At 43.9% G+C, this 72,089-nt stretch overlaps 1 long non-coding RNA gene across 1 annotated transcript; it reads left to right on the forward strand.

The window, feature by feature from the left end:
* The first annotated feature begins 1,031 nt into the window (after window positions 1–1,031).
* Window positions 1,032–10,512, forward strand: LOC140689531 (uncharacterized). The gene is made up of 3 exons (XR_012064572.1): window positions 1,032–1,848; window positions 8,840–8,969; window positions 9,898–10,512. It is a non-coding gene; the product is annotated as an uncharacterized lncRNA (long non-coding RNA).
* Window positions 10,513–72,089: the final 61,577 nt, after the last annotated feature.

The following is a 72,089-nucleotide window of genomic DNA, read 5'->3' on the forward strand; positions in this document are numbered from 1 at the left end:
GGCCCTTCTTGTCCTAATGAACTGTGCTGGTTCTGTGAGTGCAGAACAATGCCAAGAGTGTTTGGCCTCTTCTTAGGGTGCATACTCACAGGGTTGGTTTTATGATCCTATAGTAATACTTTTTTCTTTCTGTTATAGTTAAACAATTGTCAGGTTCTTATTATACTCAGATTCTAATTTCTGGACTGAGTCTGCTTCATCTTGGCAAATCATCAAGTACAAATTATATCACAAATAAATGTTGGTTAAAATATTCTGCCCCACAGAACATGGCATGGGGTTCTTGGCATCTGTACCCTTCACTCAATGTAATGCCCGTTCTATGTAGTTTGGGTTGTCAAGGGCTGTGTGTGTTGTTGTTGGTGGTGGTGGTGGTGTGTGTGTGTGTGTGTGTGTGTGTGTGTGTGAGTGAAGCAGCGTGGGAAAGAGGCTTGTAGAAGATTAGAAGCGATGTTGCTTTCCAAGTCAGCGATTGCCAGTTCATGGGGTGCAATGGAAATCAATTTAAACAGGAGCACACAGAGTGTAATTAATAAAGTGTTTGGAGAGAGAGCAAAACTGGGCTCCCTCTGTTAAAAATCCAAATTACTCTTTTTCTTACGAATTCTCATTTTGAAGGCTGAAGTAGCGTACATAAATTTTAATATTATTACATGCACAGTATTACATTTCAGCATTATTAGATTATAGGAGTGCTGTTTTCCTCCTGAATTCTCAAAATGCTGCTTCAATATAACGAAGCCAAATCGTCTTCCTCTGGCGTCTCGTGTCGCACCTTGAAAACACCGCGCGCCCGGACGCGTTTCCCCTCCTGAGGAGGGAGTCGTTACGGTCAGGATGCTAGTTTGACTCGTGTTGCCAAGGGACCGCCGTTGGCTCATAATCGAAATTACTGGGTGTTCGGAGCGAGCGTAAGGAATGAACAAGCGGGAAGAAGCTGCAGCGGGCACGTGCAGCGCGGCCGGAGCGCCCCCCGGGCACGGGGCGCGGCGCGGACACGGCCGCCAGGCGGGTCCCCGTGCGGGCAGCGCGGCGGCGGGGACGCCACCGAGCGGACGTCGCCCTGACCTGCCTCGAGCAGAGCGGGGAGCGGGTGCGCCCGAGCGCCAGGGCCCGAAGAGAGCTGGGCCTGGCGCAGGCGGTGAAGGCCGGTACAGGGACGGCTGTATTGCAAGCAGATACCTTCACAGGAGGAAGTGTCTTTGGCAGTTTCTAAACGAAACAAAAAGACCGCATCTGTGGGGTATCTTGATTATCTCCCTTCTCATGGGAGAGGATTGTGAACGCTAATAAGTCAGATTGTCAAGAAAGTCTGCGAAGCTGGAGGAAAGGATCTGTAGGACAACTTTACTGTAAAATACTTGGAGAGAGTGCAATTTCTGTGCCGTTGTCACACATGAATCCTCATGTATTCATGAGGAGCTCTGGCCAAAGGAGTATTAGACCTTTTCAAGACAGAGATGTGAAAATATGTAAGAAGGAAGAACAGGCAAGTCGGTCTGTGTCAGGGACTGTCTAGCCGCTCACCAGACTTCTTTCCTTTCTAGTCGTACGGTTAGTCCACACGTCTCAGACTCCCTTCCCAGGTGCGGTCATCATACAGCTGATTTCTAGCCGGTGGGGTGGAGTGGACGTGGTGAGCATGATGTTTCCAACCATTGACCAAATACAAGGATGCTCAGCCCCAGAAGAGGGCGCATCCTTGGTACAGAAGGAGCCTGGGTCCTCTCATGCCCAGATGGAAGGCTGCCTGACAACCAAGAACACCCTTTTTGAATTTCCTGTGGGCAAGAGATAAACCTATTGTCTTAAGCCTCTGAGATTTTGGAGGACATCCAGCTTGTCGTGGTGAGCATGCTTCTGATAGTGATTCTTAAGTCAGAACTTTTCATGGGAAATATAATCAATTGTTGACCATCATCTATTCAAGGACATAAAATTATTTTTATGGACAGTTTTATCTCTGTTTAGTTGGCTTTGGGCTTGTCAACATTTATTAAGGGCTTTTTACTCTGAAGGCACCCTCCTTGGGGTTGGGTAGATCGCATTCGATGGGCTATAACATAGGAAGTTAGAAGTCCTGAGAGCTCACGGAGAGGAAACAGGTCAACAAGCTGTCTCCTGTGCGTGTCCTCTCCTCCAGGACCTCCGGTGAGAACAGAAGGAAGCAGTTCCGTAATGTACCATTATGCTGCATGATTCCCCTCCTTGGACATATTTTTCTATACAATGTTTGTTTTACACACAACACCTTTAAATATGAGCGTTGTGATGCCATTTCTTTCTTGTCTTTTGCATAAAAAGTTATATTTTTCTATGAAACATCTATAAACCGTAGATCTTACGAATCTGTTGTCTTGAGCCGGAATCTCATTGAACAAGTGCTATTTGCAGCTTTATCAGAAGATCAGGACAACACCAGCACCTGGTATCATGCAAGACACTCCTAATGGAGAGCGTTTATGATGGACTAAAAGTATCTCAGTATCTGAACAAGTCGACCTAAAGGTGCAGCGGGGCCAGTGGCTGGGTTTGGACTCCCAATATTTAAGAAACTGTGAGAGTCTTTTATTAGCTTAGTTAGCAAATAACTCATGAGTGTCTGTTTCATGTAATGCAAGGTGTTAAGCATTATGGGGAATATAGAAAGAATTAGGAAAAAAGATATAAAATTATTATTTAGTTATAAGTCTTGAATATGGTTCAAGGTGATAAATATCATAATATAAACAATTCTCTAGATATTTAAATAGAAGAAAGCTTAACTCCATTGCTGATACAAGAAAGATCTCACACTGAAGAAGCTGTTTCTGCAGCTAAGTAGTGAAACACAGGACGCTTTGACCCAGGTACTGATGGACCTCTTTCTACAGCCTTGTTGTCAGTGGTTTAGATTTATTTTTTAAAATAGAATCCATCCTAATCAGATGTTCCTCCGAAACTCTTCACGAGACTCGATCTGATGTCCTTGAGGAGTCTCTGTCCCCTCTCCAAACAAGACACTCACTGCTTCACAGACCCTCCTCTCTGTCTGGGACGTGCCCTCCTCCTGAAGGTGGCGTTGGCTGGCCGGTCTTCGGGAGAACATGGCAGAATCTCGGTTTCACTTTCTCTGTTCTTCGGAGGCCTCAGCGTGTCTCTGAAACGCCGTGCTGCGTGCCGGCGTGACTTGACGGGAGGCGCTATGGGAAGGAAACACCTGAGGCTCGGGGCGTCTGGAGACACTGAAGTGAGCGGGTTTGTGTTGACACTGGGCAGGCATTTGTAGAAGTCAGTGTGATGACTTCCTGTAGAGATGAAATAATCTTCTGTAGGAGTTTCACCACAAGTTGGTTACTAGCTGATTTGGGCACCTCAGAGCTTGGGAAGCAAATGGGTTACTGTCTCCCTAATTAAATTCCATCAATGACATAAAAAGCAGTAAAAAAAAAAAATAAAAGGCAAGAGAATACTCTTCATAAATTACTCATTTTATTTGGAATATCTTCATGTATTAACCAGGTTCACAAACTAGAAATTTCCCTGTTGCAAGACACAAAATTTTTGCTCAGTTTTCACTGGAATCATATTAGGAAGCGAAGTGTTTATATCGTGCTAAAACGAAGGCATTTATTTGGGAAGCAGTAGATATATGGAGGAAGATATCTTCAAAAATAGGGTCCTGGGTATAATTTGCAATTGAGGAGTTAATATACGAAATTTTTTTTTCTCTTCTTGTTTCCACAAAAATATATCTTTAAGGATGAAAATTTTCTTTGAATACTTTGCTTAGCCTTTTGGCAATCAGTTTATTTGATCTGTTATTTCCACTTAATCTGCTGTGTGTAATCCTTCTTTTGATGAATACAGTTATAAATAGTATTATAATAGAAATTAAAGGTGGATTTCTATGATAACTTATTCAACATCAATTCTCTCTCTTGTGTATTTCAAGTAAATTGGACACAAATTATCTGCATGAAGCAATCACACTTTCCAAAAATATGCCCTTTTGCATCTTTTGTTATCGGTTAATGTGCTTATAAAACTTGTATTTGTTATTTAAATTTACCATATTAGCTGTCAACATGCTGCTTAATGAAGCAGACGCTTTTTGTTCAGAGAAGACGAGTGTCTACCCTTTGATTAGCTGTTATTTAAAAATGTGCTGATGAGAGCAAGTTGGTTATTTTTCAATTGGCTGATCTGCGTGTTACTAACTTTAAAAAAGAACTATGTGTACATACTTACCAATGTGATTGTGACTCAGTATCATCTAATTCAAGCCATCATCGAAAAATTAATGGGTGAAGGTTTTTTAGATTATAAACATAACTGAAATTATGTTATTGAAATTCAAATCCCTTAAGAAAATTTAAGGACATAGTCAATGGGAGGTCCTGAAAAAGCTCAATTTCAACTTGAAAATTCCCTGGGATGGGATACCTTTTGGGTTTTGAACGTTCACTCTTAAGCAACATCAATGAAGTTTTCTTCTTTCATTTGAACTTGCCCTTACATTTCAGGGCTTGGATTGAACTGAGCCTCAGCTTGGGGCGTAAGCGTTTTTGTGACTGATGTCTGTTAGCATCAGCACATTTGAAGATGAGTATGTTTAATTTAGATCTGTGATTTAAAAAATTTGTGGTTGGCAAACCAAAAGCTTATATTAATTGAGACATTTTCTTAAAATTCTCGATTCAACTAATATGTTGAAACGCCAACCAACACTAATAAGAATGGTGACCGCTGGCAGGTAAATGCACCTGCCCTTCTACGCTGCCACGGTGCTTAGGGTGAGTGCTCTAGGGCTTGCTCCAGGTACTTAAAGCCATCCAGGTCGTGTGCGGGGTCCTGGAGGTTAACATGTCTGCGGAGTGACGGACACCAGGAGCACCGTGTAGCAGCTGAAACTCAGGGAAGAAAACCAGCACAGAAGAGGACACAAAGAGGGTTCCTGAAGCGGTGGGAGAGACACGGCAGGTAGTCAGTTTTGGTGTTCCGGAGACTGAGGGTGGGATGAATCTGGGCTTGCCATCCAAGTCTGAAATGCTGCGCTGTTCCCACTGCCTCTGATTCTTAAGTGGCCCGAGCCGGCCCAGGCCCCTGTCATGACTGGTGTTGCCTGCCGTGCCCTGAGTTAGACTCCGGCAGCGGGACCGGGCAGAGGGCACGGCTTTCGGAGCCTGCATGGCTGTGGTCTGGCAGGAGGTGTGTGCCAGCACCTGAGGCTGGAGGGGGACGGGAGGGTGCGTTCGGGTTCTCTAGAGAAACAGGACCAGTGGGTTAGGAAAGCGAAGTGGGGATTTACCAGGGGAGGGCGCGCAGGCTCGGTGAGCAGCTGCCCTAGTTTCTTTGGCAGATTGGTTACACAGGGTGTCAAAATGAATGGGCAGAATAGTCTCTGGGAGGGAAGGGTTTGGGGTCATGTTCCCTGATTTTCCTCCCAGCTCTGCTCACCCGAGGGAAGGAGGGGTTTTTGTGCTGATTTAATCTGAGTCAGAAGTGGCCCGGTGTCAGTGCGTGGTGGGTGTTTCTAAGCTGCAAGGCTGACGTTATTGAAACGAGGGCATAATGAGCAGGCAGGAATATTCCAGTGCCAGGGACTCCTGCCTTTTCCCAGCTTTCTTTGTTGGCCTCCAGGACACCTGTTCCCCCCAAATGTGTGACTGCTTACCAGTCCCATGGTTCCTGCTTCTCCCTGCCTGCCCAGGGCCCCTGTTGTTTATATGATGTAGGGTTTCCTGCGTTTGGCCCTGAGCCCGCCTCCATTTCTGCCCAGTCCCTGCCCATTGGCCTGTGTCCCCTTTCTCTGCTCGTATCTGGCTACCTGCCTGCTCTAACACTAGGGTGTGTGTGTAAATGCCAATTTCTTGTAATAAATCATGCATGTATGTGTGATATATATAAGCTATGTATTTTACAAACACAATTATTTTATGATATAAATCATTTATATCTATATATCTCTATCTCATCTGTATCTATATATAAAATATTGTAACAAATTGGCCCATGTGATTATGCAGACTGAGAAGTCCCAAGAGCTGCTATCAAAAAGCTGGAGGTCCAGGAGGGCTGGTGGGGTAAGCTCTCCTCCAAAAGCTGGCATTCTCAAGACCCTGAACGATGTGATGTGTCAGCTCTTGTGCAAAGGCAGGAAAAATGAAACTGATGCCCCAGTTCAAAGGTGGTCAGGCAGGACAAGTTCCCTCTTCCCACAAGAGGGTCACCTTTTCACAATGCTTTAAATCTAGGTCCCTGTGTTCTGTGTGTTTTACTTCCGTATTTGCTGTTATTTTCAGAGTCTCCTATTCCTTTCTTTACTTGTTGGCGTTTAAGTTGTATCCTTGACATCACATGAGATCTTGGTCTGCAACCCTTGGATTTGGTCCTAATTCTAACCATGATGAGTATGAGCACTTTCATGACTGAAACTTTATTCTGTATGTATAAATGGGGGTGATGCTACCCCCCCCACTTTGTAATCGTGAAGATACAATGAGATAAGTATTTTCAGCCATGAAGCACTCTACAAATAGTAAGTACTCATAGTTGCAAATGGTCCTCCAGGACTGCAGTGTCATCGCACAAAGCTTAATGAGTAGGTACGTCAATGCTTTAAACATAATTTAAATTCATCCCACATCTAGAAAAACACTCTGCTTCCAAATTCTTTCCAGAACACTACCCTGTTATTTCTTTGATTAGAAATCTTCCACGTCCACTCATTAATGTCTACAGGGATTATTCTGGGGTTTCATCCCTTCCGGTTCCAGGTCTGACTTACTTCCCTGGTCTTCCCTGACAAGGTCGAGGCTCTAGTCACTTAATCTGACGCGATTAAGCAGACCCTGCCTGGATACTTCGCTCCGCTGTCTCTGCCTGTAATGATTCACCTTTGGTAGGAGGAGCACCTCAGGCATCATCTCTGCAGAGATCCGCTCCTCCCCCTCCTCCATCAAAACTCGTGGGGTTTTGACAGCCTCTCACCTGCGCTTTCACAGAGCACTTTGTGTGTTTATTATATTTTGCCTGGGAGTGAGGTTCTGCGTATATAGGCTTAAATGGAATATAAGTTACCTAAAGACAGGAACCACGGCTCAATCCTCTGTCTCTTCATCAGCACAGCGTCCTCTTCATGTAAAATGCCTACGACATTTCTAATAAATTGACTTCCATGATTGTGAGAAAGCCCCCGAAATCTGGTTAAATCAGTCCTTTTCAGCAGAGATCAGACTTACTTCTTCAACCTGTACAGTGAGCTGTTGCTCTGACAGTGAAAGGAAACATCTGTACATTAAAGACGGATGACGTGGCAAAGGAATATTCAGAGCTTCTGAGACAGCAAGGCTTATGTTTCAGATAAAACGTGAGAAGTGTGAGCCCTCTGGCGGGGCACATTCTTGATAGCCCTGAAGTATCAGAAAGGCAAAACAAAAAAATTTCAAATTAAAATAATTAAAGAAGGTAAGACTTCTGTCGTTTTTCGTTAGATCAGGGAACAGTTGCTTTAGAAATGAAATATTCTGTTTCTGAGGATGCACGTGGACATAGGGCAGTAATAAACTGTCTGCCGATAAATTAGGACTTTTTTTGGCAAACCCAGTGTGTATGCAGATACTGAAACCCAGGAGAGTAAGTAAACATGAAAACACCCACCAGGTTAATAGTTACAGTGAAAAATGGACAAGGGAGGGGAGAGAACCCCCTCCCAGGGTACCATCGTGCTGCTGCTGTGATGCGGGAAGGATGCTGCCATTGGTTTATGTGCTTCCTATTAGCACGACCGCCTAATTGTCTTTTTCCCCTCTCAGCAGCATATACATATGAGGAAGGGATTTCACTTTCCATACCACTTACTCATCATTCTCATGTTTATTTGAATTGGCATTCTTTATTTTTCTAAATTTGATATGTCTTTTCTCCTGTTTTTCTGAGGCTATGGATTCATTTCTGTTGTGACTAACATAATGTTTGACATGGTTCGTAGAAACAGAGCTTGATAGTCTCAGAAGCTCTTCTTGAGGGGTTGAGACGTTGCCAAGCAGAGGGACAAGTCTGAGCTGAGCCGCTCACAAATGTTTTCATGTGGCCCTGCGGCCAGTGTCTTGGGGTGAGGGGAAAGGGCGACACCCGCTCGCTGTCATGGGGGACTTTCTACTCTGAGTGCACCACACAGAGGAAGCAGCAGAGAGCTTTCCAGAGTTCCCAGAGAAGGCAGGAAGGGGAGGGAGACAGAAGGAGAAAGATGGAGTGGAAGACTCCAAACATGCAAGTCGGTGTGAATGAATGCGTGAGTGAATAGAGGAGCGGAGGAATATGTACGTGAATGAATAACAGCCATTTAAGCCAACAGGTCCTGGAATACCCGAGTGACTGAAATAGCTGGAAGGTCGCGGGCTTCTACACAGAAGGTGGTTCACGTTTCAATCGCTTTGAAACTGACGCACGCAAGAAGTTAGGGTCAGATGAACACAGCCGTTACTGGCGTGTCGATGGGAGCTGTGACGGCATTTATCTCCCTTAATTCCAGTGTTTCTTCATATTCTAGTTCGAAGTGTTTTCAGTTTTAAGTCTTTCGTCCTTATTCATTCAGTCATTGATAGACATTAAGCATCGACCTCGGCGCTGGCTGCCCGGGAACCACGGCCAGCGTCACGGGAGCGCGTCAGAACTGGGCGGCTCCAAACGTGCTGTTTAACGATGGTTGTGTGCGTACCGTGAACGCAGCTACTCTGGGCGTTAGACATTTAGGAAGAAGCCAAAACGTACTGATCAGTGAGCTTTATCGCAACTTTGATCAGTCAGTACCTTATCATCAGTTCGTGCTAGTCAGTGCTTTTTTTGCTACCTGTAGAGTTTCCCGAATCATGCACGCTTCAGGTGATGGATGGACACGGGGAACTTGCCTTGGAACTCGTGCTGTTTTCTCTGTTAATACATCTCTTGCCCCCTTTATGATGTCACGCCTCCCTGCTGCCAGCGTTGTAAGTCATTTCTCTTTTGCACAAGCTCTTCATATTTTTTAGGGACAGCCAAATCCATTTTTACTTGCTACCTCCCCAAAAGCCACGATCTGAGCCCCTGAAGGGGATGCGTTAATGAAGAAGTGCAGTCAACACTGCCCTTGTAGGTCGAAGTAAATATCAGCTCTAAAATATGCAGCTTGGGTACCGCGTAATTCCAGCCGTGTCTCAGCGGCTCCTGGTCCCCAATCCATCACTTTCGATGAGAAAGTCTAAAGCAGGTCAGAGACTCCATCATTTATCAGCACTCTCTCTCAGACGTGCGTGTGGGTGAGAGGAGCACGTGTTATGCCCATTTTTCTTGTGGCGTTTCCCCGGGATATTTTCAGATAAGTTTTGTAAGGTACAACTTAATCTAACTTCACCCCAACTTCTTGGATGGCCTGGCAGACTCCAGGGTGGAAAGGATACTGATTTATTTCCTTATTCCTTTATTTTTCTTCTGCAGACTCGTTTCTTCCCACTGAAGAATGGTGATGTGTAATAGAATAAACTTAAACTCTACTTTTTGCTTTCTTTCGTACATTTTAGTTGAATATATTTGCTCTTCATTTTCTTCTCTTGATATCTTGTCACTCAAAAGGTGTTCATTAAGCAGCTGTAAAATGCCAAACATGGTTCTGCGTGATGGGGATGCAGTGGTGAGTGAGATAAACACGGCGCCTGACCTGGGGATTTCTGTTTCTGGGGGAACCACCTCATTTTCTGTTACAGAGCCACACGTGTTATCTTGTGAATTAGAAACAAAAAATACACTTACACTTTTGGACACCGTCAGCTTTACTCTGAATAGTGTCCCATCAAGGTGCGGGGGAGTTTTTAGCCGTGCCTTCTTCTCAGCACTTGGGTATCGCTTGCTGTATTCTGAGACCTATGCTTGTTTCGACAGCTGGAGAATGAGCAGGAGACCACATGTCTTCCTCAGCACTGCGGCTTCTCACCTGTGGCAGGTTTCAGGCTTCTGGGGCTTTTCCTGAGAGATTTCCTCAGGACGGAGTGGAACTTTCAGAATTCCTTCTTGTGAAACAGCAATGTGTCTCTGCTCCCAGTGTCTGCTAATATTTGGTCTTTGCCTCTGGTTCCTGACACGGAGCTCCTAAAACCCTTGTAATTTTCTGAGCAGTGGGGTTGACAGGAACATCTTACAAGAGCTTGTAAATCCTTGGAATTTCCTGGGTGGAAGAAGCACCTTTCGTTCTGATGAGCTGCCTCTTGCTGGGCTTCTGGGCAGCGCTGTCATGGGAAAGATCAAGTGTGATTAGAAAGATAGAACTTTGAGTCTCACCTTGTCCTTTGGAGAGAAGAAAGAGGCTGGAGAGTAAGTTAATAATCATACCTACATGACGAAGCCTCCAAAAAAAAAAAAAAATCCCCGAAGTATGAAGTTCCAAGAGCTTCTGGTTTGGTGAACACATCCTGCCTGGGAAGATGCTGCGTGAAGACTCCTTGGGAACAGAAACTCATGCCACACTGGGGCCTTCCAGACCTTCCCCCACCCCCGTCACCTGGCTGTTCACCCGTATCCTTTGTCTTAACCTTTGTTGTATAATAAACTGGTAAACACAAGTAGTGTTTCCCTGAGTTCTGTGAGCCATCCTGGCGAATTATTGAACACAAGGAAGGGGTCATGACAACCCTGATTTACAGCCAGTGAATCAGCAGTGCATGTGGTAACACGGTGCTTACAGGGGGCTTCTGAACTGGGGGAGTCTTTCGAGACCAAGCTCCAAACTGCTGGGATCTGTTGCGAACCCCAGGTAGACGGGGTCAGAACCGAACTGAGTTGTGGGGCACCCAGCTTGGGTCTGGCGAGCTGGGGGCTGGGCTGGTGTGGAGAAGACCCACACATCCAGTCACAGACGTGCTCTGGGCAGAAGAGGAGACGCGCGTTTATGTATCTGTGTTCTGTGTAATGTGTGTGTGTCGGAACCACAACAAAAATCCCTCTCTGAGAAGAAATCGAGGTTCTGGAAACTGCTGGCACACGACATCACTTTGCGACGGTTGAAAGAGGGCCCAAAGTGACTCGGTGGGGGCCGGGCCGGGCTGGCGGGCAGGCCCTGATGACTGTCACCCCCGCTGTTCTCATCCGCCCTCACATCTCTCCTCGACCCACAGGCCTCGGAAGTGTTCCTTCCGTTCTGTTGGACACTGTGTGAGTCAGAACCAGTTTTGCCAGGTGGCCCCAGAGAATTCTGAGTGGCCACCCCCCACCCCCGGTGATTTGCACACAGAAGTGTGAACGCCGTGGGCAGAGATGGGGTTTGGAGGTAAAGGCTTTTGTGAATAGACCCCCTCCCGCCCTAACAGCACCGCCTTTCCTCACTGCTCACGTTGCAGGGGCAGGGTGACATGCATCCGAAGCAGCAGCTCGCCCATGCTTGGGCAGCCCTTCTGCCGGAGGCAGCCTTCCCGTCGGTCCCCCCCCCCCCCGCCGGGGACGCCAGCCTGGTCTTCCAGAGCAGCCCCCAGACCTTGTCCCCGGTCCTGCCAGCTCACCCCACAGCACCAAGCCTAAGGGCTTTGTGCCCTGTGCCCCTGCTCGCCTGTCTCCCACACCACGTGCTGTCTAACTGGTCCTTTGCCGAATTGTGAGACCCCCCGCACCCCAAAGGCAGAGACCTGTGCTTGCCTCTGTTTCCCCAGAAAAGAACAAAAGTCCTTGGCGTGTGGTAGGCTCTCGAATGAAGGAGTGATGAACACGTAAGTGAATGGATGAATGGACCAAGTTCTCTTTTCATGGTGAGCTGTATTAGGCTGAACACGTCATCTGACTGTCTGATCCTGCTCCCTGTACTTAAAAATGGGCAAAGGACCTGAACAGACATTTCTCCAGAGAAGATTTATGAAAGGCCTGTAGGTAGGTGCGTACAAGGTGCTTCCCATCACTGAGCGTCAGGGAAACACGAAATAAAACCACGGTGAGAGAAGCCTCATGCCTGTTAGAACGACCATCACGAGAAAGGCAAGAGAACAAATGTCGGCGTGGGTGTGGAGAAAAGGGAACCCTCGGGCACTGTTGGTGGGAATGTAAATTGGTGCAGCCTCTGCGGAAAAGAGCATGGAGTTTCCTCAAAAAAACTAAAACCAGAACTACCATATGATCCAGCAAATTCACTTCTGGGAATACAGCCAAAGGAAACGAAGACACTAACTTGAAAAGATATCTGCACCCCCATGTTCATTGCAGCGTTACGTACAATAACCAAGATATGAAAATAACTGACGTGTTTATCAATGGATGAACAGATACAGAAGATGTGTATACACACCATACACACACACACAATGGAATATTATTCAGCTATAAAAAAGTATGAAGTCTTGCCATTTGAGACAACATGGATAGACCCTGAAGGCATTATGTTAAGGAAATTAAGTCAGACAGAGAAAGAGAAATGCTGTATGATTTCACTGCTATGTGGAATCTTAAAAAAATTAACCAGACTCATGGAAAAAGAGATCAAGACTTGTCATTACCAGATGTACTGGGTAGAGGGAATCAGAATTAGAGGAAGGTGGTCAAAAGGTACAAATGTCCAATTATAAGGTAAGTAAGAACTAGGCTGTAATTACAACAGAATGAGTATAGCTAAGACCCCTGTGTGACACGCAGCAAAGCTGTTGAGAGTAAATCCCAACACTTCTCATCACAAAGAGAAATTTTCATTCCCTTTATTCTTCCCTTTTCTGATGATTGTTCCTGTGTGAGAAGATGGGTGTCAGCAGAGCCGACTGTGGTCAGCATTTCATCACATGTGTTAGCCAGACCATCTTGCCCAGTGCCTGAAACCTACACCGTGGTACCTGTTAATTATCTCTCAGTAAGGCTAGAGAAAAATGTTTAAAGTCTGTTACAATGACCAAATGAGGGAAAAGAGACATGTGAAAGTGTTTCACATACTTTTCCCCCTCATTTGGTCATTGTAAGAAAATTAATAAATTTATATATAAATATCTTTAAAATATATTTATGTTACAAATATATTAGTATATAAAATATTATATGTATTTATATATTTTATATTTTCCTTATATGAATTATATATATTTTCAGCTATAAGTACATTTTATATATTTATAAATATATATGTAAATATATTTATGTATTTATATATTTGTTTACAAAGCATTTTCACATAATATTTTCTCATTTTGTCACTGTAATATATTATATATTATACATATGTTATACAATTACATGTACACATATTTCTTCTTAGGGTTCATTTCTGTACAGTAACAAATTCAAAGAAGAAAAATTAGAAAAAAATAGTAAACCACCAACCTGTTAACCCAACATGAAAAAGAAAAGGAAAAAGCCATTCATGCCAGCCATCACTTGAATGTTTTTCTTCCTTCTGTGCAAACAACTGGTTATGCTCATTCCTTTGGTCTCCTCGACTTCTGGATGAATCGCACCCCTTCCTGCAGAAGCTCTGCGCCCTGTCGGAGAGCATCGGCCTGACCCGTCGGTGTCTAAGGTCCGCCTCCGCGCTGGCGGTGCCAGTTTTCCACACCAGGCGGCAGAGGCGGCTCGCTCTCGGCGCGGGGTGACGGCAGGGAGGCCGGGACCCGTCGCCGGCTCCATCCGCGCGCGCTCCCGGGCACAGCCAGGGAATGTGCCCCGAGTCCGCCGTTATTACTTACTTCCTGCTGTTCTCTGAGCCTCGCTAATCTGTGGTCTTACAACTTCAACAGAGTCTTGTATCCATGACTTGGGTTGAAATGTGGAGAACGGGGCACATACAGAGCAAACGCAGAGATCAGGGCGGGGCACCTTTTAACTGGGAACTGTGTGTGCGCGTGTGCGTGCACGCGTGTGATGTGTTGTTTTGAGTAGGCAGCGCGTGCACATGTTTAAAAAACTCAAAATGATATGACAAGGTGTAGCGTCATCTCCCCGTTTCATGGTTTGAGACGACGTACTACAAACACAATTCCGCCCGTTTTGTTTCGTCAGCACGTGAAGACTTCCTTCATTCCTTTTTTAACTGCATAGTGTTCCTTCCTGCTTCCTATTTTAGCTTGAGCTGGTCTCCTGATGCACTGCATCCAGTCTTCTGCTGTTACGCACAGCTCTGCCCTGCGTGACACATTCTGTATATGAAAATGCCTATTTCCTAACAGGCAACTTTGAACAAGAAATGCTTTTCTTTATCATTTCTTCTCTTCTCTCCCTGTTTCAGTTTTCTTTCTTTTTTAACCTTATTCAGCAAATTCTAGTCATCCAGTTAAATCACAGCCCTAAAAAAAGACCCTAATTATGTTTTCTGAGAGCTTTTAATGTAATCTGGACAGTGTGTCCTTCTGACCACAGCTATGTCTGTCTATCTGCCTGTCTCTATCTCTGCCTCTTTTCCGTCTCTCCCTTTCCACTGTACCTGTGTCAAAGGGATCCCTACAGCTCTACATCATAGCCAGGCTGATGGGAATCACCAGGTTCCTGTTTCCTCGGGTGCTTTTTGGGTCATTGTCTTGATTCTCTCCTTGATTCTCCTAAACTCATCAGGAATGTGGACATTAAATCATAAAGCATTGCACTGAATCTTTTTTTTTTTTTGCATTATGTTGACCATTATCCACTCATAAAAAATGAGACCATAAATTTTGAATAGTTTTAGTGAATATTCTTTCAGTTCACTAATTAAATTTGACTCTATATAAAGCATTATGTTGGGTACCCAGTGGGGAGAGGAGTGGAAAGAAGAAAGCAAATAAAAAACCTTTTTTTGCCATCATCAACTCATCATGTAGAAACGGAGACCTTGGATCCCCATGTTACACATTAGAAATAATTTCCTTAGTAATTCAAGCTTCTATTAAGCAATTAGATGCAATTAATGTTTGCATATATCCAGCAATACTGGACAATGAAGTGTTTCACTCAAGTCAAGGTTTTCTGAATCTTTGAATTTATGGGTTACATAAAATTTGGAAAAATGTTGGCATTATTTCTTAAAACACTTGTAATATTTTTTATACTCAATTATATGTATATTGGACTGCATACTGTGGCCGACTAACTTTCTGATGCTCTGTTTACTATTTTTTAATCTTTTTTTTCCTTTTCTGTGCTTTATTTTGATTATCTTCTATTGCTGTGTCTTGAAGTTTACTAGTTTTTAATCCTGGAAGGTATGATTTGCTGTCCATCCCAGCCAGTATATTTTCTATTCCTAATATTATACTTTCAGTATCTAGAAGTTCTGGGTTTTTTTCTTTTTCTTTTTCTTTTATTTGTCTCCTCACCACACTCATATTTTTCCTAACCTTCTTAAGCCTGTGGAGCCGATTTCTGATTGCTGTGTTTTATCGTCTGCTGGACCCATCAGCTCTGCCATTTATGGGCCTGTTTCTATAGACTGACTTTACTACTGTTTATGAGTTATGTTCTTCTTCTTTTCATGCCTCATAAATTTGGACAGGATGCCAGACATCCAAAATTTTATGTTGTTTGTTGCTGGATTTTGTTTCCTTAATATACTGTTATCTTTTGTTCCAGCACATGCTTACGTTGCTGTAATCCTTTCAAGACTTCCTCTTAATCTTTCTCCGGGTGGGTCCAGATCAGGCTTCTGTATAAGCAGATTTGCCCCTCTCGTAAGGCAATGTCCTGAAGAAGAGTCTGCACTGGGCCTCACCAACGTTTTCCCCTGTGGTTGGAGTGCTGTGTGAGCTCTAGGAATTGTTCATCCTAACCCTTTCTTACAGTTCTTTTCAGATTTTCTATGTTATCTGCTCAAACGTACACATTGTAACTCAGCCGGAGAGCCAAGGACCCCTCTACGTGCACCGAGTTGTCTCCAAAGGCAGCCCTCTGTGCTTCTCTACTTTGCTTTACAAATTTTCCACCTGACTCTGTGTGTCCCCCCTATTCACTCTCACCTGGAAACTGCCTCCCGGACAGTAAACTGGCATCAACATAAGACTCAGCTTGTTTATTTTCCTTCCCTCAGTGAGTGTAGCCCTGCACTATCTCTTGCCAATATCTGTGATATTTTGTCCGCTTTTCTAGTTGATTTAGCTGTGCCTTTGCACAGTTTATTTTCTGTTTACCTCTTTTTTGGATATATTATCCCATTCCCTATTACTACCCATTATTCATTATGCTACAGCTGTAATATCTATTACATTTCTAGACAATTAAAGCCTCATAAACAGATTGTACTTTTTGCTTTAAAAAGGTATATGTATTTAAATATTTCAAGAGTATAATCTATATATAATTATGCATTAGTAAACTATATATAAATAATTTACATTAATAAACAACATATGCATATTAATATGTTTATATTTGTATAATATTATCTATTTCCAATTTTTACACCTTATATTTTTATCCATTAACTTTAAAAATGGCATTTCATTCATTCTGAAGACCTGAACTCCCTGGTGGCTTTCAGGGAAGGATTTTTAAAGGCAGCCTTAGGGGTGAAGATTTCTGGGTCGGTGCGTTAGGTAATCGGTGAGTGTCTATAAGTGAAAACTTTCTCAATCAGCAAAGTATATGAATTTTAGTGCATATATTTTTGTGGCCATGATTATAATTATTCAGAAGTTTTTCTTTTTGTCTTTTGTTCTTTGTTGTGATCCATATAGAGATGGGTAGTGGATTTTTAATTAACCTAAGGGATATTATTAAGTATTATTTATCTACACATGAATATTTTATTTCATTGCTATTTAAAAATTCTGCTATAGCAATTACGTTAGTAATATGGGACTTTCATAGATTCTAGACTTCTATTCTAAGGCTCAGAGTGATGATGGTGAGCTATTAAATTTAATAGGTAAATTCAGATTTCAGTATCAAATAGGGAACTATAAATTACTGTCCTATTTTCTAACTCTGTAATGTTCCTTTTTATCAGTTTTCACAGAGATTAGAGGCTCACAAAACATGATTATAGCTTCGCTATGTCCAAGACTTAACTTCAGATTATTTTTCATGGCCATTAGGTGAAAGTAATCGCTTATTTTCAGAGAAGTGTCCATTTGCAGTTAGGCAAAAGAGCTCTCCGTGGAGGAGAAAATTTGACCGCTTGAGTGAGTGGTGATAGTGTGACTTCTACATCACTATAATTTTAAGAGTTGATTGAACTTGTATCCAGGTTAAAGTTTATTGGTTTCCTGAACTTCCCAGGATCTACAAAAAAAATTCATAGCCATGTTGGTTTATGTTTGAATCTAGAGGATTCCAGGCACTAATTCATCCATACAACATGGTTGCTTTAAGACAGCAAAGTATAGCAGGGAGGAGACACTGTGTCTTTGCAAAACACAAAGCCGCAGCTGATCTTTTCTCTTCTTTTATCACCTTGCCAATTTCTCTTCAAATGTACAAGAGAAAGCCAGTCAGTTTCCACAAACAAAAATCCACTCAAAGTCAACTGCATCCATATAGTAAAAAGCGGCAGTAGTGAATATAAAAATCATGAAGGTTAATTAAAATTCAGAAACTTTTGCCGAGGATTTAGACAAAGAATGCGGCAAGCCTGCCTTGGCGATTACCCAGTAGCCGCTGAGGGGACGTCTTGTGAGGAGCTGGTTGACCTATGACCACCCTATTCTCCCAGTTTAGAAGTGGTCATAATGCAAAGAAAAATAATGAAAGAACCCAGAATGCTCTTGACCCTTTCAGGCATTTAGATAACTAAGCCAAGTGTGCTGGGGAGTGATGTGAGGCACTGAGAAACGTCTTTGCAGTAATTAGAAGGTGTAATACAAGCGAAAGCTGTCAGAATCCAGCTAGCGGGGCTGAGCAAAGGGGGACTTCCTGTCTCAAGGCACAGTTACCTTAATGGCAACTCGCCAAGCTTAGGAATTTTTCCCGTTGAAATTATGTGGGCTTTTATCAGAAGTGAGGTCAGCTCATTTATGGCGTTCATTAAAATGTCTCTTCTTAGACAGACCTCCAGTCACTTCAATACAGAGAGTGTCACCAGCAACTGTGTTTCCTTTCGCTTGGGCTGAACTTTGATAAAATTAGTTCTTACAGTACCTGGAGTGGTCGCAGAGAATAAATTAAAATATCATGTCATTAATAGCAATGCAGCTGATAAGGTAATGATCCGCTCTTTGAAAAGAACCAGTTAATTCAAACCCGGATGATACCTGTAGTGCAGTGTGCGGGGGCAGGAAGTGTGCTGCCCGCCACCGGGAGGGGAGTCTCACTAGCTCTGGAGAGGCGTGACTGGGGCCACATAGCAAGTGGACTTTTACAGTATTTTAAAAATCTTTATTTAAATGCAGTTCCCCAGATTCTCATTCAGAAGTGCAGTCACAGACAGAACAGGAAGGTCTGAGTGGCATCCAGATAATTTCTCTCACAACTCGTTTGCGTAACTGACGCCCAAATGAGAATCAGTTTTCTCAGGTCACCTCCAAGTCACAGCAGGGGCCAGGCTAAGTCCTCGTGGGGTGACCCTGTGAAATCCGTGTGCGTGCAGGTGTCATGTGCCCTGTGAGGTTTAGCTGGAGCTGGGCTGAGTCTTCATCCTTCAACCCCGACTGCACCCGAAGCCCCCCCAGGCTCTCTGAGTTTCCGAGGGCGCATATTCCCGTGACGACGTCCCGCCTTGATCTCTTGACCTCCGGACCCCCAGCCCTCCCCCCTGGTGTGTGTTCTTACCTCTCTGACTCGCACGCCCCTAGGTGTGGAGACAGTTTTCTGGCTCGATTGCCCACGTCAGGCCACACTCACGGTGCAGTGATTGCGCCGTCACGGGCCGTGGGGTACTGTTACTTATCATTAGAAACATCGACTTGGTCTTCATCCCTGTAGCTGGTACAGCGCCCCTAGATCCTTTGGAATGTATTTTGTTATGTTCATGGGTGACTTTCAGAAAGTGCCCAGGTCAGCTAAGGGTGGGGCTGGTGGCCAGAGGAGCCAGCCTTGTTAGAGGGTTGACGCTTTCAGTCCCGTTCCTGACCTCCGGGGAGGGAAGACGGGCTGGAGGTGGAATCGGTCACCAATCATGCCTGTGTAACGAAGCCTCCAGAAAACCCTGAAGGACAAGGTTCAGAGGGCTTCCGGGCTGGGGACCTGGAAGGCTTCCACATGCCGCCACGGCAGAGCCCGAACTCCACAAGGACAGAAGTTCCTCAGGCATCTCTGCACCTGACTGTTGACCCCTGCCTTCACCATTCTTTGTCGTAAACTGGTAATCTAGTGAGTAAACAGGTCTCCTGGGGTCTGGGAGCTGTTCTATCAAAGTAATCAAATCCAAGGAAGAGGGCCGTGGGAATCTCTGGTTTATAGCCATTCAGTCTGAAGTGCGGGTGACAACCTGGACATGCAGTTGGTGTCTGAGGTGGAGGGCAGTCTTGTGGGACCGAGCCCGTCATCTCTGGAGTCTGATGCGCTCTCTGGGTAGACAGTGTCAGAACTGAGTTGAACTGTAGGACACTCGGCTGGTATCAGAGAATTGCTAGGTAAGGGGAAAAAACTCCCACATTTGGCAATTGGATGCAGAACCCATAGACCTTTCCTGAAGATCTCTGGTTTTGACGCAGCATTGCATCATACCACATGGCAGCAGACGATGAAATATTTGGTACTAGTTGTTCCTGTGCTTAAAATACCCGTCTTTCTGCAGCTGTCAGGGACTCTGCCTCAGATCTGGGCAGTCTCGTGTCTTTCCTGAGCCTTTGCACACTGGCTCCTCTCCAGACTTCACTAGAGACTGCAGCTGTGGGATAGGAGACCAGGAGCTTCTATCCTTCAGAGTCAGTGCCCTGCCATGATGGTCTGCAGGGATGGAGTGGCTGGCAAGGTGCGCGACCCACCGGGATCTGAGACAATGGCTAAGAGATCATGGTGCTTTTAGGCAGGAAACAGAGGGACTGAGGTGATCTGCTTGTGTATTCGGAAGAAGAGCCAAGCAGAAAACTGTCATCAGCCCCTGCAGTGGAAAATCGTGACTTCAGCCTAGTGAGTGTCAGCTCGCCGAAGGGGACAACTTCAAAGGGGAGGTCAGGCCCCCTTGAGGGAAACCTCCGCAGTGTCCCCTCAAGACCACTCCTCATATCCTGCCACAAGGACCATCTGCCAGGAAATGTGTACTTTAAGGGAGGGAGAAATAGTCAGATCTTGAGGGCTATTAGATATGGTACCTGAGCTGTCACTGAAGTGAGGGGATCCCCTGAACCACGATTCTGCCCCCACATGGAACGGAAGCTTACAGAAGCCTGGTGAAAACCTCTCCCTTCTTACAAGAGATACAGTGACGCTGCGTGCCCCGCCTGTGATGATTTTCCTCCTCCCCCTGCACACAGGGACGTAAATCAGAAGCAACGCCATACTCCCAGAGGAAAAGAACTGCTCCCCAGTAATTCTGTGGTCTAAGCTGACCACCGTGAGCTGGCAGTGGGGAGGGCACGGCCGCTCTGCAGTGTGTGATGTAAGCGGCACATTCAGCATTGAACCTCAGCATGTTCGGGAGGCAGGATGTGGGGCTAAAAATCCCTCTTTATTTTTTTATTTTTATTTTTATTTTTTAACTTTTTTATTGAGTTATAGTCATTTTTACAATGTTGTGTCAAATTCCAGTGTAGAGCACAATTTTTCAGTTATACATGAACATACACATATATTCGTTGTCACTTTTTTTCTCTGTGAGCTACCACAAGATCTTGTATATATTTCCCTGTGCTATACAGCACAATCTTGTTTATCTATTCTGCATATGCCTGTCAGTATCTACAAATTTTGAAATCCCAGTCTGTCCCCACAAATCCCTCTTTAAAATGATCCCTCCCTTTCAGCTCAAACCCACAAGGTCGCCTGTGATCACCTGAGGGCACAGAGGACTTGGGTCTGGAGCGTGAGCTGCTGGCATGATGTGTCTGTGTTTTCATCCTTCTGTGACAAAGGATGGCCTCAAACAATGGAAATTTATTTGCTTAGGGTTCCAGAGGCTGAGGTCCAAAATCAAGGTGTCTGCAGGGCCACCTAGGAGGCAGTCCTTCCTTGCCTCTTCTGGCTTCTGGTGTTTCTTAGGGACCCTTGGCATTCCTTGGCTTGTGCATGCATCGCTGTCACATCTCCCTGAGTGTCTGTGCCTCACCTCCCCTCTGTGTGTCTGTCTCTTTCCAAATTTCTCCCTCTTATAAGGACACCCATCATCTTGCATTGGGATCCACTCTACGACCTCATCTTCACTTGATGTCATCTTCCAAGACCCTATTTCTAAGTAAGGTCACCTTCCTAGGTGCCGGGGGTTAGGATTTGCCCATATGTTTTTCGGAGGGACATAATTCAGCCCATACGTTTACTTAGCTTCTCCTGCTGGCACATTGTGTCCCCAGCTTAGGGATGACAGTGGTCAAGGGACATCTTTTCAGTTATTTGTTTCTATAAAGGGAAGGGTGATCTGATGGACACACATCTATTGACTCCTGGGCAGCAGCAAATGGGCTCGTTATTCAGGAGCCTGGAAGGGACATATTTGGCACACTGAGGACACACATGTCTGGGAAGAGATACGTGGGTGGGCTCTTGGGAGCGGGGATGAGGTGCATGGACTTTAGAGGTCAGCCCTTCTCCTCGGCCTCCCCGAGGCTGTGCATTAGGACCCAGCCCAGAGTGGCCTTAGGAGGGCAGCAGGGAAGGATACCATGTATGGCTTCTCTCACCAAGACCGATGGCACTGCCGCACGTCCTTCTGGAAGTGCTGAGCCTTGGCGATGGCGTCCTCGCTTAGGGGGGCCTTCCAGCCTCTCACTGGCAGGTGGGCTGTCTAGTCAGCGCACTCCACGTTGGTTGGGGGTAGTCATTTGTCTTTAGCAGGATTCTTACCTATTTTAGGTGTTAAATTGCCCTCACTGCTGGGGATGTATCTGGAGGTAGCACTACCCAAAGATTTATAAAGAGCCTCCTCTACCAGCATCCTATCTGACGTGTTATTGCCTCAGACCAGGAGACCAGTTTAAGGCAAGGGAGACATCACGCTGGGCTCCGGGCACGGACTTCACGAGACCTCGTGTGTGTCCCACCACACAGGAGCTGCAGACCAGGTGGGGAGCTCAGCCAGAGGTGAGCTGGGGACATGCTCTGTAGGGAGGAGGCACCGCCCTCTGGGACAGTCCTCAGTCTAGGCACCGAGTCCACGGCCGCACATGGCGCCAGGTCCTGTTAGGTAGAAGGACCTCCTTCCTGACCCTGTGTGTCCTGTTGTCGCTCCCAGTGACTCCCCCCCCCTTGGATTAGTTAGTGCTTCCCGTTTCTCCTCCAGGTTGAACCACGGCTCCTCCAGGTGAGGGGGGTCTTGGTTCTCAAAGGAGAAGCATGTCTCCCGTGGGAAGCAGCTGACCAGCTTGGGCTTCTCGTTTCTTCGGAGGAGCAGGCGAAGGGAGTGGCATTCCTGGCTGGAACATTTGGCTTCTCTGACCCTTTCCTTGAGGGAGCGCCACAGTAAAGGGTGTGGGACCCGCCTTCCCTGGGGCTGGCCAAGTTCTCCGGTGGACAGGCTGCCAGTGGGGGAGGTTTAACTGTAACTGGCGGATGTGTTGTATTTTCTGAGTGTTATTAGATTTTTTTGGTAAACGTTCGTATCCAGAATTTTCATTGTTCTTTCTATGCACATGGATTTCCTTGTTGAGCCAAGTAGTCGACTCTGCTTACAATGATTGGTTGTGTAACTTTTCATTGTTGAAAATTAAGAATCGCCTAATTTCCTCTTTTGCTTAGCTTCTCTTCATCTCCATCGAGTTACTGACTCACGCCCCGAAGTGTGCCTCTTACCACAGCTTCCCACCCAGGCAGATGGCGTCTGCTCAGACCTTTCCAGCTGCCTCTCCCCAGGGCCCAGCCGGGAGCGTGCCTTTGGCAAGCTAACGCGTCCAGAGCCACGCTCCTCCCGCTGGCCCGTGCACCCCAGGGGCCGGCGTCCGGCTTCAGTCATCCCCGGGCCGGGTACCAGCCAACCGGGGCTGTCCGTATAGCCCAGAGCCTGCCAGAATTACTCCCACAAGTCGGTCCCCAGGCTGCTTCCCCTGCCTGGTTTTCCCCATGGAATCCCCACTAAAGGCCATGGGTTAAGCGCTCTCCTGACCACCCCGGGGCCTCCCGTCTCTAGGACCCGTAGGTACCATGTACTCTCTTTGTTTCTGAGCCTCTCCTGTGCCTCCTCTTGGGTCCAGACCTGACTGACCGGCTCATAAAAGAAAACAAAAAAGCTGGGGACACATCTTGCCGTAAGGGGTTGGAGAAAGGAGAGAGTGGCAGACGCATTTCCCCCGGCTCTCCCTTCCGTGAGCCAGTTGGTGGCAGGCCCTCTCCTGAAAGTGCGTCCGGAGCTGCACGGTGGGGCTGAGCACCTGCGGCGTCTAGTTTTCTTTCTCATAAATGAAAGTCATAAATGGATGATTCCGTTACGCACGAAGTATTTGCCTGTCATCCGAAATGTCCTGCCTCGCTGTCATTCTCCCACACTTCTGCTGCGATCCCACCTCCTAGTGAAATGTTATTATCTAGGTTTGGCCTTAAGCTCTATTTTCTGGGCACTCCGCCCTCACCAACTACCCCCCTAAAATCCCCCGGCTCTCCGTGGATGGTGCCCTCACACGCTTTCCCAAGACTTTGTGTACGTCCCTCCTTGAGCTATAGGAAACTCTCGTAATTCCTGTTCAGTTTTTGGTAACTTACCAGGTTAGCCTTCTCTGTCTCAGCAGAATCCTGTCAAGGCTCTGCCCCCAAAGCCCTCGTCTTGTGTGTCACGCCTACCAATTAGTTTGTGTTTGAAAGAAAAGCACAGTTGAACTCTGTGGGGCGGTGTTTCCCCTCTTGACTAAACGTGTAAATATTTGAGGTGCATCCAAAAAAAAAAAAAACGCAAAACAGAAGTCTTGCAAAACAGTCTTTTCTCCTTATCTGCTTTGGTGTGTAAGTTTTTATTGCTCAGTAGCTTCTTGCTCTGGGTTCTCACTTTGGGTTGAACTCGTGTGAAAATGAAGAACACGTTTTTTGTGTCTGAGTTGGAGAGTTGCCCACGATGACCTTCACCGTGTTTCTTTCTTTTTCTCCAAGACCGCAGAGATTGCCAGGGAATTCACTGAATTATTTAGACTCGATCTCGATAAAGAGTCAGCTGTCTCTTTCAGCAGAACGTTTAACACTTCAGTCCTCGGAGTCGAGTCCAGATGGGTTCTAACCCTCATTGCTGTGGCTTAGCAGGGCACGAGGGACGGCCAGCCAGTGCGAATCCTTGTCTTTCTTTTCTGTTAGTGCATCTCCACTGTCTTGGCACTTGTAGCCCCACTGCTGCTCTCAAACTCCAGGGTTGTGAAGTTTCAACACGTACGTGCCAAGAAATGATTTCTGTGCCAGACGCCTGGGACAGTGGGTGACTGCAGCTGTCACAGCTCTTGGCCTTGGAAAGGTGGACAGTGTCCCATTATTAGAGGTGATTAAGTCATTGCCAGGGGAAGGGCACGTGCTGCAGGAACATGGAGAAGCTCTCCGCGCTGGAACGACAGCCATGGTGTGGCTCTGAGAGGGCCCGGCGCGCGTGGGGTGAGGGTGCTCCCGGAATGAGTCTGCCCGAGTTGGTGGCGTTGGAATCTGTGTTTGTAGCTTACGTGTCGGGAAGTGTTCAGAAACCATGAGGGCAGTGCCATACCAAGTCTGCATGTTAGGTGTTGTAACCTCTGTCTCCTCCAGCTGCCCCCCATTTCTGTGTCTCTCTCTAGCGGAGCTTTTCCTGTGTCCCTTTATGGGAACCTGCAAATCCTTCTCTTCTCCATCTCCCTCGAGCTAACCCCTTCACCCCGGCTTCTCCACCCAGACGGCTCCTGAGAAGGTCGCCAGTGGTCTTGCTGTGCTAAAGCAGGACCTGCTGTGCCCTGTGACACCGCCCCCCAGCCGAGGCTGGGTCTGTCCTCCTGCTTAAAACACCCTGCCCTTGTGCACAGGGTGTCCCACAGCAGAAGTGCCTAACTGTCCAAAACTTTCCCAAGTCTTCTCATCTCCCTCAGAGGAGAAGGAGGAGGCCCCCATGAAGGGCATCCAGGCTCCTGAGTGACGTGGCCCCATTACTGCTCCGACTTCATTACCCAAGACTCTCCTTGGCCCCAGTGGCTCCAGCCACACTGGCTTCCCGGCTGTAGTTAGCACGAGCCAGCCCCCATCTCAGAGCCTTTGCACCCCTGTCTCCGCACACCTGATGCCCACGTGGTAGCCCCTCCCCTCCTGGAGGTCTGTGGTCAAACGTTCATTTATCGGTAGGGTCTTCCTTGACCACCGACTTAGAGTCACTCCTGCACCCCACCAGCCTCTTTTTCACCACAGTGCCTCTCCCACTGACATGACACTTTTTTGTTTGCTCTTATTATCTTTCTTGGCTCTGAAGAGTACAAGCACCTTGAGGCAGTGTGTTAGAAATGGTCTGCACACTGCTGTCTCTTTAGTTTACTTCCACAAATTCAGACATGCTGAGATACCTCCATGATGTCTCTTGGATTCTGGTATCTTTAGACAAACGGAGGTGTTAAGTTTCAAGTGGTTTATGATAGTTTAGTGCAGTTCCAGGCGCGGTCTGCGTGAGCACCTGATATCAGCAGCGTCTGCCTCAAGCCTGACCTTTACGTCACTGCTTCCCTCGGCCACAGCCTGGCCCCCTGCGTTTCCCACCCCTTCCCTGACTCTGGTGTTGCTGTCTCTCCCCGGGTGCTTTCAGTGGTCTTAGCCACCAGCCCAGCCCACTCTTCTAAGGCAGCAGCTGTACCCTTTCTCATAGAAAGGAAAAAAAATCAGTATGTCACTGCAGCAAATCCCTGAGGAATTTCCATTAGTAATCAACCTGAAAAAATATCTACCTTTAAACAGACTCACAGACGTAGAAAACAAACTTATGGTTCCTGGGGGTGAGGGGGTGGGGAGGGATAAACAGGGAGTTTGGGATTTGCAGATACTAGCTACTATGCACAAAAGGAACCGCAAGTTCCTACTGTAGAACACAGGGAACTCGATTCAGTACCTTGTAGTAACCTATCATGAAAAAGAAGATGACAACGAATACATGTATGTGTATGTATGGCTGAAACGTGCTGGGCGCCAGAAATGGACGCACTGTAGCTGACTGTGCTTCAGTTAAAAACATAATCTCCCCTTAAAGCTGAAAGGTTGCATAGTGGGACCTTAGTGCTCATTGTTAGCGCGAACTGGGCGTTTCAGAGGTTGTTCAGACGTGCTTGGGGTAAATGTTTGGTCTTCCTTGATAGCATGGCTGTAGGCTTCCTGATGGCAGGGACGGAATATAACTCTCCACTCTGACAGCCTCGGAGCTCGCCGGGAGGGACACATTTGAACACACGGACGAATGAATAAATGAATGAGCAGGGTGTGAAATTGTCAGGTCCAATTTGCTACTGTGGCGCTGAGTTCCCACCCACGCGCCGGGGCTGTGATGTGCGGGATCTAGTTCTGCGTGTGTCTGCACCAATCAGGGGAATTTCTGTTCCACTAAAGGTGAAGAAGGTGCCTTGTTCCTGCTGTTAGAGGAAACCGTAATACAGGCGTCTGGTGGCGAGTAATTGGGAAAGAGAAGCAGACTGCAGAGGGAAAGGGGAACTTCGCAAGGAAGGGTTTGGAGAAAGCAAGCCTGCTGTGGAAGGGAAATCTGTATTTCACACTCTGCTCTTGGCGTGTTAAAGGGAGTATGTTGGTTCAGGGTCGGGAGTGTTCGTCTTAGGAGATGGAACAGCAAGGGTACACTAAAATTTGAATCAGGCGCTGAAACTATTTCTTTTATCTTTAAAATGAAAGGTCAGAGTGCACATTTGTGTGTTTGTGTCTGTGTATATGTGTTTGCACGTGTGTGTTATGTTTGGGTATGTGGGCATGTGCACGTTTGTGTTGTCTGTGTATGTGTGCACATGTATGTGTATGTGTGCACACATTTGCACGTGTGCATGTGCATATATTTGCATGTGTGTTTCTGTATTGCGTGTAAGTATGTGTATGCATGCATGTGCATATATGTGTGTGTATGTGTGGCTGTGAGCCAGGTCACCTGTACCTTCTAGGACATGCTCCATCTGCACCAGTGGAAGGGACTTGACCAGAGCAGTGGCATAACTTAACTCAGTTTTGCAAGGATCCCCGAGGCTGTTCTGTGCAGACTGGGCTCTCGGGGAGGAGACAAGCCAGAGACCCCCTGGAGAAGACTGTACTGGCCCGGATGAGAGAGGACCCTGCCTGAGACCAGCACACCAGAGATAGAGGGGAGGAGGAGAAAGGGGAAATTCTGAGCCAGAGCGCTGGAGTTAAGCCCTAATTCTGCGATACGCGAGGGTCCCTAGTTACGGCACTGAACCTTCAGTTTTCCTATCTACTTGATCCTCTTCAAAGCAGCACTCTGAGAATAAAATGAGGTATCGACATATAAAAGCATCTCCTAAACTCTCAACATCTCTCTAATTAAGTGTATTGCTTAGGGCAGAATTTTTCAAACAGCGAATCAAATTAGCGGGTCATGAAATTAGTTTAGTGGGTCTCATTCAGCATTTAAATAAAAATGAAACAGAATAAAGGAGAAGAGAGGCATTGTAATGTTTGGGAAACGCTGGCATGGAGATTAAAGAGGTTTGGAGTCAGATGGCCCTGCCCTCCAGATTTCAAGATTCAAGTGAGATTCTCTCCCAGATCCAGTGTTCTTATCTGAAAAGTTGATAGGGTTAAAAAAAAAATCCCTCCCTCACAAGATTTTATAATTAAATGAATTAATTCACATAAAGTGCTTAGTAACATTCTTGGCATATAGTAAACCCTTAATGAAGTAATTATGCCTGATTGTCATTAATTATGATAAGGTGTAAAAAGGACTTTGTAAATTATAATGTATCATATTCACGTGTTGTATTTTTATTAAGTGATCTGAATAAATGCTGTGCATCATTTAGAAATGTTTACAGGATTTCAAATCTGTTTTCATTCAAATTCTCCTTAGTTACTCACACTCCAAAGAACAGAAACATTCTCACAGCATTGGGTTGGTTTTGATTGACTTTTTTTTTTTTTATTGAGTTATAGTCAGTTTACAGTGTTGTGTCAATTTCTAATGTACAGCACACTTTTTCAGTTATACATGAACATACATGTATTCATTGTCACATTCTTTTTCACTGTGAGCTACCACAAGGTCTTGTACATATTTCCCTGTGCTGTACAGTATAATCTTGTTTATCTGTTCTATGTATACCTGTCAGTATCTACAAATTTCAAACTCTCAGTCTGTCCCTTCCCACCCCCCTTCCCCCTGGCAATCACAAGTTTGTATTCTCTGTCTATGAGTCTGTTTCTGTTTTGTATTTATGTTCGTTTATCTTTTTCTTTTCTTTTCTTTTTAGATTCCACATATGAGCGATCTCAATTGGTATTTTTCTTTCTCTTTCTGGCTTACTTCACTTAGAATGACATTCTCCAGAGACAGCCATGTTGCTGCAAATGGCGTTATGTTGTCTTTTTTAGGGCTGAATAGTATTCCATTGTATAAATATACCACCCCTTCTTTATCCAGTCATCTGTTGATGGTCACTTAGGCTGTTGGTTTTAATGTTTCCACTTACCTTTCTGATCTGTTTTGCTGATTTTGTAGCACTTGCAATTAAGAATAACAAGGAGAGACCAAAGGGAGGACTTCGGAAGTACATTCTACAACAGGCAGTTACTCAAATAACTGCAATGCATCCTTGCACTGTAGCCTCATAGCCACTTGCCACTTCCTCTCTTGTAGTTACACCTGCGTACAGTAACGGACTTCATGGAATTTCACATCGCCAGATTCCCTCAAGCAGAGCCAAGCTTTCCCACCCCTGCACTCCCCACGCACTTGAATTAAATAGGTTTTCAGGGACGGATTTCTTTGATGTAAGCTAAGTATGAAGCTGTCTTCTCTCTTGAATGTTTAGTTTCAAGGTGGCAAGGGAATTCTTCCGTATCTTTTTTGTTAACCCTCATCACACTTCATCCTCCTGTCCTATTAGGTCATACACCGAATTCTACTGTGTCTGAGAATTGTGAAATGTATTCTTTCATCAGACTGGACATCCTCCTCTTCACCATAGAGCTCCCAGAAATGTACGCCTTGTTTATTTCATTCATTCACTGATTTCTTTGCAAATGAAATGGGCAGGTTCAGGGTCTTCTGTAGCCACTCTATTAATGCAACTCATGTCTTCCATTCTAGGAGTTATCTTTGATGTTTCGTCTCCTAAACATGTAGTCAGTCTCTAAAATCCCTTGCTTCTTTATAAACAAATGAATAAATAAAGCAGGAAAAGAGGCATTAATTAACTTAGGGTCACACAGAACTCTAAAATGCCTAAATAAGGGAATACGGTTCAATGTCTTTGCAGAAGACAATCAATGTATTACTTCTGTTTATACGTTTGCAAAGCTAATGATTTACGAGCTTTACCTTGATTACAGCAATTAGTAAATGAAAATGTGTTTGCATTTCTCCCCGTCTGTTTACGTTTCGCAAGTCTGACTTTTCTCACAAGGGAGCCCCGTACTAACAGCTCTCATCAAACATACAATCTCACCAAACACACAACCAGCAAATCTCGAAGACAGCAGCACTGATAATATACTTTTTTCACGCTTTGGGCAAAATTAAGTTTCTTCTCCCATAACTTCATAGGTATTTCACTTAGGAAAACTAGCTGATAAAAAATGACTACAGGAGACTAATGCATAGGAAACAGCCCTTATTTTATATGGGCAAACCTCAAACCTCTTGTTTCCCTTTGCATCTTAAATATAATTTACCAGATAGCATTACCGTGTACCATTTTCAGAAACACGTACAAGGGGCATGCCTCTGCATATATTTTGCTACTGGTTCTTGAGAGGAGAAGGAAAGATATTTAACAAAAGAAAGTTAAGAGAAAACAGCAGCTGTTCGAAGATTTTAGGTTCACGTGACATTACCACTGGTGTACTCTTTTCTTCCTTTATAATTCCCTGTGAGCTGCACACGCGTTCCATTGTTTTTCTACAAATCAATCAATCAGACGACCTGGCTGTTTAATGGACGCTTCGTATTTTGCCAGGGGCCCTCATGCCAGAGGTATCTTGGGCATTCGGGGGGAGGGGGGTGGATAATACAAACTGGTTTCCTCCTATAAAAATGCAACAAAGCACAATAAAACAGCAGAAGTGAAATACCACACGTCCTTTCGTCTCCGGTTCAAGGGCAGGATCCCGCTTCGCTTTTCCCGAGGGCCGGACCCGCGGGTCTCCGGGGTCGGCCGACGGCGAACGCAGGGGGGGCCGGCGCCTCCGTGGGCCGCTGCGCGGAGCAGTTCGAGCAGCGCCTCCATCCGGAAACGACCGAAGTCGCAGGATGCAGTGCGTGTGACGCTCCCTCCCTGGAAGAGTAGGTCTGTGCGTAGTTTTTGTATTGATATCTGGATTTCACTCTTGGAATCGTTTTTCTTTTACTAACGGCCGTCCGAATGCCCCTATCAGCTCTCCCTTCAAATACGTAGCACGAGTGCCTGTGTGGACAAACACCAAGCCCCCCCCCCACGCCCCCACCCCCTCCCCCGGCACACCTCGTCCTTTCGTTTACTAGGTTAGTTTGCCCCCGAACGAGGCTGGCTGGTTTACTTTCAGTAGAGAAGTCATTGTACCACCCTGCTGTCTAAACACATCTAACACGTGCTGGGGCGGGAGGAGATACTGGGAAGCGGTTGAGGCCGAGACTCGGGACAGAGGTTGGAGATAATGCCAGCCTGGGTCTGATAAGGAAACATCTGACGTTTATTAGCCATCATGACACGCAATGGGAGTGAGGGGTATCAAAAGCTGATCCCCGACATCAAGCTCACAGGAATATCTGCTGGACACAGAAAGGAAATGTTAGAACTTAGTTTCTATGTATTTTTTTCTAAATAGAACAGTTCTTACTATTTTTCCTTGGTCACTGGGGCCCTGGCTCGGTTACACGTCAGTCTAACGAGCATCTAGAGTGAGGAGGCAGATACCCTGCGGGGAGAGTGGGAATTCCACGAATGGAAGAGGTGGATGGGGGCATCTCAGGGTTCATTTGATAAAAATTTAGTTAATTAATTTTTTAAAATGACGTATAGTCAGTTTACAATGTTATGTCAGTTTCTGGTGTGCAGCATGATGCTTCAGTCAGACGTGAACATACATGTATTTGTTTTCATATTCTTTTTCACTGTAAGTTGCTACAAGATACTGAATATAGTTCCCTGTGCTCTACAGAAGAAACGTATTGTTTATCTGCTTTATACATATGAGTTAGTATCTGCAAATCTCGAGGTCCCAGTTTATCCCTTCCCACCCCCAGAATTGTTTTCTGTGATGCATTTTGTCTTCAAGAAGCGCTGCTCTAAACGAGAAAAGAGATGGAATTAATCTGGGTCACTGGTTGTATCATTGGCAGTGCACTCTCTTGCTTTCCTGTGTGATGCTTAAATGAGATCCCAGAACTTCTAGCGGATAACAATGCCTCTCTCAGAAGAAGGCTTCTAAGTGTGTCTCCTGCTTAAGTCGTTTTTGTCAGAATCCCTCCATCCCCTTAAGGGCTCCCTTCCTGTCTTCTATTTCTTCCTTCTCGTGTGCAGATACAGAACTACTGAATCTCTACCCCTTGTTCCACTCCGATTATGATCTGTAACTGTTCTGGTCATTTTAATGTCATTTTCTGCATGCAGCAGTGTATTGAAGTGATTTGACATTTATCCATGTCAAACACGATGAGAACATGAAGAGACTTTTAAAATCAGCGCATGATTCTTTTTTTGTGTATATGAATCATTTTGTCTTGATTACTTCTTGCATTTATAGAAAGATGTTTATTTCATTTGGGTAATGTTTAGCCTTCCTATAAATGAAAACAGAAACTTAAGAAAACTTAATAGGAGGAATTAAGGAGGAAAAACCTATTATAATGGAGATAATGAAAATTTGTTCTCATAATTTGTACTTAAATTTTGCATTTTGACTCTCGACTTAGCGGGTGTGCCGAAAATCGAAGCATAGAGTTATAGTCTTAAGAGCAAAATAAAATCAACTTGAAGAAGAATAATACTTATATGCCAGGGTTATCCCCTCAGCACTAAAGTAGCTGGAAGCCAGATCGCACTAGGGGACCCCAGTGAGCAGGCGACTTGATTGTTCAACTTCAGAAGATTAAATGCACCGGTTCTGCTCTGAGAGTTCCATGGGAAGGCTCAGCGATCTCTTATTTTCCTTCTTGGTCAGGTCATGGCATCTTTATTCTCTCATGATCTTTTTTTTTTTTTTTAAATCTCCAATTCTTTTTCATCTTTAGTCCCATTTCAGCTTCACAAAGCTGCATCTTATTCCAGGTTTATTTACAAAGTGCCATCCATGCAAACAATGATCACAGGCCTTTCCCGCGTAAGACGCTCTACGGCCAAACCAAGAAGGCAAACGGTAAAGTAATTATTTGGTTACTGTTCTTCTGGGAGACACCCTGCTTATCTCGGCTGAGCACGCCTGCTGATGCCCAAGGCTGCCCGAGGGTGCCTGGGGGTGTTCTCTTTGGATTCTAGTGCCAGCATGAAAAAAATATCTTGGTCTGCCAGTCAACTGGTGGGGCTTTAACCCCGCGTAATAAGCTGGGACTCTGACACGTTCTTAACAGCCGTCAAAATCTCTGCATTCTTTGTCGTGAGACTCAGGCTCTGTGGTCAGATTTGGAGTGACTACAAGCCGTGCCACACCCCGAGGCCGTCGGGCAGAGGAGGATGGGCAGTGGCTTGCCCGCAAGGGGGGAATTTGCAGAGAGAGGGAGGAAACATCTTGCTAGATGGCCTCAGTGCTCTGTCTGAAGGTCGTGAGGTGGTCTGTGGGACTGGAGAGGACAGCTGGTGGAACTCCGGCTTCCTCTGTGGACTCCTCGGGGCCCTGTGCCCTTGGAGTCCAGGCCATCCTGTAACTGAGAGTTATATACGGCACGCACGAAGGGCTCGCGAGGGGGTGGTCCATGCGGCATTTGCAGGCTCTCTTTGCTTGAGATGCCTTTGCTGATGATTTGACTAGTTGTCTGAATCTGCTGCAGACGCCCACCCCTCCTGGCTCTTGGGGGCATTCCCCAGGATTAACCCTTTGTCCATGGGACCTTGACTGTCTTGCTAGGTCCCTCTGGCTAGTTAGACTTTCGGCCTTGACTTCTCTTGGGGGCATTGCTACGTGTTATGAACTGAGGGTCTGTGTCCCTTCAAAATTTATGTGTTGAAGCCCCAGCTCCCCATGTGGCAGTGTTAGGAGGTGGGGCGGTTGGGATGTGACGAGGTCACGAGGGTGGAACCTTCATGAAAGGGATTAGTGCCCTTATTAAAGAGCTTGCTCCTCCACCATGTGGGGACATAGCGACATGGTGCCTTCTGTGAACTGGACAGCTCCCGCCAGGCACAGAATCTGCCAGCACCATGGCTCTGGACTCTGAGAAAGACATTTCTGTTGTTTATAAAGCCCCCAGACTGAGGCATTTTTACTGTGGTAGCCCAAACAGTCTGAGACAGACCTTTACTTGCAATTATTTATTTGCAGTTAGTAGCTGAAACCCTGTTTTCCCTTGGCAGGGCCAGAGAGTGACCTCTAGGGGGACCAGCCCCCAGCGTGTAAGGTCAGCCTGCAGGAGCGTCACTGTCTCCTTCAGTGACGCATCCCCAGCTGCAGAGGAGACTCATCAGACACGCCTGGGGGGCGTGCAGCTCAGAGCAAGCCGCCCAGGCACGCATATGCCCAGGCGTTCTGTTAAGCTTTCTGCTTGATTTTAAATGTTACATGAATTTTGAAATTTTATTCTGAACCATATCCATGAAAAAAGTGATTGTAGAATTAGATTGGAAATCAATTCCTTATTCCGTAGCCATTCCTTGCTTCCTCTTTGTGTATAAACCTGTTATTCTGTTCCCGTGTCTGCCCTCCCAGCATAGCCATGCACACAGGAAGGGTGATGCCGTCTCCAGCACAGAGTCAGTTCTCATCCATCTGAGCCAGGCACGGGACACCCTTCACCATGGCCAGTCCTGTATTTAGGGGTGCCTGTGCTGCCTGGAGGGATGATGCTGGAAGTTTTGTTCTTGTTCTTAAAAGATAGATGGTGACATATTGGTCTTCTCCTCTAGACATTCTTCTGCTGTCGTAAGCTGTGGTGGTTATTCTGTAAATACCAGGGAGCCAGCCTGAACAGAAGGCTCTAGGAGGGAAACAATGAAGCAGAATGTAGAAAGAATCTAAGGACTTGATTCTTCGTGCTATCACTGAGTCTCTGGCTAGCCAGCCTTGGAGCCGCCTGCCCTGTGGACCTGCTGCTGTGTGAGATGTTGAAATATTCTTAAGACAGTGAGTTCAGGCTTTCAGACACTTGCAGGAGACAGTATCTTAATCCTAATCCTTTCAGATCCTAAACCTTTCAGAAAAGCTGACACTCCAGGAAGATGCAAAATATTAATCTCATAAATTTCTGTCTCCTCCCACCACATGTCTTTGAAACCCTGAGATAATTCACACCTGCATTTGAGAAACTCAAACCACCCACTTCTTTATGGTGAAAAGGTCATTTGAATTTAATGCAGGTGCTTAGTCATGATGAAGTATATAAAAGATAAACTTAAAAATAAGCATTCTAATGTTACCGAGGCCATTGTGCAGCTCGCTGCATGACAGGGCAATAAATCAAGAGACCAGGTGTTGGAACAAGGAATAGCAACCTTATTCGGAAAGCCGGTTGGCTGGGAAGATGGTGGACCAGTGTCCCAAAGAATCATCTGACCCAAGTTAGAATTCAGACTTCTTTTATACTAAAACGGGAGGGGTTGTGGCTGGTGCTGGGCAGACCCCAGAGGGGGTGGGATAACTTTGTTCTTGCAGCTGTCCCAGTAGACCTGCTCATGATGTTCCTGGAAACCTACAAGGCAAAGGTTATTCTCTGTTCTGCCACTTTTTATCTCTGTATGAATGAAAACTGTTATACCTTTAAAGGTCAAGCTTGGGAGGCCAAGCCCTGAGAAAGGACTATGATGTCTATTTTAGGCTATAGGCAACATGCCTTTACAAAAGGAGCAGAGCCTGTGTGACTCAGCACAGGCAACAGAAGACAGAGGTTAGAGCTAAAGGAACAGATTCAATATGGAGTCGGGTTTGTTCTTCTCTGTTACAAGACAGTCATAATGATGTATCTCCCTATTCCTCGTGTGTGTCCGTATGGGTATAGTTTGGCAGAGCTTGTCTGTGCAGTGGCAAGGCTTAGTTTTGATTTGGGGGGATTCTATTCAGTTTAACACTAGGAGAAACGTGCTTTGGCTGCATAAACACATCTTGTGAAAACGAGTTATTTTCCCCAAGGTCTAAGAGTATGTAAAATACATTCTCTATATAATATAAACAAGTTGTTTTATTTGTAACATTTCAAATCCATGTTTCACTGTACTATTCAATTCAGTATTTACACCAATTTTCCAACAAGGGCTTTGATATGGAACATGAGGAAGAACTCCTGGGGGTGCTCCTCAGGGGCAGCAGTGGAAGCCAGAGATTTTTCTCTTTCTAATTTTCCTGTACCAGCTGCTGTTAAAATAAGATGGAAGAAAGAAATCTGCATTTTTTTTCTCTCAGCTGTTGCTTTAAAAAAAATAAATGAGATACTTATTTGCACTACACAATGGAATAGTTTTCCTTTCGTGAATTATGAAATGCAGTGGGATGAAAATTATTATGGTCACTTTGTAATACATCCATGCTTATTCATTATGACACATTGTTCATGGCCTCCTTAAATTTTTATATGTATTTAGGATTTGGGTTGTGCAGATCGTAGTGCTGGTAGTTAGTTTGGAAGGATGTAATGAAGCAACTTTTTTTTTTTTTTTGGTAATGAAGCAACTTGATTGGAATCCTAAGTCAGTATTTTAAGACCAAACACTGAAATAAATGGATTTTATCTATTCTCTGGAATTTCTGTTAGGGATGAATATTTTTTCCTGGTATGATTTTTGTTTGCCTGCAATGAATTTATCTAATTATTTTTATGTTGCAAATCCCATTTACTTCTGGAGGAAAAAGCATGTGTTTTATTGTTTAATAAGAAATCTAGGGCAGGGAGAGGGTATAGCTCAGTGGTAAAGTGCGTGCTTAGCATGCACAAAATCCTGGGTTCAATCCCCAGCACCTCCATCAAAATAAATAAATAAATAAACCTAATTACCTACCCCATCTTCCCCAAAACAAAGAAGAAATCCGTATTTTATTCATTGGAACATTTTTAGTAGCTTTGCTTTTTTTAAGCAATAGTCTTAAATACCATAATATGATAAATAGAACATAAGGAAAGAACCACTTCTGTCCATATATGGGTGGAATTAAACTTAGATTAGAAATTTCAAATGTCTGGCATTCAAGCTGTGTCTTTCCATCTATATTTTCCACCTACATCTCTTCTTTGTGGTCCCTCCCCTGGATTTTCATCTTCTGAAATACTGTGCTTTTTCAGTGGTTCTGGTTAGTGGAAAGAGCGCTGATCTTTAAGCGTGAGTTTAAGTTCTATCATATCCTAATTTTGACCCTAAAATTATTGTTTGAGCTGCCATTTTTTTTCCTTTATAGAATCAAGTGTTAGCAACTTATTCATAGGTGGCTTAAAGTGTCAAATTCACATAAGCTGTGGACAAGGACCAAATAGATCATTTAGTACAAGGGACAATCATAGAATGAATGTTTGCTGAATCTTATTCCTGAAATACGGGATCGAAGAATCACCAAACTAAAAGAGCTAATGAATTCTCCAGCCCGCCATCCTGATGTCACACATAAGAAGACGCAAACTCTGAGGAGGGAATTACATGAAAAGGTCACACAGAGGCTGAGCCCCGGCCTTCAGATGTCCAGGGAGACATTTTCATCCCACCGTCAATGGACCTGCATAACCAGGCCTTATTCCAGCCCGAACCTGTATTTGCATTTAGCCCAGGCATCCATCAAAATGCCAATTGCAAATTGACCTTTCAAAGCATTAAGCAACTTAATTATTTTCCAAAAATTTAATTTGATGCTCTGATGCCAGCTTACTGCTGGATCTAGACATTTCCTGTTTCATAAAGTATAATTATTTGTGTACTTTGAGCGTGTTGCTGAGAGCAGCACTCTAGTTTCTGGGAGTAAGGAAAGGTTTTGGGTACAACATATATTTTCAAAACCCATAAAAGTCTTTCTGTATCTACTGTTACCTTCCATAGCAGCCTTTGCCTTGAAGAGGGCTGATTTAAACTACACAGTTGCTTTTCCCCAATTTTAAAGTGGCTGAGCATCGTAAAAGGAACTTTCAGAATTTTAAAAGAAACACTCAGCACAAAAGGCAGAGGGGTTACACTGGAATTACTACTAATCTAGAAATCTTAAATCCACTCTTTCCTAACCAGGTGATTTTGAGTAAGTCAGTAAATTCTTCTAAATTGTAGTCTCTTTATCAGTGCGGAGGAATAGAGTGTGAATGATGCTGTCAGTACCTGAGGGCTTAGTGTTTGAAAATAAGATTGGACCTTTATTCAGACATAGTCACCTGAAAGAAACAGAATGGCCTTTGCATTTGTAGTTCTTATATATGACCTGTTTTAGAATAAATATGTTTAAAGATTAAAAGGATTCATGCACCTCAGTGTTTCATAGAAGCATTATTTCCAATAGCCAAGACATGGAAGCAGCCTGACTGTCCACTGACAGATGACTGGATAAAAAAGATGTGGTGTGTATGTATGTATGTGTGTATGTGTATATATAATGGAATATTACTCATCCATAAAAAAGAATAAAATAATGCCATTTGCAACAACATGGATGGACCTAGAGATTGTCATACTAAGTGAAGTAAGTCAGACAGAAAAAGAAAAATATCATATGATATCATTTATATGTGGAATCTAAAAATATGGCACAAATGAACTTATTTAGAAAATAGAAAGAGACTCACAGACACAGAAAACAAACTTATGGTTACGAAAGGAGAAAGGGAAAGGGATGGATAAACTGGGAGTTTGGGATTAGGAGATACAAACTACTGTATATAAAACAGATTAACAACAAGGACCTACTATATAGCACAGAGAACCAAATTCAATACCTTGTAATAATCTATAATAAAAAAGAGTATGAGAAAGAATATATATATATATATATATATATATATATATATATATATATATATATATATCTGGATTATTATGCAATACACTGGGAACACAACATTGTAAATTAACTATACCTCAATTAAAAAAAAAGAATCAGTCACTCATCAGAAGAGGGATTGGCCTGCCATGGAATCATAGGAAAAAAAAGGAGTCTTTGACTTAAGCCATGGCAGCCCCCTGGCATACTTGTCTGAGGGACAAGGAATATAGATCAGATTCCTTCAGATAATCTGGTCTCATCTGTAAGACCATTTCTCCTATTGGGTGGATGCATCAGGGAGGCTTTGCTTAAGTTATTCAACACTGAGTTTGTTTTTTCCTGCCTGTTCTAATTCCGGGCTTACAAAATACACAGTTCTCGTTGGGACTTGGCTTCCCAGTGGCTCTGTGGATCAGACAGTTACTGCCTCTCTAATGCTGTGTAACAAGTGATCCTCATCTTGGCTCATGGTAACGTTCTTTATCTCTACTCTTGTGTCAGACAGTTGGCTGTGGGCAGTCCCTTCAGGCTGGGCTCAGCTGGTGGCTCTGTTTCCACTTGTGGGTCTGGTTGGACCTGCTTCTCCATGTGCCTGTGACTCAGGTCTGCCCCACAGGATTGATTCTGGCCGAAAAGGCAGCAGCCACACTTTGAAGGCTCTTCTCTTTGTCATGGCTGAGCGCAGAATAGCAAACCCAACCCTGAAACACATTCCAAGAACTTGCTGAGTCACATCTTCTAAGATCAAATGACTGAGCTGAACAGCGAAGGACTGGAAGTAGATTCCCCTTATGAAGGTCGGAGGGAGGGTGACTATTTTGAACAAGCACCTCCCACCTCCTGCCTATGGAGATAATATTCTCATTACTCAGACATGAGAATGCTTGTCCCCTCATGTTTCTGTAATTTAGACATGGGAGCTCAGTTATAGTGAAATTTGTATTAAAAAACCATGTTAGGGGCGCCCTTAAGGGAGTTTTTGATTCTTCCTTTAAGGACAACTCAAAGGGTACAATAAGAGGAAGACGTCTTCCTTGATGGCGTGCATGGGGTTTCACAGCGCTTGCTTGTGGAAGGAACCACAACCTCATCATCTCCTCACGTGTCCTTCCCGCTGCGAGTTAGTGCGAATCTGGCGACTAAAGCCTGATGGGTGGCAGCGTCCTGCGCTGGGAGATGCTGCCTCAGGGTGAAAAAAAAAAACAGCACCTCCTTTTTACATCTCTGTCAACCCGTTCACTTTATCCCTAGTTATCAATTTTTTTCTGCATTCACTTACTTCTATTCAAATAACCAGTGTGTACTCAGTGTTCTAAATGGACCCAAACCCCTGTGCAAGCCTGTGGCTAGCAGAGGTGCTCGTGATGGACTGAATGTTCGTGTCCACCATCAAAATTCCTATGTGGAAACCTAACCCCCCTGACGTGGGTATTAGGAAGTGGGGTCTTGGGGAGATGACGAGGTCATAAGGGTGGAGCCCCCATGAGTGGGGTTAGCACCCTTATGAGAGAGACCCCCAGAGAGTTCTCTTTTCCCTTCTGTCATGTGAGGACACAGCAAAAAGATGGACATCTGTCACCTAGAAAGTGGGCTTCTGCCAGACACTGAAGCTGCAGGTGCCTTAATCCTGACTGTCCACCTCCAGAATGGTGAGAAATAAGTTTCTTTTGTCTGTAAGCCCACCCCGCTGCCCAGCCTATGGTATGTGTTCTGTTAGAGCAGCCCGAGCTACGACAGTCCTGGAGGAGACGCTGGGACAGAAGCACACGCACACGTGCTCTTTGACTTTGTAGGAGGGAGTGGGTACCACATGGAAGGGCTGTTTCCGTGCAGCTAGACTGGAAGCCAGTTAGAGTCCAAGTGTAAAGTCACCATCGGTGTGTCCACACACATATGTGCAGTAAAGGAGCTCTTTGGGTGTCCTTCCTTGGGAAGAGCGGGTGGAGAATGGAGCTTCGTTGGAGGGAAGAGGGGGTGCAACACACCTTTTCAGATCCACTGTATAAACCCCGTTCTGCTGCCATGTTTGGTCTGTAGTCCCTCCCTCCTCCTCTCCCTCCCACCGCCAGCCCCACTCCAACCAGGGCCAGTGCATCTCCTGGTGCAAATCCCTCGATGTCCGCTTAGTGGGTCGTGAGTACAGATGGGGTGAACGGTGTGACTAAGGCGGCAAAAGGCACATTCCAGGAACTGCATCAATTTCAGTGTGGCCACAAATGACACAATCAGGTTTTCTTTATGTTTTCTGCCCTTCCTGTCATTTCCATGTGGACCCTAAGCCTCTCATCCATTTTCTGTTAACCTGACTTGACAACTAACAAAAATATTTATTTGGGTGTCAATCAGATGATTCCCTTTGAGTTTTCCCTTTCTGCCTTTCGTAGTTGGCATACATTGCTACATCCTCTTCCTGCAGATCCTGGCTGGAATCACTATTTACTTATATTTAAAAAGAAACTGTAGCTCTATCTAGTGTGTGTTTTGGGCCCACCTGGAGAACTCCCCCATTTTCTGGAAATAGCCGTGTGGTTGGGTTTCTGCTAGCAGTGGAATTTGATTTCCTCCTACACCTTCATGTTTTGTTCAGTGCCCTTTTGGAGTTTGGCAAAATTACTTTTAATTATCTCTGCCGCTTCCTTTAATAAGTAGCTTTGAGCAGTTTCCAGCGGCCTCCTCCCGTCTTCCTGCTCTTGCCTCTCCAAAACACATTAAAAGGAGACACCTTGGCACCACCGCATCTATCCGCGTGGGAGCAGGGGGCTGCCAGGGTAAAGGCGGCACCTGCTGGAAACAGAGCACGGCCTATTTTGGGAATCTAGGCACTCAGCTGTTGTGATCATTGCAGTAAATCCACCATCTCCCCTCCCCCGGAATTACACGGCTCACTGTGCTTATGGGGCGGGAAGGAAGGTCCGGCCTCTTGGGTGCTGGGAGATTATGTGAATTGTTTCCTCACTTATCTTGAAGCCATTTCAGTGTTGTGCTGGTGGTGGTTCTGAGATAGGGTGAGGCAAGAGGGAGAAACTTTGGATGCAAATTATGAAAAAAAAGTAACAAAGCAGGTGCTCAGTTTGTGGGCCAGGAAATCATATATTGGTACCTAAAATTAGCAGCTCACGTAATATTTGAGAATCCCACCTCCCAAAGGGGTTCCAGTAGCCTAGCTGCAATTCTACTTCGTATTTCCCTTGCCAGGATAGGCCTGGTGTGTTTAGGGGAAAGAAGCGAGTTTATTTAATTCAGTAAGCAGCTGCGGGGTCCCTACGCTTGTTGGGTAAACAGGCTTTAAAAATGTTCAACTTGCTGGGTTTGTTCCACTTCCGCTTTCTCTGCTGTGTCTGGACCTGTCACTGAGTATTTGACCACACGCTCCTTTCTGCTTTGGTGGGGGGGCTTGAGTGACCGTCTCCGGAGCAGACCAGCCTCGCCATTTTGCACATTGGCCGCGGTCGCCGGCCTTTCCTGACCCACCAGGCTCCAGATCCAGCCACTAGTCCTCTGTCTTATACTTTCTAACCTTCTTTCCTCCAGAATATCTGTCTTTTTCTTCGTCTCATTTGCTGCCTCCCTCCAAATGCAGTTCTCCCCCTTTTCCTAAAAAAAAGCAAGAACTAAGCGAGCAAACTAAAAATAAAAGAATAAATAAGAACAACCCCCCAAAGAAAGGCAAATAAACGTCTTCATCTACCCACTCAGATAATTCTTCTGCGCTGCTCTCTTCGTGGGATGCTCTCCGTTTGTACGAGGCTGATAGGCAGCCAGAGCTGTGGAGACGATCCAAGCTTGCTGGCGAGAACGTTGTTTATCATAATAGACAGTAATTTGAAAAGGAAGACTCATAGGAGAGAATTGTTATATTTAAACTGATAGGCTAGGCTGCTTCTAAGTAATTGATTTCTCTCTCTTGTAAATGATCTTATGAAAACAGTTTTTGTTTTTTTCTTCGTAACAGCTTAAAAGCTCAGACCTCGGCGTATGGCTCACCCAGGGGAAGTCCAAACCCAAGAAACGGTGTTCGCTGTTATATTAGGCCCGACCTTGGCTCTGTTTCCTCATCGTACCTGTTCTCTGATTTATTCTGAAGACCAAGGTGAATGTCAGCACATAGGTGTTCACCGCCTTTCCCAGGAGGTGGCAGGTTTCTGCGTCAGCGCGACCCGGTCCTCAGCTGCCCTTCTGAGGCCTGTAGGGCTTTTTGTCTCTGCGGTTCGTGAGCGCGGCATGCGTTCCTTCTCTGCGCTTGGCGCCTGGGCCTGTCTGGGTGTCTTCTGCGCCTGAGCGATGCAGCCTTTTCCTCTTTCCCTGTTTGTCTTGTCTGGTTCTCGTCGACACCTCGTCAGCCTCATCCGTCATCGAGTGTTAACTGTTCCTTCGGTGTGACGGACCTCCTGATACTCACTCTCAGCCTGCAGCCCCTCCTGCAGCTCTGCTGCCTCCTCCACGTGTCTCCTTTGCTGCCCTGATGGCCTCAGTTACAGGTGAGCAGAACCCCCTGTTTTCTCGCCCGAACCTGTGCTTCATTGTTTCTCTCGGGTCTGTTCATTTTGCTTCTGTTCTCCCAACATCAGGTGTCCGAGCTCTGACTTTCCATCCATCCTGCCCTCCTGTCGTTGACCTTCTCCCTACTCAGCTCTCTAGTGTTGATCAGATTAACACTTTTACTAACTTACGCAGTGACTGTCACATCTGGTCTCCTTCCTCAGGGGCCCACTGCTGGCAGGTTAATCATGGCGTGTTCATAAGTCAGTGACAGCACTGTGACACCCAGGAATGAACTTGGCTCCCAGATTCACATGGGTGCGGGTCTGAGTCCTCACTCTGGTTCTCGCCAGCATAGCTGAGTTACCACATCTCACAGGGAAGCTTCAAAGTTGGTGATATTAGTCATGCCAGGCTGGTTTATTATGCCGAGTAACAAATCCCAGTGCTTTGAACAGTAAGATGTTATTTTTTTCTTACATTACATATCCAACACGGACCAGCAGGGGACTCTGAACGGGGATAGGAGCGCCATGCTGTGTGGCAGTGACCGTTAAATGCTGCGGCCCAGGAGCAGCACAGGTATCTTCTGCTCAGTTTCATTGGCAAAGCAATTGTGTGACCATGGCTAACTTCAGATGGTGGGGGATGTAACTGACGGCCCATTACTCTCAGGCTTGGACTGGTACTTAGAAGGGAGGCATGCTCTGCCTAAGCAGAAGCTATGTGAGCCATTGTGATTTATTTCTTCTTCCATAAGACTGGCATCAGCTAGGATGTGCCCCTTTAGCTTAGGGTAAAATAATGTAGAACAAAATTGCTATTGACTTGGTGAAGGAACTGCAGTATTACTGAGCGATGAACTTCTGTTATTCTAAGCTACAGAGTTTAGGGATCATTTGTTACTGCAACACAACCTAACAAAACTGACTAAGACAACGCTGAACAGTACTTATAGAAGTGACTACTGTTCCGCAGCCACAGCGGAAGGATTGTGTTCTATGGGGTTCTACAAACAATTTTGTAGCAATTACCAGATTAACCGTTCCTAGTCAGGGCTCTGATTATATATATTCCCGGCTCAAGGGTCATTTTCTTAGAATTACAATTTTCTTAGTCAATCTGTCAAGGTATTGTTTTTGTTTTGACTTCAACCACTTTTAAAGAACTATTATTTATTCGCCAGCCATTGGCTTTATGTGCAGATTCCCTGGATCTCCTAATGACCTCAGTTTCCTTCTTATCATTTATTAATGTGTGATTTCCTTCTTTGTAGCTCTTTCTCATAATGTGCTTTGAACATTTTTCCCCAAATAAAGTTTCCAGTTTGTATTCTTTAAAGACCACTTTCTACTGATTTTCCCTTCCTGAAAAGCTTCCTCATCCCTCGGGTAAAAGGCAGCTCTCTTCCTCCAGGTTTTATAACAGAAAAATGTCATCATCAGCCAATGTATCATTTTCTTTTTTTTCTTTGTTTTTTTAAATTGAGGTACAGATGATTTACAATGTTGTGTTAGTTTCGAGTGTGCCGCAAAGTGAGTGATTCAATTGCACATATACAAAAAATACATATATGTGTATTTTTCCAGATTCTTTTTCATTATAGGTTCTTACAAGCTATTGAATATAGTTCCCTGTGCTGTACAGTAGGTCCTTGTTGTTTGTCTATTTTGTACATAGTAGCGTGTATATGTTAATCCCAAACTCTGAATTTATCCCTCCCCCCGGCCCTTTCCCCTTTGGTAACCATAGTTTGTTTTCTGTGACTGAGCCTATTTCTGGTTTGTAAATAAGTTCATTTGTGTCATTTTTTAAGATTCCACATGAAAGAGAGCTCCTTTGCAGCACATCAATTTCTTGCTACACAAATATGAATATACTCTGTCTACTCAAGAGACTCTGTGTGAGAATCTTGACAGAGCCTTGGAAAAGCAAAGAACGCTTCCTCCATATTGAATAAGGAGCAACTCTATGTCCCGTGTTGTGTAGGTTCTGAAACAAGTAGGATCTATTTAAAAAAAAAGTCTTTGAAACGTAAACAGCATTTACTTTCTACTGAAAACCTTTGCTTATTGAAAAGAGCCTGTATAGAAACCACAGCATTCATAATCAGAGTTTGTTAGGCTAGTTCAAATACAGAATGTATGTGGAAAGAAGATCAAGTGAAATGCCGTGACGGAGTTATTTAGCTAAGGACTGGTGTGAGGAAGTGGCTTTGGCAATCTCAACTTTAACTCAAGCTTTCCTTGCCTATCTCTTTAGGACAGACATACATTCATCCTTGTTTTAATTTTTAATTTTAATTTTTTTATCCTTGTTTTTAAGATACATTTTCTCCTCTCCAAGATCCCTTGCAAGTCATTAACTCATATACCAGCTGTCCCTTTTTTGAGTCTTTTTATCTTTGTGAAGACAAAAATATTTCTATATCTTGTTATCTGTGCTTCACCATTCCTCTTCTCTTCAGGGGTCCCTGTATCTGATACCAACTTCGTTAGCAGTCTCCCCATATCAGAGGCAGAAACTTGGTCTTTTATGAGCCCTGGGACTTCGGAGGTGTATTGGCTCTGTTCACGCCGAAGTTCTGAACTTATTGGTCAGTTGGTTCTCAGGCTCTCATTAGCCTCAGGGATTCGTGATTCAGATAATTTGTTCCCAGTGGCAGGAGAGAGAAATCCTAGGCATTGGCTAAGAATTAAATCCAGCTTTTAGGATTAAAGTCCAAGATAGGGAAATTAAAGACTTTAACACTCCTCTCTCAGTGATTAAACATGGAGATTAAAAATAATTATATAGATTTGAATAGCGTTATCAAGACTACTCGAATTACTAGATACGCGTTCTTTTGAAATGCATATTAAATATTTACCCATACAGAACATTTGCCGAGCAGTATAGCCAATCTCAGTAAATTTCAAAGGCTTGAAATCATACAAAACACACACACTGACCATACTTAACGGCAGTGACTTCTGTAATATTGGGTGCATAGATATTTATCAGCGTTGCATCTTTATTGTCAATTGGGGTCTTTTTAGTCTGCATTCTGCCTTGTCTCTTGCAACCGTGCTTTCTTATTGTTTGCATTTGCTCTGTAGTATCTATGCCCATCCCTTTATTTTCAGGTTTTCCAGTTCACTTTATTTTTAACTGTCTTTTCTCTGCAAACTACTCTAAAATATATTTTTAATAGTTGACTTTACTCATTTGCATTTATAAATGATATATATATTTAATTGAAGCACAGTTAATTTACAATATGATATTAGTTTCAGGCATACAATACAGTGATAACAAATTTTATATCTTTATGTTACACTTACTGTATGTTTTTGTTATATTCACTGTGTTCCTTTCTCTATGAACTCTTATTTATTTGTATTAATTATTGTATTTAGGAAGTTGTGCATTTTTATTCTAGTCTAGTGATGTTTATAATAATATCTTACATAATGGCCTGAGTGCTTTTTTCCTAACTCAGACATTGCCGTGTGCTTTATTAAATTTAAATGATGTCTCATGAATACTTTTGTGATCATTGGTGAGCTTAATGTATCTTCTCCTTTCCATTTGTTTTAGTCTGCTGTTTTGACGCCGTCAGCCACACTCCCCTCTTGGCCACCTCTGATTTACTTTTAGATCCACGTTAAATATGTTCAGGGCTCAGCACTGGTCTTTGCTGAAGGTCTCCCAGTTATGTCTTGATCTGAGCGGCTCATTGTCCAGTGGGTGCCCCAGGAGGAGATCTTGAGCACTATTCCCTGAGCGCTAACGTTTTTAAAAGCTTTTCCATGGAGTCATTCTTGAAGGCTAACTCGACTAAGTGTAGTTGTCTTTTTCCTTTATTGAATTTATTTAAAATGTTGCTTTTCTCATGCCTTCCTTTCTTTGTTGCTTTCAATAAGTCTGATGCCAATTTGATTCTGTTTCCTTTGTAAGTGGCTGCCTTATTTTGCCTGGGAGCTTAGAAATGTTTCTTTACAGTCAAATAGACCAATTTGGGTTATATCGTGGAACTGACCATTTGAAGTCAATTTCCTAGATACCTGGTAGACCCTTGCAGTACGAAAAGTCATGTATTCTTTAATTTTTGGAAAGTTTCATTGGACGACAGTTTTAAAGCACCTGTTACACTGTTTTGTTTATTTCATTGTACCTTCTGTCAACTTCCCCTTTGACTTTTCATACATCTGTTTCTTTAAGTCATATTTCTCTTATGGTCTGTTTGCATCCTTTCTCTTTGGGGAATTTGTAACTTACTCTTTATTTTGAAGGTGATATTTTTTTCCCCTTCAGTTTCTTTTATGCATTCTGGTGACTCTCAGTTCATTTCTTGCTGTGTTTGTCATTTCTGTTCTAAGGTTTTGTATTTCTAATTGAAAGTTTGTGTGTGTGTGTGTGTTTCACATCTATGAACAGTTGCTTAAGGATGCCTACTTATGGCTGGGGTCAGTTGTACGTGTGTTCATCTTGTTTCTGTGTAATGTTTTGGGAAGATTTTCCATCAGTGTCAGCTTCTCTCAGTGCCTGCTCTGGACAGTTTAACATGGCAGCTGTCTGGGTACTTTCCTTCCTGTAGTTTGAAATACTGTGTAATGTCCTCTGTATCCATGGACCAGGCATGGGTGAAGATTCTGGATTCTAACTGGTTCAGTGTTGTCCTCTTTTGTTTCTGAAGGGCCCTATTGGCCTGTGGTTCCTTTCTTTGTGTTTACTGGAAGCGTCCAAAGATCACTCCCCTTCCCAGTCACTTTATTCTCACCTAGAAGTTGTATCTTTCTGAGATGACCACCTTTTCCACACGGTTCCCAACCCCTTCCTGTTTTCACAGTAGCCACTTTTCTGCTCAAGTGAGTCTCAGACCTGCTCTCACTATTTCTCCACGCAGTGTAGGACCCGTTCTCTCGAGAAGTGATTTCATTTCTGCTCCTCCATCACTAGGATGCTGGTACTGGTTCTCAGGTTTTGGTGGAGAAGGTGTGAATGGCACGGACAGTCTCGTAGATGTTTCCTGCACGTATGCAAACTCCTCTCAAGATTATGTACCAGGGGATGTTAGCTGTGGTGTGGAAAACTGTAAAATGGCCAAGAAAGAACTGTCACCAAAAACAAATCAATCAATCAATCAGCATTTGTAAATTAGGCCTAAGCATGTCACGAGAAATTTTAAAAATGCTACCAAAATTTAAAAACTAAGATTTCTACATGTTTGAAGTAAGAACACAAGGTAGGAATGGAAGATTTCAGGGCCAAACTATGAGGAGAGATAAAACATTCACTGGCAGAGATAAGGAAAGAAGTGGAAAAAAAATCAGAAATAAAAGTAGAACAGTCTTTATTGGAAAGAAGATAAGGAAAAGCAGATATTGCCACACATACGTAAAGGATAAAGGAGGCTTCCTTGTAGGGTGAAATTCTTATTCATATAACAAAAAAAATACACATGGATACATAGATCCACATACCCATCCGTAAGCATGTACACACACACATAAATATAATGCCCCAATGAAATACACTGTGTGGTTATTTTTTACGTCTACAAACATGAGGGTTAAGTAATGATGGCGCTGATGTAATACCAGCACATAAACAGAATGGAGAGAGATCGAAAAGCCTGTCTCTGAAGTCACAGGGGGCACTTTCAATGGGATGGCTGGAAAAGGATGAAAAGCGTGGAGGGGCAGACACCTACCAGGCGAACACAGACGGATGAGCAGACAGACCAAGACAGGCTGGCTGGTGATGGATGACAGACAGACAGACAGACAGTAAAGTAACCTAGGAGAAGCCATGGTCTTATAATCAAAGTATATTTAGGCTAAAGACCACTGTTTAAAACAAAGAAAGCGCTCTAAAATGTTAAGGACCGCAATTCACAATCAAAATATATTTTTTATAGTTTTCTAAGCACAGACTATCGCAGCTTACATCTTCGTAAAGCAAAAACTGGAATTTATAAACATAGAAATGAACAAGACACATATGGTCTTAAGTCTTTCATTTCATAGAAGATCAGGATATGGAAGAGCTTACTAGCGTCAGATTGTACTTTTAATACTAAAAATTGATACACTTTGGTCTCAGATTGTCCAGAACTTATTTACAGAAACTGATCACCAAAAAAACCCTCGATATTTCTAAATAGTAGCTAAACTCCCTTATTAAAAGTAGGGACAGAGTCTCTGAGTTCTGTGTAACTTTGGAGATTTCCGTTCCCAGCGACACTGCGCTGACTTCATCAGCGGGGCTGTCAGACCCTACGTGGGGAGTTTTATGTAATTACTGTGCAGTTTTGTCAATGGACATAACATCGTGCAGACGTCCTCTTTCTTCCTGAGTCAGCACTCCTGCGATTCTAATTTTCCTGACATCCAGCAGGGAGGAGTCACCCTTGTGTTATTCAGCTACACAAAGCTCCCCCCTGGCATCTTCCTAGCAGAACCAGGAGTTTCGCTGCACTCGAGCAGAAGTGAACTGTTGAAATACATTTATCAGTGTGGGTATCAAGAGGACGCAGAGATGCCAAATTAAATCCTCCTAGAAAGGCAGAGCCTACACTTGCACGGTGTTTTAGGTTTCCAGCCAGGGCTGTTGTTAACTTTATTCTATTAAAATTTTCTTCTGAGAAAATCTGCCCTTTTGTTTATGAGCAATATTTTATCTGCTGTATTTTAAATGTGCAGTGTCTCTCCATAATGGGCAAATCTGTCTTCTCTGATACGCAGTTCAGTAGAAAGAGCAGCTGGATAGCAGATCTGATGGGAGAATTATTATGTGGCTAGGTGCCGGACACCGCTCTACGCAGAACCCCCCGGCGCTGCGGTGGCGAGGCCGCGTATCAAGCTGTCCGCACGTCGCAGTTCAGCCTGCGGTGGGACCTGGCGCGTCGTCCAGAGCACGGGGGCTCCGTGGACAGCAAGGGGGTGCTCATAATTTCTGGAGCATTTGGGAGAGACTTCGGAGCCAAGATGGGATCTAAATAGAATCTGAAGAGATTTTATGAGACGTGAGGAAAGTCACCGTTGATTCTGTTGTATGTGTCCAGGAGCGCTTTGTGGTTTACAGAGAAAATGTTAAGAAATGGGTTCCGGTTTCCTGTCATGAAACAGGGGTTCCCTGAGAGGTTTTTCACCCAAACCACTCCTGAAAATGTGACTTCGTGGAAACCAGAGAGAGAAGCGTGTGAGGAAGGGGCACTTCTCATGAGCGAGCGTGGGGCAAGGGCGACGGCTCGGAGATCTGGGCGCAGGACCCCTGGCCCGGGTCCAGCAGCCAGAGAGTGACAGTGTCCCCCCCTCCCCGTCAGGGGCCGGATGCCTGCCCCCCCCACCCCACGTGCTGAAGTCCTCACGAAGGAGCTTTCCAGAACCGTCTCTAGAAAACAGGCACTTGGGCTCTGGAAGAACGTCCACTAAGGACCTAGTAGGGAGACCAATGTGAGTGAGGGGCAGGCAGCTTAAGGAAGTAGAAACCACCAAAATGAAAGAAAAGAAGGGAAGAGGGCGTCCCGCCTCGGGGCAAGGCCGTCTGTTAAAGCCGTGTGTAGGAACTGGGGCGCTGTGTTGCATCTGCGCAGATGGCACTCCCCAGACTGCCTCCCCTCTAGGTTCTTAGTGATATTTATCTGTCATGAGCTCCTTCAAGCGTGGAATTTTGTTCATTTGTCTCAGTAGAGATAGTATATTTCTTAAGACCAATATTATTCTCTTCGCTTTTAATCATATTAAACATTTGTGATCTTTATATTAACCGGCTTTTAATTTAACGTATTTTCTTATAAAATCTTGTTTACTTTCCACTTGCAGAGAGTATTCAAAGGCTTCTCTAATTTAAACAGTGTGAAAATATCTGAACTCCAATATAATAAACAAATGAATATGTTTCTACATTAACCCTCTCCTAACATGCTTCAAAGTGGCAGAAAAGAGAAAACATTCTTACTGTCCATTACAACTAATAGGGAATAAGGGACCAAGGGTAGAATTTTCTTGATTTTTTTGGAGTGTTTTAGAGGAAAAAAAGTTCCTGAAACATAAAAATAGGTAAGTTCATGTAGCCCTCTGAAATAAAAAGCTTGATTTCTTTTTTTTTTTTTTTACTTTATGTGACTGAGAAGTCCAGTGAAGATACTTTAACAATTTATTTCTATTGATGCAGAAAGTATGAGGAAGTACCAGGACAGGAGATAATACAAATCTAAGAGGGCTTTCAAATTCCAGGGGCACCAAACACTGAAGGTAAGAACCGAATTAACCTACTGTTCAGTGGAGCAAAGTCTGACGTAAGTGCTTTAGAGGAAGTCCGATGAAAATCACCCCGAGGCTTCATCCTATCAAGGGGAGATCTTGGAAGGGTGTCTTGGTTTATCAAAAAGTTTAACATCATGTTTTCTGACGTAATTTATAATCCACTCCTTTAAAAAGATTTTTTATTTCTAAAGCAGTTTTAGGTTCATAGCAAAATTGAGAGAAAAATACAGAGACGTCCCAGATCCCCCCACCCCACATGTGCACAGCCTCCCCCACTATCCACCCCCTCCCAAGATGGTACGTTTGTTACCATCTTGAACCTGCACTGACACGTCAAAATCACCCAACATTCATAGTTTACATTAGGACTCACTCCTGGTGGTGTTCATCCTGTGGGTTTGGACAAACGGAAAACAACAGGTACCCATTACTGTGCTGTCACAGAGCATTTTCACTGCCCTAAAAACTGCTCTGTGCTCCACCTCTTCATCCCTCCCCTGTGCCCTCAACCACTGATCCTTTAACTGTCTCCATAATTTTGCCTTTTCCAGAATGTCATAGACTTGGCATCACACAGTCTGTAGCCTTTTCAGGGTGACTTCTTTCCCTTAGTAATAATATGCATTTAAGTTTCCTCTGCCTTTTCTTGGCTTGACAGCTCATTTCTTTTAAACACTGCATTGTAGTCCATTGTCTGGATGGACCACAGTTTACTTACCTATTTCCGACTGGATTGCTTCCAAGTTTTGACAATTATGAGTCAAACCACAACTGTGTGCAGGCTTTTGTGCAGGCATGAGTTTTCAACATCTTTGGGTTAGTACAGAGGATCGTGATGGCTGGATCGTATGGTAAGAGTATGGTTAGTCCTGTAGGAAACTGCCAAGCCGTCTTCCAGAGTGGCTGCGCTCTTCTGTGTTCTCACCAGCAACGAATGAGAGTTCCTGTTGCTCCACCTCCTCGCCAGCGTTTGATGTTGTCAGTGTTCTGCATTTTAGCTGTGCTAGTCAGCGTGTAGTTTAAGTTGCATTAATTTGATAGGCACTGTTTAAGTGTGGACATTGTGTTTTAAAGTACATTCTTGTAGACTCCTTGTGGAATCTTCCTTGCAGAAGACACGGTCAGATGTGAGTTGCTCATAGTAGCCGATTAATCCCTTCCCACGGCCGACTTGGATGAGGGACCCGCCTCCCGGTTAGCAGTTAGTGAGTGGAGGTGACTGAGTGGTCTTGCATAGAACTAGTGGGCGGAGAACCGCAGCCTGCTCAATAGCCGGTGTGATTGGTGGGAGAGCACAAAACAAGGCCAGGGGCCTAAGGAGGCCGGGTGGGGAGAGCACAGCTGGAGCCGAGCGGCAGGAGTGGGCCGGTTAGAACTCCGCTGCTAGAGCTGCTGCTCCTGCCGCTCGGACATACCTGCCGAACCGTGAGGCAGGCTGATTCCAGCCGGCCTCCCTCTGTGGGCCACGTATTTGATGCTCTTGAGGGGGACGTTCAGTCAGCTGAACCTTGCCCTGGATTCCAGGAAGCTTGGTGTCAGGCGCTGCACCCCATGGCTTCCTCAGGGGGGCTCTGACGTGTGAAGTCCTGCGTGTTGGAGGAGTTCTCCCAGACAGAAAGGAAGTTTGGACTATTGGTGTTCAGAATGATGGAATCATCTGGAATCCACTAAAACAAAGCATGCAGGGTGCCACATGGTAGGATTTGCATTTGGAAAACCCTCTCGAGTTATACAGATGGCGAGTTGAAGTGAGGCTTTACTACAGGCAAGGCGATGAGCTAGAGGTCTTCTGCTCTTGCTTCGGAGGAATCATGTGGACCTGAGTTGGTGGTTAAGGCAGGAGATGTTGAAGAGGAGCTGAATTAGGCAGGACTGTTGCTTATGAAAGAGAGAAATCAACTTAAATAAAAGAAAAATATATTGACTCATGGTCTAGGGAAAAAAAATAGAGAGCAACACAACCATGGGAAAATGCAAAGGTACAGGTGTGCAGGTGGGCCACAGGCAGAGCTGGAACCAGGAACCTGAATGTCACCATCACGGTCTCACTTCTCATCCCTCGTTCTCTTGGTGTGTCAGCGTCCTTCTTTCCCCACGACAAGCCAGCTTCCTGCACCCGGCTTGTAGGAAGCATCCTAAAAGTTTGCAAAGCTCTCTTTCTGTGGTTTCACTTGTAGAGGTCCACTGACCGTCTCCCTCAGGACCAGTTAGGGGAAATACTCCGAAGAGCCCCGTGTGGGGCGGGTGCTCACGCCTGCACCAATCTGCCGTGGCCAAGACCCTGAGATCCTGCCTGAACGTGATGGCTTTTGCTGAAATCGCCAGGTTGGCTTGAAGGGGATTCAGTTTCTGAAAAAAGGGTCCCATCCCTGATGAACAAATCACTGCTGGGCAGGTTAGAGGTAAATATTCACAATGGGTGGCAAGTGGAGTCACCAACTGAAGTATAAAAAATAAAAAATACTGTGAAAAATGAAAACAACACTGTCTACAGAGATGGCGCATTAGTAATGTTAAGATGCATGGTTAATTGATAGTTGCTTGTGACTTGCTCGGTTTTTATTAAATTGTTAGGTATTCTGTGACAGGATAAAACAAATACTGCTTTCATTATTTAATAGAAGGTAGACATGCAGTGGAAGAAATGAGACAAAAAATACAATCCTGAGAATCAGGACCTTTTCCTTGCTGAGCACTTGCGTATCATGATTTACAACCCCCTCCCCCTTTCCCGCTCTTGACGCCAGGATGTTTACTAGAATCGGAGCCTAAGGTCTTGGTGCTCCTGTCGGTGCTAGAGGACATGAAACGTTCCCTGGGGTGTCTTGGTGCCGTGTTCTACTTTACTGCTGCCATGGGGTTCTTTCCCCATCTTTTCTTCCCCTGTGGCTCTGCTCCACTGTTCTGGCTCCTCTGCTTAATTATCCACTGCCCTCTGCTTTCTGGTTCTCTGCTACCCTCGGATGCAAAGTAATATGATGCAACAGTATCTGTGTGTGTGGGTGAGAGTGTATGGTCGTGGGATGCTGGAGTATCATTTGCCTCTCCCTGTTTTATTTGGCATCTTAGGATAAAGTGTGAGCCTTCGTTTTAATTCTTCGTTTATCTCAGTAGACTTTGTGCTTTCTTTTACAAAATAGGATTCTTGGGACCTCTCTGATATTCTGACGTTCCTAGGGTGAGCATGCCCGCATTAAGACCATTGCTATGTGAAGGCAAATAAAACTGTAGTTGGTTGTAAGCGATGCAAAATACGGGTTATGTATTTTGAATTATTCATCTGGAATAGATCTTCAGTGCAGCGAGTGACGATATCCTTGACAATAAGTGATAAATAAGAGTGATTTTGATAAATTCTCTTGGCTGGATGGCTTCTGGCAATGCATAAACAGCAAGAAGGCATTACATTTTAAATTTGAATCACTGCCCTAATACAGAATAAACAGATGCTGTGACTCAGCCGCTGCTGTTAACGACAGGAACCTAATATCTAAGGCAAAGAACAGTGATTGAAATTCAAGCAGCGGTTCTACCTGACGGCCTGGACTTAGTTTCAGTTAGGAACAGAGAACAGCAATAACATCTTGGAGTCTGTGACCGTATTTTCGTCCCTCCAGTGGGACACGTGGTTTCATAACCCCATTTCCAGAGGATGACTCTGGGGAAGACAGAAGGCCGATTCCAGGGGTGATGCAGGGATGACTGGGGCACTCATGCCTGTAACAAATCACAATTCAGCGAAAGATCCCTGGACCCCTAAAATAAAACTGGTGAATAATGCTTCGTATGTCACTGAGTTTGCTGAAGTTAATAGAAAATGATCATCTGAAGAATTCTGTGTCCATGTTTTCTCTGTATCCTTTCCCCTCTCTGAATAACAGGTGACTATAACGCAAACTCTTTTTTAAATGTTTCAAGAAAAAGTGATAACGTATGGTAATCAGTATCAAAAGTTGATACACTCGAATCATCAAGTTTCACAGGCAGTTAGCTGGGCTAATTTTTAATATTCTAGCAACTTTTCCTAGTAGAAAAAAAAATTGAAGACCTGTTCAAGAAAGAGCCTAAGAAATCTTTTCTTTCTCTTCTCTCTTCTCTATCAAAAATCTTTCCTTTCTTGAGAGCTTTTTCTCTGTGAAGTTTGCTCTCTGATCTCCCAGTGGAATTAGTGACTATCTCCTCTGAGTTGTCCTAGTGGGACGTCTTTTTCTGACACGAGTCACCCGCTGCCGCGAAGGCAACCAGCCGTGCAGAGGTTTCCTCTGTGGCCCAGTCATCTCCATAGTCTGCGTGCCCCTGAAATCTTCTGACGCCAGCGAGTCCCTGCGGCTAGACCGTCACCGCCACGAACTACAGCTCACTGCTTGTCTGCCACTCACTCAAGAGTCAGTATCAAGGGTGGGAGCATCTGGCCAAGCAGCTCTCCGTCACAGGTCTCTGCTTGAGGGCAGAGAGTGGGGGGGTAATGCTCCTTGTCCTCCATGACGGCTTCGTAAGAACTTCACTTGTGGACTCCTTATCATTTTCTACATCAGTAGTTACGTCATCTGCATATAAAGACAATTTTATACCTCTGTTTTCAGTCTTCATGCATTCTATTTCTTTTCTTGTCATACTGCACTTTAACTTTGACAACTTGATAGAATTGACTAATTTCTTCAAGAATTAAATAGACTCAGAAGGAAATGGAGAAGCAGAATAGGCATAGATCTGTTAAATAAATTGAATCTGCAATTAAAAGCTTAAAAGGGAAGCACGGGTACAGACATTTCCACTGGATCACTGAATCGAACATTTAAGGAAAAATTCATATTCTCTTTCAGGAAATGGAGGATGATGACCTACTACTGATTTTTTCCTGTAGTCCAGACCACCTGGCACTAACTCCTGAACTTATTTTAAGAAGCCAGAAATGTTCTCACTCATAAAGCTCCACAGAAACATTGCAAGGAGAGAAATTATAAATCAAGGTCTTGCATGAAGTTAGACACAAAAATGCATTGTAAAATACTGGCAAATCAAGCCGTATGTAAAACTGATCATGTACCCAGAGAGTTTACTCCAAGAATACAGAGTTGGTTTAACACTTGAAAAGTAGTCAAGATAATTCAGCATAAAGTCGTTCATTAACAACACAAAGTAGAAAAACCATGTATGTAAATAAATACAGAAGAATTATTGGGCAAAATTGAACCCGCTCATGATAAAACTCTTCACAAACTAGGAAGAGAAGGAAACGTCTTCAACCTGAACAAGCACGTCTGTAAAACAGCTATCGCTCATGTCATAGTTAAGGTGAGTTACTGAACGTTTCTCTATTAAAATGAGGCGTGCATCAAAAATATTCGCCTCTCACCACTTTTATCCAACAATATACTTACTGGAGGTCGTGGCCAGTGCAATAGGGCACCAAAGAGAAATCCAGTACAGAAAGTTTGGGAAAGGAGAGATAAAATTTTCTTTATTTGCAGATGACATAAATATTTACGTAGAAGGTGATAAGGAAGTTACAAATAAGTCTCTAGAACTCATAAGCAAATATACAAGAATATGTATATTTTTATACTGACAAATTAAGAATAATAGAAAAATTGATTTATAGCAAGTCACATGAAAATGCATAAATACTGAGAAACTGCAAAAAACAAAACTATAAAACATTGATGAAACAAAGATCTCGATAAATGGGGAGATATACCATGTCCGCAAACTGAAAGACCCAGTATTGTTTAAAGTTACTTTCCCAAATTGATCTGTAGATATAGTGCACTTGCTATTGAGCTCCAGAGAAATCAAGAAATTTGTTAGAAGATTAGCGCTTACAATGTTTGTAGCATAGCCAAGCAACCTTGAAGAGAAAGAATAACACTGCAGGTTTTAATCTTCCTGGTTTCAACAACCACTCGTTAGCCACATTGATCAAGAATATATTGATTGGCATAATCCTGGTGAAAGATCGCTGGGCTGAACAGAGAATTCACAAATAGACCCACATTTATATAGTCAATTGATTTTTAACAAAAAGTCAAGGCAATGAGATGAAGAATTAGGAAGGTTTTTTTTTTCCCCACCTCAAGAAATAGTTCCAGAATTCCTAGTTATATGGGGAGAAAATGGCTTGAAATTTACCACACTTTCCACAAAACTTGGTTTGAAGTGGGTTATAATCCTAAACTGAAAGCTGAAATTATGAAACTTCTAAAAGGAAAGGAAATAAAGGATCTTCACAGACTTAGAAAAACAAAAGATTTCTTGGAGAGGACAAAAAAGCATGAAAGATAAGAAAAAAATTACAGATTTGATTCTTCAAATGTAACGCTTCTGACGTTTCTGATGTACGTGGCACCCAATTTCCTGGTGTTCTGTTTGTGGGCCACCTTAGATGATGCTTGATTAACTCAAAGGGATCTCGAGGGAATTAATTGTAGGAGATCTTTGATATCATTACCTAGCCATCTAAACATCAATTTTTTAATGACTTTATGGAGATACAATTTGCATACAATAAGGCTTATGTATTTAAAGTATACAACTAGTTTTTGAAGTATGTTTATGAAATTACATAACCATCTCCAGAACTTGATTTTTACTGTTGTCATCATCCCCCAAACTAGCTCACACCCGTGACCAGTCACTTCCCATGCCTTCCCTTACACCTCCCAGCTCCAGGCAGACACTGACCGACCTTCCGGCCCTATAGATTTGCCTGTTCTGGAAATTTCATGTAAATAGAATCACACATTATGATGTCTTATGTGACTGCCTTCTTGTACTTAGCAGAATGTTTTTTAAGATGTATCCATGTTGTAACATATATCAATATTTCATTACATTATCAGTTATTTCATTATCAATATTTTATTGATCATATTCCATTTTATGAACATACCGCATTGTATGTACTTATCAATTGATGGACCTATCTTTCACTGTTTCCTACTTTTTGGCTGCCATAAGCATTCATGTACAACTGAGCATTGATTTTTTGTGTGGATTATTTTTGTTTATTTTTACTGGTATATAATTGACATGTGAGCATTGATTTTGAATCTGGATCTGAGGGAACTGCAGAGAAAGAGCCCTTTTAATTAGCATAGTAGACAGTAAAGGCAGAAAAATCTTTGCGTTTCCTGATACCAACTTGCTATGTGAATTTAAGCAAGTTACTTAGCTTCTCCAAGTTTTAGTTTTCTTTTTTTTAACCTGAAAAATATAAAGTGGGTATATTGATGCATTATCTAATTTATACTTAAGCGCTGCTGTTGTGTCTAAGGGGATTCAAGGGCTGATGGCATTAGTTTTATATATATATTTTTTCTTTTTTCCCTCTCACGCAAACTCTTTAATTAAACTTAAATCGTTGCTGGTGAGTTGAAAAAAATAAGAATCAGAAAAAAATGGATCCTGGTGTAAAATGGCATCTTAATGCTTTGGGACTTGACTTTGCTGCCCTGTGAAACACGGGGATTGTGTGATCCCCAGAGTGCCTTTCTGGATTTCCTATTTTAGGAGTTTAAATGCATTTAAAACTGCCTTCTGCAGACTTGGCGAGTGAATGATAGATTATTTCTCCAGGGTTGTGTGGCAAGACTGCTGCAGAGTCAGCGTTTGAACTCCTTGGCTTTCTTTCAGGTCTAAGTATTCATATTACAACCTCATCCTCTCTCAGAGTTTTAAGGCGTCCACCAGAAATGCCTGCAGCATCACTCAGTCACCCTCCGAATGAACCAAAGACAAATAAATGCTCAATCTGTCAACATTCTGTTCTCTTCTGTGGTTTCCAGTCTTTCTTTCTTTTATGAACCGGTGAAGTCCCATTCTCTGTTTTGATCTGAATTAGTCTGTTTTGTCCTGCTTCTAGCAGTGTTATAAACATATCATTCTTGTCCTTGTCACACTTTTTATAGTTGAGTTGGAAGTGTTAATTTCAAAGTTTACTTATACTTATGTGACTTTAAAAAAAAAACCCAAATCTGATTGAGTTATTTTCCCCTCTCTCTCAAGTGCTCAGGTTCCTGGGTTTCGGGTGCCAAGAGCACCCACAGCTCTGGAGGGGGTGGGAAGGATTTGCCATGGTCTTGCACACTCAATATCCACTGTGCACACACTGCTCAACAGGTTCCCTCGTCAGCGGTAAACAGTCCTAAATCGGTTTTCTAAATATCACACAGTCCCCCATGGAAGTGGTTTGGTTGCTTTGTGTGTGTATGGAAATTATTAGTATCTTAAGTATCAAAACTTCAAACTCCAGTTACAGATGACATAAATGCGCCTCCCTGTTCCTGCAGTGTAATCAGAGGTATTACTGTTGAGTAAAATGCTCGTGTGTGGCTGCTGGGGCCGATCCTCACGGGTTTATCGGGGTGTAGCCATGGTCCACACTTTGTCGTAGGGTGGGATTCCACTGGAGCCGCCTGGCAGGACCCCGGGAGGCTGCACCCAGCCCTGGTGAAGCGGAAGAACAGGTTTCGTGCTGCCTTAAAACACACCATCAGAACCCGCTGTTACAAGCCGTACAGGGACGCAAGAGAAGCACCGAGGCTTCACTCTCTGAGGCTAAGAACGCGCTGTTTCACGGTGGGATGGTGGTCTCCCTGGGGACGGCCTAGGTCAGTCACTCCCGCGTAACGGGCTTTCCAAAGCGGACGTGGTTGGACCGCGCGGCGGGAAGCAGCGCGCAGCTGGGACCTGCTTGGATCTCCCGGCGTCGCTTCCTGACCCCCAGCCTGACTTGGCTCTCTTCCTTCTCCTTCTTAGTAATAAATAACTGAATAAGCAGCCGAGAACCTCGGGTGGGGGGCGTGAATTCCGTCTTCCTCCCACCGCTTTCCCTTTTGTCTTTGGGTCCAGAGAATTCTAAGCAGTCACAGGAAGGCACATTTTCTCTTCCTCTTGTCCTTCTAGACGGTGCTTCCATCCTAAACTTGCAGGATTGTGAGTGGATGAATTTGTAGTTTCATAAAAGTAGGAGAAGATATAAGCACTTTTGTCCCAAATAAGCCCCCATTGTGTTGTTGTTGGGAGGCAGGACAGCTTCATAACGAAGGGCAAAGGGCTTAGAAATCACAGAGATATAACATATAAATACCTTTATGTCTGCCTTTATGTGATCTTGGACTCTGAATTTTACTTACCTCCTCTGTAACAATGGGTTAATCCTGTGGTCTTGATTATTAAATGGTGTATCTTAAGTACTTAGCAGAGTGTCTGTTAGATTGTAAGCAGTTGATATTTCCCCCAAATGTCTCAGTGGGTGACACCACTGACACCATTCATAGCTGGATGTCGTCTGATACACCACCTCATGCTTCCTGTCCAAATCCAAGCCTTCTGTAGATTCTGAACATTTATCATGGATCCTTCTTGGGTGTGGTCCCCGCCACTCTTCCTCACCTGACCTGTGTTCAGTTACATTGATCACTATTTCAACCCCATCTAAAGGACCACCCTCTTTTGTTTCTTGGGACTTTCATATATAACAGCTCCTACTGTATGGGATATTTTTCGCTCCACTGTTTCATCTTATATATATATATATTTTTACTGTTTTCCCTCAACTTCTTTTATTTTGGAAAATTTCAAACTTGAAGAAAAGTTACAAGAATATGTATAATGAACCTCTATATGCCCTTCATCTAGTTTCATCAAAGAGTAACATTTGGCACCACTGTTTATTTCATGCAAATGTGTGCTTTCTGTCTTACGTAAGAAGATCCAATTCTGTTGCAGAGGAGAAGAGAATACTTGGAGGACAGATAAAATCAAGTATAATGAGACATATGACACGTAGACAAGGAAGTGAGCTCCTGAACATGGAAGGAGTTGGGAGGACCAGGACGCACAAAAATGCTAATAAACTAAATATACCTGAAGTGTCGAATGTTTATGATGCAGATGAGTCAACCAGTATATCAGTATTCATGAGGTCTTAAGTCAGTTACTGACCACTGACATCCACTCCGGCCCCACGAGTGGAAACACACAGTTCATTGGTTCTCATCAGGCTCATTAATCAAGACTCTTGAGTGCTTACTACCAACAATGATTTCTCTTTTTTCAGAGTTTATGTGAAGCTTGTTCTCCAAAACATTTTTTAGAAAACATTCAGGGAAGTAATCTTCTGAGCTCTTGCATATTGTTAACAGTTTATTTTTGTTGGCTGTAAATCCGTGGTTGACATTTTCTTTCCTTGAGTGTCTCATGCCTATGACTCTATACTCTTCTGGGATAAGACCTTGCTGTTGAAAAGTCAAGATAATGTAGTTTTCTGAGATGTGCAGAGCAAGCCTCTGAAGTCCAGCAGTTTCACAAGAATGTGTCTTGGTTTTAGTCATTGTGATTTGATTTTCTTTGGTGCCTGCTGTGCTCCTTCAGTGCATAGTTGTAAGTCTCTTTTATTAATTCCAAGAAGGTTTTCTTGTGTTGCACTTTTTAACATTTGTTCTGTCCTGTTGCTTTATTTTTCTTCTTCAGGACCTCCTATTATTCATACATTGTGTCTTCTTTTACCTGCCTTCAATAGTTGACGTTTTATTTTCTCTTGAATTATTTTTAGTTTTCTTCATTTCCTGTCTTATTTTTGTAATTTTCCTTTTTGCTGTCTCTTTTTATTGAGGCATTACTGTTGTATTTATTTGCTCTAGTAGTATAGTAGAGTAATTTACTTTTAATAAAGAGTAATTCATTTTTATATCCAATTCTGTTTCGAGTCTGTCTCCTCATGTCTAATTGTCCTGTATGTGGTTCAGTCTTCACATTCCATGTCATCTTGTAAATGTCTCGTTTTGAAATAGTGTATAAACAATTTTGCTCGCTCTTTCTCTCTCTCTCTCTTCTAAGCATGTTGTCATGCTTTCTTTGTAGAGATGTGATTCTGCTCTTTCATATCTCTACTCTTACAAAAAAAAGGTTTTATGATACAGGGCGTTGATAATTTCCTGTTGCTTATTTTTATGTAAATTTGTTTTCCTGCAACTTAGAGAAGGAAGCTTGTTTCAGCTGAATATTTCCCAGCTCCACAGAACTATGGCCTCTGTGTGTGTATTTTTTTTAATTAAAAAAATTTTAATGGGGGAAGGTAATTAGGTTTATTTATTTACTTATTTATTTTTAATGGAGGTATTGGGGATTGAACACAGGACCTCACGCATGCTAAGCACCCTCTGTACCACTGAGCTATACCTTCCCCTGTGTGTGTGTGTGTGTGTGTGTGTGTGTGTGTGTATCTTTAATGCTAAAAAATACAGTCACTAAAATATATATAACTTTTTGATATTTCCTGGCTTTGTTGCCCTTCTCCACTCCTCTTCCTAGAGGTTTATCTTATCATCCTATAACTGAATCCTGCAGATCGGTTTTGAGAACTCGCAGGCGTGGAGCTGATCCACTTCTTTTGTGCTCATTACCTTGCAGCAGTGTGGTGGCTAAACATTTCTAGTTTTATCCATGCTTCAGAGTTTGGGCTGATATTTCTCCCATTAATACTGCTTGGCTCTTTTGGCCTTCCCACGTTCCCATGGGCATCAGATACCCGCTTTGTTCAGAGTGTCCCCTTTTTCCCGCACAGATGCCTTCCCTGGTGCAGGTTCACAGCTGTTGGTGACTTCTTGCTTGCTTGTATCTGGGGGTTCTTAGACTTGCTTAGTCATCTGATTTTTATTGTAAATATCAGGCACGGGGCTTGTGGTGGTGGTTTGGTTTGGCTTGGTTTCGCTGTCTAGTTTCTTTGTTTCTATGTGGGGACTTGAGGACATTCAAAAAATGTGTCATCATTGCAGCCAGCACTCCTCAGGATCCTGGATCTCTGTGTACATTTAAATATCTCATCTCTTTGGAGCTTAATTTTATATATGATGTGGGCAGTGAATTCAGTATTCCCTTTCAGTGAATGCCTGCCTGTGAGATGCCACTTTTGTCTTAGACTAATTTCCATGTAAATTTGGGTCTATTTCTGGATTTTCCTTTCTGTACGACTGGTATGTTCCTGTTTATGTGGCAGCACCATGCGACTTTAATTGTGGAGACTTGAAAGGTCTGCTTGAATATCTGATAGGATGATTCTCATCCATGGCTCTTCTTTTTCAGGGATTTTCCTAGCTATTTCTTGCAGGCTCATTTCTCTCTATAAACTTTAGAATCGAATTGTCCGGCTTTGAGTGTAAAGGGTTTGGTGTTGCTTTAACTTGCGCTTATACTAAATTCACAAATCAACCTCAGGAGATGTGTTATCTTCACGTATTTTATCATTGCACCACAAATGGAATATCTTTCTATTTGTTAAAATTTGAACATAATTCTAACTTACTTTTTCAGATCTCTGATTAAAAGTCATTTCAAAGAAACTGTGCTTAACAGCCCCCAAACCCCTGGATCTGAGCCTTGAGCTCTTCGGTTGTTACAGGCTGTGTGTGTGTTTAATTGGAGGATTCATGAAGGATTCCATTGTATTAATGTTTTGAGGTTATATTTAAACAGTATCTTCTTTCTTCTTCAGTAAGTATTAGGGAAGTTGTGTTTTTCTAGGAATTTGCTCTTTTTAATCTGACATTTTAAATTTCATGAAACAAAGTTGCTTATGGTATCTTACTATTTTTAACAGCGACACAGTGTCTACAGATGTCCTGTTTTTTAATCCCTGCTTTGATTTGTGCCTCCTCTAATTCTGTTTCTTGTCCGTCTCATCAGAGTGTTGCCAGTTTAACAAATATTTCCCCTTTGTTGTTGTTTCCGGTATTTCTGCCACATAGAGGCTCATTTTCTTGTGATTGCATATCTTTAACTATGTGTGCATTTGGAAAATAATTTTTAGAAGTAATTTGAAGCTGAAGATGCAGATTTTAATTGCATTCTGCCCTCTGGTGTTGGGCAGGCGCGTGGGACACTGCAATCCAGGCAATCTGCAGTTGCATGGTTTTAAGTTCCGGGGACCACTCCGTCGACACCGCTTGGTCGTGTACATTCGTGCAAGTACAGGTTTACTTCTCCTCTTTCACAGCATCAGTTAGGAGTCCATTGGGAAAGCAGATACTACTCTGATTGTTCAAGAGAAATCAGTTCTCATAAAGCCATTGGAAGTTCTGGAGGAACAATTAGGGAAAACAGGACGTTGCTTGTGGGAACCAGAAAGTGTCGGGACTCCTGGACGCTGCTACTAGTGAACTAAGGTGCCAGCAGCAAAGATGCGGGTACTTTCTGGGAGAAACCTGAAAGCTCTTAGAAAACCTGCAGCCTCAGGAGTCACAGTAATTCTTCCTGCTGGTTTGGCAGAATCTAAAACGGAGCCTGGCTTGAGAGAGGTTCTGGAGAAGGGCATTCCCGGGCTTCCTGACCCCACAGAGAAGAGCCCAGAAAGGGCTGGGGATGAATGCTAGACGCCAGATAAGCCCCAGGCTCAGTACTCAGCACCCTGAAAACGGAGGGGAGTCCTCCCAGGCACCAGCCAGGGTTCTTTCTCAGTAGTTGCTCTCGGTGCCTGGTCCCTGAAGTCAGCAGGTGCTTCCTGGGTTCATGGAGTCTCGGGAGAGGCAGATGCCCTCGGGGCAGAAGAGAGGTGGGGTTCACTCTTGGTTTTGCCTTGGTTTTTCTGAGATCTGACCTCATAATTTTGCCTTATCTTGTAGCTCTTTGATGCTTTTAACATTTTTTAAAAGTTTTCCTCAGTGGGAATGCTGGTATGAATCATGTATTTGCTTTACAAGCAGTGGAAGTCCTGCAGTCGCTTTTTGAAAGAGTGAAATGTTACCTGTTAGTAGCAGCAAAAAGTCTCACCACCCGACCTCGTTCTCGCCAGTAGATTAAAATTAACAGGACAAGAGGTGATGATGCTAAAAATACACTGTGGAGTTGAAAAGTTTCTGTTGAGGATTTAGTGCACTGTAGGAAAACCGAGGAGTTTTGTTTTAATGAGCTTGGAATCTATGCCAGTATGTTTTTTGTTTGTTTGTTTGTTTGTTTGTTTTTGAGATGGAGGAAATCCAGGTGCCTTTATTCTGGACAGTTTTTTCTTTAAAAGATGTTTCCCCAAAACTTCAAAATAAAAGCTAATGTTGAGGGAAGAGACTGAAATAGTAAAATAAGGTTGAGAGACTGGGCTTTGCCAGAAAAAAAACTTTCCAGCCACATCATAGAGCAAAATTACTTTTTAAATAAAAATAAAAATAAGATGGTCTTACCCTTGAGCAGATCTGAGGAATCAAACTGTCATGACACAAACCTCTTTGAAGAATGGCACACAAATCCACGATTCTTTGTGCCTAGAGCAGTTCCAAGTAACATTTTACAGCTTCCAGAAGAGTCATGAGAAAAGAATCATTGCACATTGAACCAGATAGTTTCAATGCCAAGTAGTTCCCAAAGCTGCATCATTTACAGCCAAAAAGAACTTTAAATCTTCACAGAATCTGGTTCATTACCAGGAAAAAAATATCCTCGTGCCTAGAATAGTTCTGCTTTAAAAAAATTCAGCCTACACAGAAAAAGTCGATAATGAGTTAAAGACACTACAACATTGCGTGCTATATATATTTGCTTCAGGAATGCTACTGCACGTTGAATGCAATTTTTCTTTTTTTTATTCTAGCCATGTGTTTTTCTGTAAAGTGCAGTGCTAAAATCCATTGCCCAGGAATGTTATATCTCTATTTAAGATATATTGTTCTGCTAAGAAATAGCCGATGTATGATTTTAAAAAGTAAATTAGTTGAAAGAGTGGATTCTAGAGAATGGAGTTGCCTTCAGAATTAAAGATACCAAATTAGTGGAAGTGATGGAAATGGATTCAGTTTATCATTTAGCAGATATCTGGGAACTGCCTCCTGTGTTCCTGGGGTGATGCTGTCCACACTGCGCTAAAGAAACGGGACTAACGCCCAGACGGGAAATACCACCGTGTCTGTAGCTGCTGGTTTCTGTGGTTACATATTAGTTCGGGGAAGTAGAAAGCATAATGGGAAGTGTATGTGTGGAACCTGAACCAGTCTGGAGGAATGAAGAAGGTTTCCTGGAAGAAATGATGTGCGCTGAAGTCTGAAAGATGCGCCGCGCAGTCTAGTCAAAGAGAACGTGGGCAAGACGACAAAGCTGAAAGAACATTAGTTGCAATGGGGCACTCAAATTAGGTTCATTTGGCTAAAACGATGCTTTATTTTCTCTTTTTTATTTTGTAAATTTATTGAGATGCAGTTGATGCACAAAAAAACTTGCACATTTTTAATGAATACGTTTTGATGAGTTTGGACATACGTGGATACCAGCGATAATACCGTCACCACAGTCAAGGTACCAAACGCATCTGTCACCTCTTAAAGTTTCCTTGTGTCCCTTTGGATGTGTGTGTGTGTGTGTGTATGTGTGTGTGTGTGAATAACGCTCAACATGAAGTCTACTCTCTTGGTAAGTATTTAAGTGCGTGCCATGGTCTGAATGTTCATGTCAGCCTAAAATTCCCATGTTGAAATCCTAACCCCCAGTGTCATGGTGTAGGAGGTGTTTAGGTCAGGACAGTAAAGCCCTCATCACTAGGTAATTCCCTTATCAGTGAGGCCCCAGAGAGCTTCTTCGTCCCCTCCACCAAGCGAGGACACAGCAAGACGGCTATAACAAGCAGGAGGGCTCTCAGCTGACCATTCTGGCGCCCTGACCTAGGACTTCCAGCCTCTAGGACATTGAGAAATACATCTTTGTTATTTATTGACTCCCTAGTCTGTGCTGTTTTGCTGTGGCGAGCTGAGCACGCTGGGACAGGGCACACCTCTGTGGTTAACCACAGGCGCTGTGTTCTTCGGCAGATTTCTGGAGCCTCCACACCTTACGTGACTTGCCCTTTATACCCACTGACCAACTCCCCATATTTTCCTACTCACTTCCTGGCAACCAGCGTTTTATTTTCTGCTTCTATAAGCTTGACTCTCATGTGGAATGATACACGTGTGTCATTCTGTGACTGACCAATTTCACGTAGCATCGTGTCTTCTAGATCCATCCACGTTTTTATAAACGGTAGGATTTCCTGCTTTTATAAGTCTGAATAATAGTCCCTTGTATGTATATGACACTTTTTCTTTATCCACTCATCCATCAGTGTACATATAGCTTGCTTTCATGTCTTGAATGCTGTTAATAATGCTGCAAAATACATGGGACTACAGGTATCTCTTCGAGATCTTGCTTTAGATTCTTTTGGCTATAAACCGAGAAGTGGGATTACTGGATCATATGATAGTTCTATTTTTAATTTTTTGAGGAAATGTCATAATTTCTTTTACTCCGTACTGTCTGCGCTATTTTACATTCCCACCGACGGCACACCAGCACCTCCTTTTCCCCCGCATCCTCAGCAACACGTGTGTTGTTCTGTTTTTTAAATAATAGCCATCCCAGCAGGCGTGAGATAACGGCTCATTGTGGTCTGGATTTGCGTTTCTCTGGTGGTTAGTAATGTTGAGCATGTTTTCTTATGCCTGTTGCCCATGTGTATGGCTTCTTTGGAGAAATGTCTACTCGGTTTTTTGTCTATTTTTTAAATTGGATTATTTGTATTTTTGCTATTGAGTTGTAGGAGCTCCGTATATATTTTGGATATTAACCAGTTATCAAATCTATGATTTTCAAGTATTTTCTCCTGTCCTGTAGCTGGCCCTTCCACTTCCGTGCTGGTCTCCTTTGCTGTGCAGAAGCTTTTCAGTTTGACTTGATATTTTTGCTTTTGTTGTCTGAAATTTTTGTCAAGAAGTTTTTCCTCTATGTTTACTTCTAGGAGTTTTATAGTTCCAGGTCCTACATTTAAATCTGATGAGTGAGAAGAAAGAAATCTTGAGAAGGTCTGAGGAGGTGAATTGGGGCCAGACCATGAAAGACTTACAAATATGTGATTTTTTCTTATACTATGTCCTGAGAGCTTTTGAAAATCATAAAGGATTATCAGGGCAGGGAGAACATGTTCAGATCCATTTCAGAAGGAATCCATTGTGTGCGGAGAATTATTGGAGAGAGGCGGAGCAAGGCTAGGAAGGCCAGCTAGGAGGGCAGTGCGCCGATGCAGCAGGGAGTTATTGGGTTTGGACTAGAGTGGAGGCAACTGGGATGGAGAAAAACAGATGGAATCTAGCAGCATGTAGGGGATAGAATCGTTCGGATCGACAGTCACTGGGTGTGCTGGACTCAGGAATGCCTGCCTGGTTTCTGACTTGAGCCACCATGTAGACAGCGAGGCTGGTTGCTGATAGAGGCAGAATATGAGGAGCGGGAGCTTTTGGGGGGAGCTGGTGGGGCTTCGACTTTCAAATTGTGAGTCTGAGTTTTCCGCGGAGAGGCCATCTAAGGACCAGAGTTCTGAGCCGAGAAGTCATCCCGTGCCAGTGTGATGAGGCAGGAAACAGCATGACTGTGTTCAAGGGACTGAAGATGAGCAGCATGCCTGATGGGGTGGGAGACGGAGGTGCAGGGAGGAGCCACTCCACACAGGAACTCGCAGACTGGGACCAGGACTTCCTTCTCTGCGCGGTGGAATTGCTAAGGACCTGGTTCTTAATGTTCTCTGATTTTGTGACTGCTTTAGGAAAAGTCTTTTTTTTCTCTCTGTTGCATATCCTTGAATTTCAATGCCTGAAAGTTCAGGTGAAGATAGAAGCTACTAACACATCTGCTGGTGGCTGTTCCAGATAGCATGACATTCGTTTAAGAAGTGCAGAGTTCATTTCTAAGTGTGTGCGTTTACAGCTTTGGTGCTGAACCTCGGCCTCCGTACCTCGTTTACCGAATTGAGACTCGAGGACAGAGTTTTGGATGAAGCAGAAAAGGCAGCTTTATTTCTTGGCCAGGCAAAGGAGGTCACAGTGGGCTAATGCCTCCAGGACTGTGAGCCTGCTGGGGACGGAAGGCAGGGGTTTTATAGGAAAAGTTCAAGAGTTCAGGGGGCAGAGCTAGTTTCCACAGGGATCACATACAGGTAACAAATTGTTGTAAAGTTATTCCTGGTTTTGCAGGTGCAGCGGCCCCTTCCCTCTGCTGGGTGTGAAGTTCACCTCCGGCCTTGGACCCTCTCAAAATTCTACCTGAAACAAAGGGTGCCGGGGAAGGGGCTCCATGGAAGAGAGCTCTGGGGAGGAACTTGTGCAGCTGAGAGTCAGGCTGATAAATGCTTTTAGTCTTTCAAGCAGGCCGAGGCCTGGTGTCTGGCTGTGAGCCAAGGTAGGAAAGAAAGCAGAACGTGCAATTTGTTAGCTGATAACTTGTTATTGGTTCTTACCAGGAATTGAGAATACGTTATTAAAATGAACACATGAGATTTAGATAATACGTTAGAGAAAGCAACAGTCGAACCATTTCGTCCATGTTCGTCCTGCTTGGCGTGGTGGACAGAACTCCTGGTCGGAGAAACCAGGCATAACTGGGTTTTTATGAATTTTAACAGAAGCAGATGGTGAATTTGGGACTGGCTGAATAACTGTACCGTGGAGATCTGATTAATGATCACGTCACGACAGAAGACGTTCTCTAGTAAAGTTCCTCAGAATCCTGTCCTTTTTCTTATGCTACTTCATTAAAAATGCAATGTAAGATTTTCAAGTAATTTTAGAACTGACTTTTATACACTCTGCAGTTTGCTAAGCACTGGCCATTTGGAAGTGAACAAGGAATAGGTCTGAACCTCTCATATTTCACAGTTTATTGGATTCAGTAAAAGTGTAGATTGCACAAATGCAGAGACATCAGATATTTGGAATAACACATGTTGAATACATTACTAGTAGTAATCAAAGAAATGCAAATGAAAACAAGGTTTTTTTTTCCCCTCTGACAGCTTTTCCTAGTTTGCATCTTTTATTTTAATAGCATTATAGAATACAATATCACATATAGCATCTCGTTAAAACTGGTTCTGTGGCTGTTGAAATGGAGGCTGTTATCATGCTATTGTCATTTAGATAAAGGAGTTCGGTGATTTGCTTGAAAAATCAACAGGGTCAAAGCTAAGGGTACCCTTTTTGAAGATCAGCTCGTGCCAGTAACCTTGATGGCAAGTTCTAGGGCTTTTTGAGTGTATAAAAGGCCTTGGTCAGAAACTGCCAGAAGGAGGGGGAGCTGGGGGAGGAAGGAGGCGGGAGAGCACCACGAGACCCAGCGCATCTCTGAGCCACCCTCCTCCAGCTCCTGCACCACTCACTATCTGAGAAACCGTGTGTGGCTGTTTATTATTTAGTGATTGTTGGAGGATGCTGAAACTGACACAGACACATTCATCTCATCCTGGGGTGAATGAAGCTGATCGGAATAGACAGACCCGCCCCCTCTGTTTTTATGAATGAAACAAGATGTCAGTAAATGAATAGGGGAGCTCTGGCCATCAGCGATACTTCCCAAGCCTGACTGTCCGCCTTGTTAGTAATTACTTCCATAAACACCTCTGTATTACTCTGTGTCCCACGACGCAGCCCCTTAAGAGAGGACTGAATTTGCAAAAGATTGTCCTGAAGCTCTGAAAAGAAAGTCACAGGAAATCGAGTTCCAGGCAACGCATTGCGCTGGAGTTTCCATTGAAGGAGCAAGGCCGGTTTCGCCCCAGACCGGACGCAGTTAGCGGGCGCCCCCGCCTGCCCGCGCCACGCGCACGCGCCCTCGGCTCGCCAGCTCCCACCTGCACCTGCTGCGGCTCGAGACCAGACGGTGCTGTTCCGGGACCTGGTGTGAAAACGAATCACTCCCCCGCTTACTCTTCTTCAGAGAACAGCCTTCATTTCCTTGACTCTAAATGTCAGAAATATTTTCCCTCCATCTGAGGGGAAAAAAGTATCCTGATGGCTGTGCAAAAAAACCCAAAAAACAAACCAAAAAAAAAAAAAAAAAACCGGATTCTCCCCTTTTATTTTATGCTGGGGAATCTCAGAGGGAGAAGGTTCCTCTGCTTCCCTGTGATGCTGGTGGCAGAGAAGGAGCAGGTGGGCGCCTCCCCCAGGGCAGGAAGGAGGATGCTCTTCCGATGAGGGTCGGCTATGTCTCCTGAGGGCGAAAGGAATCGCCTGTCTGGTCCAAGTGCTTGAGTCCAGCCCATTACGTATGCGCTGGGCACTTTGAGATGTAGGTTATTTAAATATTTAATCTTCCTGAGACTACTGCCACCACCACCTTTTTGATAAAGGGGAAACCGAAGTTAAAGGACTTAAATAGCTTTCTATGATCGGAGTCTGTAAGCTGAAGAGGGATGTGAGCCTAGGTTTTCCTCACTGCGGAGTGTGTGATCTTTGTGTCACCGCGACTTGTCGGTTACAGCCCTTCTCCCACGATCCAAGGGCTGGGCTCGCTCTGCCCACTCAGCTGGGTCCTGCAAGAGCGTTTGCCAGTTGAAAGCACCAGTGACGAAGCTGTCTTCCATTCTTTTTACTCCATAAACTTTGAATTGCATTTTGTTATTTTTGTTTTGAGATGCCCTATTTTTGAAAGCATGAATGCAAGGGAGCGGTTAGGGAGATACTGTAGGGAGTGACTGTCCCTCTTGCATACCGTCTGTGCATGCACGCACTCACACAACATGGAAGGGTTCTTCCATGGTTTCTGGTGATCAGAGGGAGTTTTAGGGTCACATGTGAAGTTAACCAACATCACTGCATCAGGGGCTTTTCCATGGGTCAGTTTGACTTTGAATATACACAACTCGCAGTACAAAATTTTTCTTAATAAGGCATCTAGTATATTGTGGATCCCAAAGTTCATGGTGTCAGCATCTTGATGGCGGTTGTTCCATGTGATGATAGGGGAAGGGAGCTTTAAAGGCATTTTGCAAGGAGTCATAATCATTTCCAGAATCTACCCAGTGCTCCTTGCTCTGAGTTTCCTTGTAGAGTTAAAAACAGGATCGCTTGGCAGGGATGTGGTTAGGGTTCTGTAGAAAAGCCACAAAATCCTCTAATTAGAACTAGTCCCTTTGTGTCTTTGACTTACATATTGGAAGCTAAGAAGATTTTTAAAAAGATAAAAAAGTGAAAATATATGCCCTTCAGAAACCATTGTGTAGGGCTTAAGGCATGACAAAACTAATGTTTTAAAAGAAATTTGATGTAATTAATATAAACCACATAGAAAAAGGAAATATTCATCATCTTAGCAGGTGAGTTAGTGAAAAATAAACACACACACACACACTCAAACAAGAACCCTTCCTCCCCTAACACACACCAGACACACGTA

This window comes from Vicugna pacos, chromosome 26, assembly GCF_048564905.1.
Source record: "Vicugna pacos chromosome 26, VicPac4, whole genome shotgun sequence".
NCBI classification, from domain to species: domain Eukaryota; kingdom Metazoa; phylum Chordata; class Mammalia; order Artiodactyla; family Camelidae; genus Vicugna; species Vicugna pacos.